A 70,912-nucleotide genomic window follows, 5' to 3' on the forward strand; every position below is an offset into this window, starting at 1 on the left:
TAGTAATATTCTTGTACATAGGGGGCGGTATTATAGTAGTTATATTCTTGTACATAGGGGACGGTATTATAGTAGTTATATTCTTGTACATAGGGGACAGTATTATAGTAGTTATATTCTTGTACATAGGGAACTGCATTATAGTAGTTATATTTTTGTACATAGGGGGCAATACTATAGTAGTTATATTCTTGTACATAGGGGACGGTATTATAGTAGTTATATTCTTGTACATAGGGGGCAGTATTATAGTAGTTATATTCTTGTACATAGGGGGCAGTATTATAGTAGTTATATTCTTGTACATAGGGGGCAGTATTATAGTAGTTATATTCCTGTACATAGGGGGCAGTATTATAGTAGTTATATTCTTGTACATAGGGGCAGTATTATAGTAGTTATATTCTTGTACATAGGGGGCAGTATTATAGTAGTTATATTCCTGTACATAGGGGGCAGTATTATAGTAGTTGGTTATATTCTTGTACATAGAGGGCATTATTATAGTAGTTATATTCTTGTACATAGGGGGCAGTATTATAGTAGTTATATTCCTGTACACAGGGGACAGTATTATAGTAGTTATATTCTTGTTCATAGGGGGCAGTATTATAGTAGTTATATTCTTGTACACAGGGGGCAGTATTATAGTAGTTATATTCTTGTTCATAGGGGGCAGTATTATAGTAGTTATATTCCTGTACATAGGGGGCAGTATTATAGTAGTTGGTTATATTCTTGTACATAGGGGGCATTATTATAGTAGTTATATTCTTGTACATAGGGGGCAGTATTATAGTAGTTATATTCCTGTACATGGGGGGCAGTATTATAGTAGTTATATTCCTGTACATAGGGGGCAGTATTATTGTAGTTATATTCTTGTACATAGGGGGCAGTATTATAGTAGTTATATTCTTGTACATAGGGGGCAGTATTATAGTAGTTATATTCCTGTACACAGGGGGCAGTATTATAGTAGTTATATTCTTGTTCATAGGGGGCAGTATTATAGTAGTTATATTCCTGTACATAGGGGGCAGTATTATAGTAGTTGGTTATATTCTTGTACATAGGGGGCATTATTATAGTAGTTATATTCTTGTACATAGGGGGCAGTATTATAGTAGTTATATTCCTGTACACAGGGGGCAGTATTATAGTAGTTATATTCTTGTACGTAGGGGACAGTATTATAGTAGTTATATTCTTGTACATAGGGAACTGCATTATAGTAGTTATATTCTTGTACATAGGGGGCAGTATTATAGTAGTTATATTCTTGTACATAGGGGCAGTATTATAGTAGTTATATTCTTGTACATAGGGGCAGTATTATAGTAGTTATATTCTTGTACATAGGGGGCGGTATTATAGTAGTTATATTCTTGTACATAGGGGCAGTATTATAGTAGTTATATTCTTGTACATAGGGGCAGTATTATAGTAGTTATATTCTTGTACATAGGGGGCGGTATTATAGTAGTTATATTCTTGTACATAGGGGACGGTATTATAGTAGTTATATTCTTGTACATAGGGGACAGTATTATAGTAGTTATATTCTTGTACATAGGGAACTGCATTATAGTAGTTATATTTTTGTACATAGGGGGCAATACTATAGTAGTTATATTCTTGTACATAGGGGACGGTATTATAGTAGTTATATTCTTGTACATAGGGGACAGTATTATAGTAGTTATATTCTTGTACATAGGGAACTGCATTATAGTAGTTATATTTTTGTACATAGGGGGCAGTATTATAGTCGTTATATTCTTGTACATGGTTTGGGGGTCACCGCAACATGAGGAACTGTATTGCGGGGTCACAGCATTAGAAAGGTTGAGAACCACTGAGCTAGACCCTTGCTTAAGATAGAAGAGGGGAGAAGAGGAGCTTGGGTGAGTGTCAGAAGGTGAGTACTTGGTTTATTTATTTATTCTATACAAGCTATAGAAGTAACAACAATCTTACACATAAGGAGATAACAGCTTTAAATGAGTTGCTAACAAACAATGTGTTTATGCAAACTATAACACCAGCAGGCAAAGGGGAAGGGGGTAGTCATATTGGAGACCCAAGATTACATAGATTGAATTTTACACTCAATTGAATGAGCAATATACAGTATACCAAATACTGAGAACAAACATCAGTTTCTCTTACCAACCAGTCCCAGATTACCAATATTTTACTGTATCCAAATATGCAGAAGGATCCTATAAAAGCACTCGGTAGACCTATAGTCTCTGGAATAGGCTCATTAACTTCCAAATCATCTCAGTATGTCGATCAGTATTTACAAAGCTATGTGAAAAGAGTTCCAAGTTAAAGGGCACCTACCACCTGGATGAAGGACTGTATGCAAATGAGCCTAAGGGGCCCCAGGCTCCATAGGTGCTATTGATGGAGCCCATCAGACTAATTTGTATACAATCCTTCATCCGGGTCGTAGATGACCTTTAAGGATTACAACACAGATGCTAGAAATATTGGATAACAGTTATGGCCTCTTTGGATGTCAGTTCCTTATATACTTGTATCAGTCATGATTCAGATATAAAGGCCTTAGAACGCCATCTATATTGGGCTAAACAATTGGATCATCAACAGATTGGAATTTATTCTCAATTGTATTAAAGAGAACCCGTCATGCAAAATAACCCCCCTAAACTAAATATATTTTCATAAACTGCCATTAGAGAGCATTGCCTCTATTCCTTTATTGTCCCTCTACATGCCTGTAAACCTAAGCAATGAGGTCCTAAAGCTGTATGCAAATGACCTGTGAAATGTCCAATGAAGCATTAGCATATTCAAGCTGTCCACTCTATTCATGAGTGGGAGGTACAGCCACACCCCCAGTGCTTGACTGACAGCCTGTATAATGATGTGAGGCTGTATAATGATGTGCTTCCTGGTGCTGGTGGCCACGCCCCCTGCAGCCTGTGTGTGCATGTGTGTGTGTGTATAGGAGAGATACAGCAGCTCCAGGCAGCCATGTTACAGCAGAACATGTCAGATTCATGTGTAGCTGATGTCTGTGTCTCTCACCTGTATATTAGGAGGATGCAGCATGTCAGCAGATGCAGCACACACACTAGCCATGCTTTACTATACATTACACACAGACATGAGCAGGGGGAGGAGAGGGGAGGGGTAACAGGGGTGACATCACTGCCTCTGACCATGTGACCAGCCTCATTTACATGATAAAAAATAGATGATTTTACAATGAATAATGTATGAAATAACTAGATAAAGGCTGGGATGGGATCCTTGTGAGCTGCTCCAACAGGTAGAGGTGACAGGACAAGTGACACAAACCTGATGACAGGTGTCCTTTAAGTTCATCTTAACTCAAAATTTATTTTTGTTTGTTGGCCAACTTTTCTTGCAGAAGTCTGGTACCGCCATGGGCATCAGGTTCACGCTGAGTTATGCCAATTTATTTATGGCTCACCGGTAACAATCTACCATCATGCCCAGGCTCACCGTGGACCTTGTGCTCCAGGGACGGTACATAGACAATATCTTTTTGATTTGGATTGCTGGATGTTCTGAGTTCATTTAATCGTAAGACAATCCAAGTAAATTTGAAATTTACACCAAGCATTACTACAGTGAAGATCGATTTTTTTGCATCTGTTGGTGCAAAGTATTTCCAACAAGATAACATGTAGCACTTTCAAAAAACCTACAGCTAGAAATAGTTTTATTCTAGTTGCCATCTACCTTGTTGGCTAATAAACATCTGATACACCAAAATTGTCTATAAGGGATGTTTAAGGAAGAAGCAAAGGAACTCACACAACCATTTTTGGATAAACAATATCCCAAGTCAATATTAGAAACCACATATAACAAAGCCAAGAATTTAAATAGAAAATAATTGAATAGACCCCCATCAAAACAACAAGTCACAACTATATGGATAATACTAAAATGATTCTTCTTTTTAATAGTCCCTACGAGCAGATAGGAAAAAATCATATTAAGTCATTGACATTTATTACTGGGTGATAAATATTTCAATCTAGTGATGTTCAGAAGTGGCTGGATATGCTGGTACCTCTGCTTGGTTCAACTTTCCCCCTATCAACCACAGAGGGGGAACAAAAAAGAGAAAACAGCGCATCCGATTCTAGTGTATCCTCCGTATAAAAGATATGACAATATATTGTATTAAGCTCATCTTATTGTCAAGGTAACAAGCATTGCAAATGAAGATTGTCCTTAGGTATGCTGCATGCCGTTGGCTCCGATGTCTGAGCAAGGTCGGTTCCCGCTGATCTTCGCTCTAGAGAGTATTGAAATCTAAGCACAAGGTTTGACGGAGTGTTGGAAAGGTTGGAGCTGCACACGTATCATGTAGTTTTTTTTAAAAGAGATGACTTTATTGTAATTTGCTACGTGTTTCGAACCTGTACTAGGATCTTCAACAGGCAATAAAAAGTACATCAAAAACTTTTTAATGCCTGAAGAAGATCCTACTACAGCATCGAAACGCGTAGCAAATTACAATAAAGTACAGGCAGTCCCCGGGTTACATACAAGATTGGGTCTGTAGGTTTGTTTTTAAATTGAATTTGTATGTAAGTCGGAACTGTATATTTTATCATTGTAATCCCAGACAGAACTTTTTTGGTTCTGTGACAATTGGATTTTAAAAATGTTGGGTTGTCATAAGAATCAATATTAACACTAAATCTTCATTACAGACACCTGTGATAACTGTTATAGCTGTTTATTGTAGCCTAGGACTAAAGTACAATAAATTACCAATATCCAGTGGTCCGTTTGTAACTATGGGTCGTATGTAAGTCGAGTGTTCTCAAGTAGGGGACTGCCTGTAATCTCTCAATCTAGTGATGGAAATTGGTTCCTGAACAGTTGCCTATTATATATATATATATATATATATATATATATATATATATATATATATGAGCCTCAGTCTAGCAAGTCCCCCACCCACTCCACACCACTTTTAACCCAAATTTATCAGGTTAAAAGGGGCACGGTGAGCCACTTGGAGGCGGGTTTAAGTGAGCCGACTCCCCTTGTTTACACAAAAGAGCTGGTTCGATCGTGAACGACACATCTTTATCTCAATCCCATAATATCCTAATAAACCACTAATCACATACCAAAGCTCCAAATTTAGGTCTGAAATTTGCACCTACAGTTCAAAAAAAGAAAGGCAGGGTATTGGATACTTGGTTGAATATGAGTGGTTTTTCGCATCTGGACAGGCCCATGTTTTAAAACCATGCATTTTCTTTGAAAAATTTTGTAGCAACCTCATACAATTTTCATAAACCAGTGCAGCTGCGCCACAAGAGGGTTGTGTGCGCCACAATCGCAGCGCACACACTGCTTAAATACCTGTGCAAGATGTTTTAGTCATGAAGAACTTAAACAGTCCAACTAAAGTGCGGTACAAAGCCCTTAGTAAATGTTCCCCACTGTGTCTAAAAATTGGCATGGAGTAGATTACATCTCAAACATGTGCCACACAGAATCTGGACAGATTTTTAGATACCTAGCCCCTAGGGGATTAAATGCAGAAATGGACATTTTTGGCAGTTTTTTGATGGCTCAGCTTAAAGGGAACCTGTCACCAGGAGACCCATTTTTAGCACTCCCCCAGTCCCCACAGAGCATAGTACATACACTGCCAAAGTGTTTTTGTACAAAAAATAGGTTTTACAGAAAAAAAGATATGTTATATTGTACCATTCAATACCCTGTGGTGTGTGACTAGGCACTCGTCCCCTGGGAGGGGCTGGAAAGGAGCAGTTTCCCCCCCTACCCTTGGGAAACAGCTTCTCCATGTGTCCTTTTCAAATATATGAATAACTCCACACACTCGGGATTGGCTGTAGAGGAGCAGGGGGCGTCGCTTAGCCAAGTGATGGGTGTTTTCATATATTTGAAAAGGACACATGGAGAAGCAGTTTCCCAAGGGTGGGGGGGAACTGCTACTTACCAGCCATTCCCAGGGGATGGTTGCCTAGTCAGACAGCACATGGTATTGAAAGGTACAATATAACATATCTTTCTTTTCTGTAAAACCTATTTTTTATACAAAAACACTTTGGCAGTGTATGTACTATGCTCTGTGGGGACTGGGGGAGTGCTAAAAATGGGTCTCCTGGTGACAGGTTCCCTTTAAGAGGACGGACATTCTCTGGCGGTTAGACAGTCAACCCATCTCCTAATTATTATTTTGTTTATTTCCCTACATATGGTCAGTAGATAATGTGTCATATATAAATCACTATCATTTATCATAGGATAGTTCATTCAGAAACAATCCATAAAAATGATATGGAGTACAATCATTGGGTTTAGATCAGTGATTATGTATCATATTTCACTGTATTCAGTTGTACATAGCTCATTTATGGTGTATTTATTTATTTTTTTCATTTAATTTTCATTTAATATTAATAGGTTCCCATGAACATGTCATTATAAGACAGACAACTGTATCCTCCAACTCAAATTAGGTATTATATTATCTCTTTTATAAAGATTTTCATTTGTAAAGAACTTTATATTTAGATGGAATGTTAAATGTCCAAAGTTGGACAAGTGTTGATAGTTACAAAATTCCATATCAGATTTTCGTAGAGTCTTTGCAACTAATTCACTGCATGTTTTTATACCCACTTTTTTTGGCAGGATTTATCCTATATAATCCACAAAGCTGCAAAAGGATAGCAGTCACACTTTCTTTTCTAAGTAGTTAATTTGAAACGCGTTTGACTTGGCTATTATATTTCATTTCAACAAGACAGCACTAGAGGATATACCAATCATTTGGCTTGTCATTCAGCTCCAGGTTTGAGTAGGCCCCTGGATAACAGAGCATTAGTGAGCCCGCCCCCAGCTTCTACAGACCAAGTCCCTGTCTCCTCGAGTCATCCTCCCTCCCCCCATGACTACGTGAGCTGACTACAGCAAGCAAGTCTTCTGCTTGCACATTGAGCACCCAACAGCATCCATTTTTTTCTTGACCAACGTGGTCTTCATAGTATATAAGGCTGGAAAAAGACGCAAGTCCATCAAGTCCAACCTTTAAGAATTAAATAAATGTTTTATCCCCATAACCCGTGATATTTTCTCTCCAGAAAGTCATCCAGGCTTCTCTTGAACATGTACATAGAGTCCGCCATAACAACCTCCTGCGGCAGAGAGTTCCATAGTCTCACTGCTCTTACAGTAAAGAACCTTTGTCTATGGTGATGGTAAAATCGCCTCTCCTCTAGGCGTAGAGGATGCCCCCTGTCTATGGTGATGGTAGAACCTCCTCTCCTCTAGGCGTAGAGGATGCCCCCTGTCTATGGTGATGGTAGAATCGCCTCTCCTCTAGGTGTAGAGGATGCCCCCTGTCTATGGTGATGGTAGAACCTCCTCTCCTCTAGGTGTAGAGGATGTCCCCTGTCTATGGTGATGGTAGAACCTCCTCTCCCCTAGGCGTAGAGGATGCCCCCTTGTCCTGGTCACAGGCCGAGGTATAAAAAGATCCTTGTACTGTCCGTTCTGGTATTTGTACATTGTAATGAGGTCTCCTCTCAGTCGTCTTTTTTCTAAACTGAATAATCCCAAATTTTGTAATCTGTCAGTGTATTCTAATCCTTCCATTCCCCTAATAATCCTGGTTGCTCTCCTCTGCACCCGTTCCAGCTCTACTATATCCTTTTTATACACTGGTGCCCAAAACTGTACACAATATTCCATGTGTGGTCTGACCAGGGATTTGTATAAGGGCAGAACTATGTCTTTATCATGAGAATCTATTCCTCTCTTGATACATCCCATAATTTTATTTGCTTAAAGGGGTATTCTCATCTGGGCATTCACATTCAGTTTAATTAATCTGCCATATGTAAACATTTCTTCAATTAGATGTTAATTAAAAAAATGTTCCTGTGTGAAGATAATTTCTCATAAATGTAGCCATGTTGTCCCTTAGAAACGAGCTAGCTTCCTCGGATACGGCCACCTCTGATGGATTGAGTGCACAAAAAAACAAAAGGTGATTGTATATAAAATGTCCGGGAATTACTACATGTCGCACAGCCGTCCTGTGGTAATGATTGCTGAATCCTGGTGGTCCGGCAGGGCTCAATAGCGCAAGTCTGGCCACCGCTGCCAGAGTGTGACGTGGTCGTATCCGAGGAAGCTATCTGGTTTCTAAGGGACAACATGGCAACATTTATGAGAAATTATCTTCACACAGAAACATTTTTTTTTAATTAACATCCAATTGAAGAAATGTTTACATAAGGAAAATTTATTTAATCAAATGTAAATGCCCAGATGGGAATACCCCTTTAAGGCTGCTTTAGGCTACATTCACACTGCCGTATGGGGGACGTATATATGGCTGACATATATACAGCCGATATACGTCCCCCATAGACGGCAGTGGGTGCACGGTGCCCAACGAGAGACATGTCCTATCTTTCTCCGTAGTATGGCGCCGTGCGCCGAGCTGTGCTCTCCTCCTCTCCCCGCCGTACCGTAGCACAGCGGGCAATGGCTGTCTGAATGTAGCCTTACAGTTAAAAGGCTCTGCCTGCGCAAGATTTCAACTAAGGGAATTTTTAGAAAATTTAGGATGGAGGTGGAAGGGTTTACACATCATACCAGGAGACAATTCTCTTTTGATCACCAGTTCTTAGTCTATAGATTTTACCATTAGATTTTTAACAGACCTCGGGTTTGGTCTTTAGAATTCAGACCTTGTTCAATATACAAATAAGTTTCTCGAAGTCTCTTTATATGCAATCCTTTAGATCTAATTTCTTCTGGAATCAATACCTTCTGATTAACTCAGTTCTTTAGTGTCTGTGAGGCTATGAGTATTCTGTACTACATGTTGATGAATCCAATATCTCTAATGGAGCCAGAACACCTGAAGACAGCTTCAAGAGGACCTTTCACTACCGCAAACATCCTAAACTAACTAGCATGCTGATACGGGGACACTTAGAATTTTCCCCCTAGCCGCCTCCGTTCCCGAGATATGAGCCCCGGGATCTGACTGTTCCGAGGGCTGCATCGTCAGAGAGGAGGAGCTGCAGCATGGGTGGGGGTGTGTGATTATGCTAAAATCCTCTGACACCTTCCAATCAGCATCAGAGGGTGTCAGAGAAGAGATACCTTTCTAAAGGGCTGGGTACGCACCGAGCAGCGGCTGCACGCTCCCGGCATCATGTCTCTGCACATCACACGGCATCATCTCGCTGTGTCCCAACCTAAAGCCACTGCCCGGTGCGTACTCAGCCCTTTAGAAAGGAATCTCTTCTCTGACACCATCTGATGCTGATTGAATGGTGTCAGAGGATTGTAGCATAATCATCCGGGGGGGGGGGGGGGCTCCTCCTCTCTGGCGATACAGCACTCGGAATAGTCAGATCCCGGGGCTCATATCTCAGGAACGGAGGGGCTAGGAGGAAAATTGCCCCTTTATCAGGGTGCAAGTGCCTACATGCTGGTACGTTCAGTTTCAGTTTAGGATGTTTGGGGTGGTGAAAGGTCCTCTTTCAGAGGCAGATCCTAATCATTTTGAACAAAAGACCATTTTTGGATCAGAAGGTATATAAAAATAAATTGCATTGAGAACTCTCTCCACTTGTGGGAAAAAGAAGAAGCACCCGATGTCGGATACAATACAAGAAGGAAAAAAATATCTGGTACTCCAATAAAAAACCAACAACTTTGGGGCGGATTTATTAATCTATTTATAACAGTATTCTGTCATAATAATCCTGTCTGCACCACATTACTGAAGCTTTTTATAGTTTTCAGGCCCTCCTACAACTAGTAAATCATAAGGGATGTGCTCTTTGAAAGTGGGCGTGGCTTCACGGAAAAAAAAATTGTGTACCAAAAATAGGTGTCAGGTGGGCGTAGCCAACCAAAAACTGTTCACAGCGCTGCTTTGTTTGTTTACAGGGGCACAGAGCGCAGAGATGAGGGAGGGACTGTGGAGGGAAGTACTACTTATTTTTTAAGCAGCCCAGCGCAACTGGCCACATATGTATTTTTCATTTGTCCTAGACAACCCCTTTAAAGGGTTTGTCCGACAGCTATGAAAATTAACTAAAGGTGTCCGGAGGGCGCTGCTTAAAAAAAATAAAGAACTACTTACCTTCCAGTGCCCTCCGGTGTCCCACACTGCTATTGCACTGGTCCGGGCGCCATGTAAACAACTCCGCTTCCGTCCAGACCCGACAACCTTCTGGCCCGCATTCACAATGCTGTGAATAGAGACGGATAGGCGTGCCCGGCCACGGCCGACCGGAAGCCACGTCCAGTGCCACGTCCAGTATGTGGAGTAGGAGCCTCGAGGGGCTCTGCTAATGCCCCTCTAAAGCACTTTAGCCTTATTTGCATATTTCTAAAGTTAACTTTTTGCATGGAAGGAGCAGCTGGAAAATAAAAACAAAGGCATGACTGGACATAGTCCTGCATAACATAACAGGTAACAGATCCCCTTTAATACAGCGTCTAATCACAAATCATCAAAAGAAAAGCCATTGCCAGCTGATGCTCAGTCCACGTGACATTAAGGGTCCACATCTGACGGCTGTATACCAGATGGGCAGCTGTAATATACGGTATTCTACTGTATAGGTGTAACCTGGGATGTGTTGCTTATAGGCTTCCCTGTGAGAATGCTCGGTGCCATTTGCTTAAATAGAGCCCTATTAAAAAAAATACACTAAAACGTGATGGGAACATGGCCTAAACATCTCATTCAACTCAAAGATGGTATGAAATATTTAAAATAGACTAAAATAATCTACAACTGGCTTTCCAATACTTGTTAATGGGGTTGGAAAATTTTTGAATATTAAATGGACCATCAAAAAGATGCAGCCAATAGTTCTGGAGAAATTTATGACACATCCATGTAAAGAGCGGTGTGTGGGTTTGTTTTCGGAGTAACGAATTGCACTTCATAATGACAATATTTAATATTCCATGCCGTGTACTGGGAAGCGGGAAGAAAAATTCCAAATGCAGTGAAATTGGTGAAAACAAGCATTTGTGCCGTTTTCTTGTGGGATTGACTTACAGCTTTAATTGTGAGCCATAAATGACACATCTGCTTTATTCTTTGGGTCGGTACGATCAAGATGATACCAAATTTATATAGGTTTTAATACATTTTAAAAAATTAAACAAAATTCTTAATTTTGCCGTCAACTGGCGCTAATAACTATTCCATACTCTGGTGTGAGATGGGCTGACATTTTCTATGCTACCATTTTGAGGACTGTATGACCTTCTGATCCCCTTTTTTTAATGTTGCAAAATGGCAAAAAAGTGGAGTTTTCGGACATTTAGGCACTATTTTCCGTTATGGGGTTTAATGTCTGGAATAACTTATTTTGATAGACTAGATCTTTTAAAAAATGCAGGTATACCTGATAAGTTTATGATTTTACTTGTTTATTTCTATATGAGTTCTAGAGAAAGGGGATGGTTGATTTGCACTTTTAGGTTTTATTAATTTGTATTTCTCCCTTCTTTAAATCTTCGACCCCCTAGGGTACTTTAACCCTAGGTTGTCTAAGTGGTCCAACCATATACTGCCATACTACAATATGGGTGCTAACATATGGGTGCTAGAAACCGATTGCGGGTGTTAGCTGCAATATGCAGAAAACCCCATGTTTTTATGAAGATGCTTCAGATCGTCAGCCCTTTTCATAACTATCTGTGGCATCTATATACGTCATGCCTGGGTTTAATTCTCACCCAGGTCAGCATCTGCAAAGAGTTTGTATGTTCTTTCCGTGTTTGTGTGGGTTTCCTCTGGGTCCTCCGGTTTCCTCCCACACCAAAACATACTGTTAAGTTGTTTAGATTGGTCCCTGTCCCCATCGCGCTCACAATTTGGCATGCTTTGTGCAGCGCTGCGTAATCTGTAGGCGCTATATAAGAATTATTATTATGGCGCGTTAAAAGGTTAAAGGGGGCTTTCCTGAGGTTGAGAAACATGGTTGCTTTCTTCCATAAACCGCACCACACCCGTCTATGGTCTGTGCCTGCATTGCAGCCAGGCTGTATAGACACGATTACAGCATGTTTTTGGAAGAACAGAGCCATGTTTTTCATCCTCTGGACAACCCCTTGAACTATAACTTGCAGGCTCCTGTTGAAGGCATCAGGGAGTGGCTGCTGCCCAGCAGTTAATGATTACATGGGGGTGAATGAGATTAACACAAGGCAGCAGTAAGTCATGAGGCCTTTACCAGCTGGAGGGGGGACATTTGGACTACAGTTATGTAGTAAACAAATCCTGAACAGAACTAACAGGTTCTCTTATTCAAGCCAATTTATTCGAGCTGCAGCATTAGGTAATATTTCCAAGATAAAAGACAACTTTTACAGCATAATCGTAGCAATAAGTTACAGTGCATTGCTCGTCCATCACACAGTCCTCCAAAGAAGTGTACAAAGTAAGTCCTCATTCCCACCTTATAGAATGTTCTGGAAGATCAATATAAATATTGCTCCAGAAAAAAAAAAAAAATCCACCCCCTGATGTTACCACAATGTTCTGTTCTATAATCTTTTATAAAAATCTGTTTCGTTTTCAGCGTTGCATTGCTTCTAGTTTTCGTAACTTCAGAGATGCATTGGATATGAGGCCGGGCCGATTTGGTTGAGGTTCTTCTGTTTCTGGGGGTTGGAACATTACTCGTCCCCGGTGATTAAAAATATAGAATGACGGATGGTTCCTTAAAGTGTCAAATGTCCTTCAGAGGAAGAAAAAAAAATTTACTGTTTAGACAGAACTATGAAGAAACATAATTTAACAGGGTTCTGTAACAAGGACAACAAATGGCCTATACCTAGAATAGGTTTTCATTAGAAATTGGTGGGGGCAGCGTTGGGAACGGATATTGACCAGCCAATTAGAGCAAAGTGTGGTGGAGCTGGAAGGTGACGGGTCCTTGGACAGTGTAGCGGCTCAACTTCACTACTGCAACTTGGCTCCCACTAAAACCTGATGTAGCTCAATCACAATAGCGCATCATAGCCAGAGCACCACATATAGAGCAGCACTGTACCCCCACCAAATTCAGTTTAAAAGGAGTAGAGAATTGTAAATGACTTTTTGCTAACGATAGTAGTGCTAGTGATGGGGAAAGTGGATTTAATATAGAGAGCACAAAGACTTACATATGCACACTAGTCCAACATTGCTTAGGCTGCCCATACAGCTTGTTCAGGTTATCGCTATTCCTACTGACTCCTAGCCCAAAATTATTGCTTGCCAAGTACAGGCGCGCCCCTACTTAAGGACACCCAACTTACAGACTATCCCTAGTTAAAGGGACCTTCGGTGAAGCTCTCTGAAAGCTTTACTATAGTCCCAGGCTGCAATGATCAGCTGTAATGTGTCTGTAATGAAGCTTTATTGATAATCCTTGGTCCAATTACAGCAAAAAATTTTGAAACTCCAATTATCACTGGGGCAAAAAAAAAAAAAGGTCTGGATCTACAATTATAAAATATACAGTTCCGACTTACATACAAATTCAACTTAAGAACAAACCTATGGACCCTATCTGGTATGTAACCCGGGGACTGCCTGTAGTGTCCTTTTCCAAACTAGATACTGTCATTAATCCTATATGTATAGTCAGCTATATACTGTCCCAAACTAATAGAAGAGTGCATACTTATTCCTCAGTTCTGAAGTGGCATCCATATCTTTAAACTCTCCAGCAATGTGTACTATGCCATAGCACGCCACTACAAACGCCAGTAAGGTCTGTAGTACTATCTGAAAATAATAATAAAAACCATAAAATTGTTAGGACAAGCACAAACTGTATTTATAGACGTCATGCAAAAGTGCTGCTTGTATCTAATACCTGCAAAATTTGTATAAAATTAGATATAATACAACATCTTCTTACATACATTTGTATACAATGGTGGCTCGGAGCTTCTCCAGGTTATCCTGGGCATACCCCATGTATGAGAGCGACAATGTTCCCAACCTTTCATTATTCCATTATTGCTTTTCTTTAATACTTGACATATGACCTTCTCTACAACTAATGGCCTGAAACTGTACGGAATAAACTTACATCTATTGGTAACGTTTCGTCTTCTTTTTCAGTTAATCTCATGTATGAACGATCTGCAAGTAAAACAGAATGGAAAATTGAGTCTCAAATTTGTACATTTTGTTATTATCAAAATGCACCTTTATGACATTTGCTTGTCCATCACTTGCTTGGACCATAAACCTATGCTACCGAGGACATCCACGTCCTATAAATCAATTCCTGGACGACTCAAAGAAAGCAACAGAGAATTTATGGGACTTCCAGGACAGGCTTAGGGACCATGTCCTAAGCCAGTGATGGCAAACCTTTTAGACACTGAGTGCCCAAACCACAACCAAAAGCTATGTATTTTTCGCAAAGTGCCGATGCGACAATTTAAGCAGTAACTTATTACTCCCTGCTCTGTCACAGGTTTAAATTTTATAGGCACCTGAGGACACCAATACAGTAGAAAGAAGGAGAAGAAGTTTGGATTATCATTGTAGCTTCCTTCTAGGGTCCTGCCTAGGACTTCAAGAGGCCTTGAGTCCTGTTTGGCAAAACCTGCCCTGGAGTGATGGCACGGGTGCCCATATAGAGGGCTCTGAGTGCCACCTCTGGCACCCGTGCCATAGGTTCGCCACCACTGTCCTAAGCCATACTGTATAGGTAGATGAAGGGGGCTTGTGTGTGCAGTTTGTGTGGGGTCCCAGACATTTATCCTCCATCATGTGATTAAGAAATAAGTGCCATATATGCAATTATATGTAACCCCTATAATTGGTATATACCGTTAATCGTGCCACATTAAAATGGGAAGAGATTCACTGTACCTTGCGACAGTCTATGGCTGCCACAGATTACAGTTCTGGCTTAAGGGACCAAGATGCACAAGGAGAGGTCAGAGCCTTTTAATGAATTCTCACATATATCACGCTAACAGCAAGAGCTACATAATGCATTTGGCACAACCTTATGAAGGCTCTATGTGTATACTGGCATTCCTACCAAAAACCGTAAAACCGGTTTAAAAAGCGAGTCTAGACAATGGACTCATACCTGGCGTGTGCCAGCTTCCTGAAGCGCAGTAAAGGTCTAAACATATGCCAACATAGACTTGGCTTAAAGGGAACCTATCACCATGAATGTGATGTTTAGCTGGCGATAGGTTTAAATGGCCTATGTTGTGCCGATTGTAAAAATGCCTTTCTCAGCATTCTGAATGATTGCAGTAGTTTAGTGAGGAGTCCCGGGGAAGGGGTCCCTGTGGGGAGCAGCCTGTGTCACCTCTCCTCCTCACTCATCCAGCTCCCTCCCCACTTTCTGTCATGTTCACTGAGCAATCTGGGGAGGGAGGTGGGGTGGTGTGAAGTAAAAGACGAATGCATGAGGAGACACTTGGTGTGTGTTTTTATGTTACTATGCAATTTCCAGCTTTGAAAGTGTTTTTCTTCATTTCTGGATGTGTAATCAGTTATCATCGGCACACAGCTGCTAACACTTCAGCAATAAAAAACGCTTTTGGAGCTGGAAAACACATAGCAACTTAAAGACGCATCCGTCAGAACGCAACGTGTGAATGCACACACAGGCGGAAGCAGCCCCTCCCCCTGGACTCACCACGTGCTGCTGGCAGGGAGCAACTAAAGTGAAATAAACTATTATGATTCAGAATGCAGATGAAGGCATTTTTAAAATCAGCATTTCATAGGATATTGGAACCTGTCACCAGCTAAAACTGACATCCCTGGTGACAGGTTCGCTACAAAGGTTGTAAGAGTATTATAAATCTATCACACAGTGCGAGCCATTGAAGAATATTCCCACTCTCCAGTTATTGTGAGACGATGTGAGCCACAGTTCTAATATGATACCAGGGCTGCACTACACCAGATGTGAATGGAGTGAAAGGACTTTTCCAGTTCTTTAAAAATAGAAAAAAGTTCTGAAATGGAAAAGCTACATAACGCATCCCACACATCTGTCTGATATATCATCACATTCCAGTCATATGTAAGATTGCAGATTGTTCAATGGCAAGCACATGGATAAAAGTTTATTTATGGACTCGCAGACAGCTGTGGCTTCCAATAGCCGATTGTCCGTACCACAAAACTGAATGCATGTTTCATTGCTGCCTTTGTTTGCGGCTTGAGGGGTCCTAGAGACAAGTGGACCTGAACTTTGGGTACAAAGCCTTCCGTATGGCAGCACCTCCTAACCCGGACACGTTGCCTGATGGGAAGTGGAACAGCCAGTCAGGAAGCTTTACATCCCTAGCAACTAGTCATGCCTGTAATTGGCCGGGAGTGTCCAATTACAGCCATGCCTAGTTGCTAGGGGCGTCATCAGCAATTGACCTAATAAACCGCTACCAGTATAAGGTCAAACAACTGAACACCTTCTAGTTTTTGTCTCTTTCATCATCTAGAAAATTAACTTTGAAGTGAGAAGTAAATTGGTTGTATAAAGTCATGGAGGCGGAGAGTTTAACACTGAAATCAATGTGGGGAGCTCTAAATGCATCAGATTTCAGGAGATCTGGTTAGTGATGTCTCTGGATGCAGAACCATCAGGGAGCTTTCTGAGGAAGAGAGAGCTTGACTTTAGTACTAAATTCTCCGCCTCCTTGACTGTATACAACCAGTTTACATCTATCTTCAAAGTTTCTTTTCTGGATGATGCCACCACACTGGGTCTTAAAAAAAAAAAAAAAAAAAACATGATCTGGAAGGTGTTCACCTGTTTGGCAACATACTGGTAGTGGTTTATGAGGTCAATTTCTTCTGACAAGAAAGGGTTCACTGCTCTGCAGCCCATCAAGCAAAATGTCTGGGTTAGGTTCAAACCTGCATTAAAAATTCCCCAAAAATTGCATGGAAAAGCGATACCTGCCTAAACTGAACATAATGAATAACAATAAATTTACACGGATGTCAACAGGATTTGTAACTGGTAAGTTAAACCTCCGTTCTTTCCTCTTTTCTTTAAGGGCAGTAAAGAATGGAGGGAGAAATGGTAGTGCGACCTTGGCCTCAGAAGGGGGAGCTGCCAAACCTATAGTTGAGGTCCTCTCATCTCTAGTCATGGGTGCAAGAGCAGATGCCACACACAGATGACACATAGCTGTGATGGCACCAGTACATGTGCTGGTAGGGTAAATCCAACCAGCAGTTTATCTTATAGCTCCTGGGCTCCTATTGAAAACTATTGGGACCCTCGCCCCTAACTCATGCACACATAATATACAAAGTTTCCCATGTGGCAAAGGCGGCCACCAGGACCCAAGTGTGAGGACCACCACTACACCTCTCATAGCTCAGCCCTTAGAGGACAGTTTACACTCCCGCCAGAACTTAGCGGAGTTCACACCTACAGATAATAAGATAGGGGATCAGTGTGTGATCAATGGGGGTCCTACCGCTGTTATCCCCGGATTCCAATGCACAACATCCTATAAGGTAAGAGCCTCTTATTTCCATAATTTATTCCATAAATTAAATAATGATACTATCTTCTAATATATTGTTTCCATTCAGAATCACCACTGATCATAGTGAATGAAATTCTGTGTACATGCAACCAGAATCTCATATACAGACAGTTTGGAGTCTGCACAGTATATACTATTACAGATTGTCCCCGAGTAAATGGTGCAGTGACTGCCTATGCTCCATACAATCACTATTATGGGTATTCCGAGAGTAGACAAAGATTTAGGGCAAGGGTCTGTGCACCCAGGGGGGGCTGTTCTTGACAGAGGTCAGATTAGTGACTTATGGCCCATCCTATAGAAATCTATGCTGAGGACATGATCAAGACTATTCTTAAGCATCTGAATGCAAATAACAAGGGGTTCCATTCACTGACAGCTAGCAAAGGTCTTGAAAATGACAATGAAGAGTGTGAAAGTATCAGGGGGCGGCCATGACTTTCCATAAGAGCTGCTATAATGTGGCAGCCTATGAGTGTGGCCTCACTATGTGCTCCAGAGCGGCCCTTCCTCCATCGTACAACAACCTCCAGTGCTCACAGCTTCTCCCCCCTCCCCCCACGGCCTCCAAGGCCTGACCCTCCGCAGCCGCTCAGTATGATCGCCCATCCGGTGACAACCCTTGCTCCCCGGGCACGACACTTACGCTGAGCCGCTGAAAAAGCCGCATGTGCCAGTGCGAAGAGCCCAACCCCGACCAGCCCTTTCCAGATTGAAGACGCCATGTTCCCGGAGCGCCTTCACTTCCAGATACTACAGCAAATAGCCGGCGGTCGCTGTCAGTGACGTCACACAGCTGAGACGGCGTCCTGGTCACGGCTAACGTTGCGCCTGCCAACCATCTGCGCGCGCAGTGAGGGGCGGCGCCATGTTGTGGCTGGCACGTGCTGACTACTTGAGGACAATAACATTTGCTGACACGATTCATGTTCATTCATTTCATTCCTTGCTGAAGAAATAGTCTGTTTGGAGTGGTCCAGTCTTGCTTCCCATCAATCCTGGCATTGGGTGCTGACGAAGCTTAAGAACTGTGCGCAATTACCAAAGGCCACCATCCTAATTCACCTTTTCAGGCCACGTTCACACGATGCGTTACTTTACGTTTTTTTGCTACGTTGTCGATGCATTCCACAGGCTTGAATCCTGATCACATGCTGAGGTTACATTGCTTTTTAGCAATGTAACCTTAGCATGTAATCAAGCCTGAAGCCTTGAAGCATCAAAAACGCAGCAAAAACGTGATGCAACGCTTCGTGTAAACGCAGCCTCATCCTTGGCCTTTTGCATGTATGAGTTTGCGTTTCTTTTCCTCCCAAATGCCAAATTTCCTTTTACAGAGCCATATGAGGACTTGTTTTTTTCACCTGAGGGTGAAGACACACATGGCGTTTTTGGGCCGTTTTTACTAAGTGCGTTTTCAGATCGTTAAAAACGCATGCGTTAAAAAACGCATCCGTTTTTTAAAAACGCATGCGTTTTTCCGAAATTGCGCAATGAAAAACGGACAAAAACGCATGCGTTTTTAACGATCTGAAAACGCACTTAGTAAAAACCTAAGGGTGAAGACACACATGGCGTTTTTGGGGCGTTTTTACTAAGCGCGTTTTCAGATCGTTAAAAACATTCCCAGTACATCTAAGGGTGAAGACACACATGGCGTTTTTGGGCCGTTTTTACTAAGTGCGTTTTCAGATAGTTAAAAACGCATGCTTTTTTGTCCGTTTTTCCGAAATTGCGCAATGAAATTGCGCAATGAAAAACGAACAAAAACCCCACCATGCTGTTTGTATTTATAGCCTGTCAGAACATTGGTGTGGTGTCTGGGTGATGGACCTCCACTGATCACATCCTGAGGATGTCATCAATATGAAACATGTATAAGCTTCCCAGACAACCCCATTAAAGTGGTCATACACATTATATAGTTGTGTAACTGCTCATTCAGCCAACAGTTATTCCTCCAGTCTTCCTCCATACACATGCACACTAAGTATTATCCCTGTACTGTGACATCACTGTGTGTATTATCCTTGTACTGTGACATCACTGTGTGTATTATCCCTGTACTGTGACATCACTGTGTGTATTATTCCTGTACTGTGACATCACTGTGTGTATTATCCCTGTACTGTGGCATCACTGTGTGTATTATCCCTGTACTGTGACATCACTGTGTGTATTATCCTTGTACTGTGACATCACTGTGTGTATCCCTGTACTGTGACATCACTGTGTGTATCCCTGTACTGTGACATCACTGTGTGCATTATCTTTGCACGGTGACACCACTGTGTGTATTATCCCTGTTCTGTGACATTACTGTGTATATTATCCCTGTACTGTGACATCACTGTGTGTATTATCCCTGTGCTGTGACATCACTGTCTGTATTATCCCTGTACTGTGACATTACTGTGTATATTATCCCTGTACTGTGACATCACTGTGTCTATTATCCCTGTGCTGTGACATCACTGCGTGTATTATCCCTGTACTGTGACATCACTGTGTATATTATTCCTGTTCTGCGATATATATGTGTGTATTATCTCTTTACTGTGACATCACTTTGTGAATTATCTCTATACTAAGTGTATTATATTTAAATATCACTGCATGTATTATCCCTATACTGTGACATCACTGTGTGTATTATCCTTGTACTGCAACATCACTGTGTGTATTATCTCTGTACTGTGACATCACTGTGTGTATTATCTCTGTACTGTGGCATCACTGTGTGTATTATCCATGTACTGTGACATCACTGTGTGTATTATTCCTGTACTGTGACATCACTGTGTGTATTATCCCTGTACTGTGACATCACTGTGTGTATTATCCTTGTACTGTGACATCACTGTGTGTATTATCTCTGTACTGTGACATCACTGTGTGTATTATCCATGTACTGTGACATCACTGTGTGTATTATTCCAGTACTGTGGCATCACTGTGTGTATTATCCCTGTACTGTGACATCACTGTGTGGATTACCCCTGTACCGTGACATCACTGTGTGTATTATTCCTGTACAGTGACATCACTGTGTGTACTATCTCTGTACTGTGACATCACTGTGTGTATTACTCCTGTACTGTGACATCACTGTGTATTATCCCTGTACTGTGACATCACTGTGTGTATTATTCCTGTACAGTGACATCACTGTGTGTACTATCTCTGTACTGTGACACCACTGTGTGTATTACTCCTGTACTGTGGCATCACTGTGTATTATCCCTGTACTGTGACATCACTGTGTGTATTATCCCTGTACTGTGACATCACTGTGTGTATTATTCCTGTACTGTGACATCACTGTGTGTATTATCCCTGTACTGTGGCATCACTGTGTGTATTATCCCTGTACTGTGACATCACTGTGTGTATTATTCCTGTACTGTGACATCACTGTGTGTATTACTCCTGTACTGTGACATCACTGTGTATTATCCCTGTACTGTGACATCACTGTGTGTATTATCCCTGTACTGTGACATCACTGTGTGTATTATCTCTGTGCTGTGACATCACTGTGTGTATTATCTCTGTACTGTGGCATCACTGTGTGTATTATCCCTGTACTGTGACATCACTGTGTGTATTATTCCTGTACTGTGACATCACTGTGTGTATTATCCCTGTACTGTGACATCAATGTGTGTATTATCCTTGTACTGTGACATCACTGTGTGTATTATCTCTGTACTGTGACATCACTGTGTGTATTATCCCTGTACTGTGACATCACTGTGTATATTATTCCTGTTCTGCGATATATATGTGTGTATTATCTCTTTACTGTGACATCACTTTGTGAATTATCTCTATACTAAGTGTATTATATTTAAATATCACTGCATGTATTATCCCTATACTGTGACATCACTGTGTGTATTATCACTGTACTGTGACATCACTGTGATTTATCCCTGTACTGTGACATCACTGTGTGTATTATCCCTGTACTGTGACATCACTGTGTGTATTATCCTTGTACTGCGACATCACTGTAGGTATTATCTCTGTACTGTGACATCACTGTGTGTATTATCTCTGTACTGTGGCATCACTGTGTGTATTATCCCTGTACTGTGACATCACTGTGTGGATTACCCCTGTACCGTGACATCACTGTGTGAATTATTCCTGTACAGTGACATCACTGTGTGTACTATCTCTGTACTGTGACATCACTGTGTGTATTACTCCTGTACTGTGACATCACTGTGTATTATCCCTGTACTGTGACATCACTGTGTGTATTACTCCTGTACTGTGACATCACTGTGTATTATCCCTGTACTGTGACATCACTGTGTGTATTACTCCTGTACTGTGACATCACTGTGTATTATCCCTGTACTGTGACATCACTGTGTGTATTACTCCTGTACTGTGACATCACTGTGTATTATCCCTGTACTGTGACATAGCTCTTTGTGTTATCTCTGTGCTGTGACATCTCTGTGTGTATTTTCCCTATACTGTGATATCACTGTGTGTATTATCCCTGTACTATGACATCACTGTGTGTATTATCCCTGTACTGTGACATTACTGTGTGTATTATCCCTGTGCTGTGACATCACTGTGTGTATTATCTCTGTACTGTGACATCACTGTGTGTATTATCCCTGTACTATGACATCACTGTGTGTATTATCCCTGTACTGTGACATTACTGTGTGTATTATCCCTGTGCTGTGACATCACTGTGTGTATTATCCCTGTACTGTGACATCACTGTGTGTACTATCTCTGTACTGTGACATCACTGTGTGTATTACTCCTGTACTGTGACATCACTGTGTGTATTATCTCTGTACTGTGACATCACTGTGTGTATTATCCCTGTACTATGACATCACTGTGTGTATTATCCCTGTACTGTGACATTACTGTGTGTATTATCCCTGTGCTGTGACATCACTGTGTGTATTATCCCTGTGCTGTGACATCACTGTGTGTATTATCCCTGTACTGTGACATCACTGTGTGTACTATCTCTGTACTGTGACATCACTGTGTGTATTACTCCTGTACTGTGACATCACTGTGTGTATTATCTCTGTACTGTGACATCACTGTGTGTATTATCCCTGTACTATGACATCACTGTGTGTATTATCCCTGTACTGTGACATTACTGTGTGTATTATCCCTGTGCTGTGACATCACTGTGTGTATTATCCCTGTACTGTGACATCACTGTGTGTACTATCTCTGTACTGTGACATCACTGTGTGTATTACTCCTGTACTGTGACATCACTGTGTATTATCCCTGTACTGTGACATCACTGTGTGTATTACTCCTGTACTGTGACATCACTGTGTGTATTATCTCTGTACTGTGACATCACTGTGTGTATTATCCCTGTACTATGACATCACTGTGTGTATTATCCCTGTACTGTGACATTACTGTGTGTATTATCCCTGTGCTGTGACATCACTGTGTGTATTATCCCTGTACTGTGACATCACTGTGTGTATTATCCCTGTACTGTGACATCACTGTGTGTATTACTCCTGTACTGTGACATCACTGTGTATTATCCCTGTACTGTGACATAGCTCTTTGTGTTATCTCTGTGCTGTGACATCTCTGTGTGTATTTTCCCTATACTGTGATATCACTGTGTGTATTATCCCTGTACTATGACATCACTGTGTGTATTATCCCTGTACTGTGACATTACTGTGTGTATTATCCCTGTGCTGTGACATCACTGTGTGTATTATCTCTGTACTGTGACATCACTGTGTGTATTATCCCTGTACTATGACATCACTGTGTGTATTATCCCTGTACTGTGACATTACTGTGTGTATTATCCCTGTGCTGTGACATCACTGTGTGTATTATCCCTGTACTGTGACATTACTGTGTGTATTATCCCTGTGCTGTGACATCACTGTGTGTATTATCTCTGTACTGTGACATCACTGTGTGTATTATCCCTGTACTATGACATCACTGTGTGTATTATCCCTGTACTGTGACATCGCTGTGTGTATTATCCCTGTTCTGCGATATATATGTGTGTATTATTTCTTTACTGTGACATCACTTTGTGAATTATTATCTTTACTGTGTGTATTATCCCTGTGCTTTGACATCTAGTGTGTATTACCGCTGTACTGTGTTATCTCTGCGTATATAACCTCTGTACTGTGACATCTAGTGTGTAGGATCCCTGTACTTCCTGGTCACATACAGCTATTTTCTGATCAATTATACAGAGCACTAATTTTTTTGTCAGTCGTAAAACCGTCCAAGTATAAAACCGCTAGGTGTGGCCCCGGGCTGAACATGTGACCGCAGATCACGTGACTAGCAGTCAGGTCTATGCCTCTCCCCCTGTCTGTGGCAGCAGACCGGCCCCTGTCATGGCGCCGTGCGGAGCAGTAACGCCGGGCTCCCGGGGCAGGGGTCCCTGGCTGGCAGTGCCCCTCCTGCTCACCATCACCACAGGCCTGTGCCAGGCAGAGGACAGCGCCATGGAGGAAATCGTCACAGAGAAGCAGGTGGAGGCCATTCACCGCCTGGACAGCACCAACCTGCTGATCTTCATCCTGCTGCTCACCCTCACCATCCTCACCATCTGGTTATTCAAGCATCGCAGGTTCCGCTTCCTCCATGAGACCGGCCTGGCTATGATCTACGGTGGGTACCGACCTCCTGGGCACTACCCACATAAAGTCACTACAGAAACTTTGTATATATTGTACAGGTGTCTCATGTATACCGCAGCTGCCTTACTGGACTGTCTATGGAGCCAGGATGCGATTTCTATGGAGATGACAGCTGACACTAAGTTGTGTGCATAACTATAGTTGTGTCTATAGTTATGGATGCCTTATGCAGATGCCAACATAGACCAACCATAGTTGCCCCTGTAATAATGAGTGTGTGCCATGTGTGCCCCTGTTATGCAGCTATACAAGCATCATGTACATGGGATAGAGTGTTAGCCCACAAGCCAAATCAGTACAACACTATGCCAACCAGAGGTCGCACTAACATTTTTCCAGAAGGGTAATAATACTCCTCTCACCATTTTTGAGGAGTAATTTCAGCCGAGGAGGAGTACGAAATTTTCAGTAATACAAATGTATAACTCCAAGTTTTATATAGTGTTAATAGACTATTGTTCGATATAATTATATTTTATTTGTAAATATCCCCTATGATATGTAAAGCGCTACGGAATTATGATATATGATTATTATTATTATAGACGTCTATTTATAGAAGAAAATTGTTACAGCCCCTGTTTTTGTAGCTACTGGAGACAATTATAGTAATATCTGGGGCCAGCGCCAGCCCCAGAAACCCCCACAGAGCGGGCTGGGGCCAACGCTGGTCCCAGAGCCACCCACAGAGTGGGTTGATTCCCCAAACCCCTACAGAGTGGGCCAGGACTGACACTGCTTAATTTATTTCATTTATTTTTTGTTATTGGGGCCATGTGATGTCATTTTCTTTGCGGGATGAGATACTTTTTCCAGTGTTACCATTTTGGGGTTGGTATTCCCTATTGTTGAAAATTTAGGAATTTTTTTTGAGGTCAGGAGTAGGAAAGCATCAATTCTGTACTGGATTTTTTATTGTTAGCTTTATTCTATCGGTCGATACGATTACGGGGACCAGACTTGAATATTTTTTCTTACATTTTACTAACTTTGCCAAATAAAACCTAAAGTGGGGAAAAAATCTATAATTTTTGCATTGTCTTCCAAGTGGCATAACATTTTTACTTTTTTGGCTATGGTGCTGGTTGATGACTTGTTGTACTTTGCACCAGTATCATTCTGGAGTACATGTGGTTTTTTTATCACTTTTTATTGCATTTTAACGGCGTTCCTCGTGCGGGTTCATTTACTTTTATTCTATGGGTTGTTACGGACGCGGTGATGCTATATATGTGGGGTCTGTGTTATGATTTAGACTTTTACTTAGTGTTATATGTCCCTTTATATGTTATGGGGCTTAAGGGCATTTTTATTGGTTTATTACTTTCTTTTTTATTGATAAACTTTTTAAAACATTTTTTTTACTGTTTCCACCATCGGACATGAACAATAAATCATCTGATTGCTTGTTCATGATAATACCCTGTAATACTGATGTATTGCAGGGTATTAGCAGTGTCAGCCTATGCACATGAATAGGCTGACACTGTGCCTTTAAGAGGAGGTCACAGACTAATCTTTCAGGCAATAGTTGTATTTAAGAACCAATGAGTTTTGTGTGGTGAAATGAAAAACATTAGGAATATACAGTGCATCATAACTTGCTGCATTGCAATAGACTCAGCCCATCTCTTATATTACCTGCAATGGGAATGTGAGCATCAGAAGTAGTCCACGGCCAATTAAAGATTGTAGCCTGGCTTTACATATGTCATCTTCTTGTACAACATTTGGATATTAAAACATTTGGAAAATTAAACATAACGCTTCCTGATGATCAATTCTGTACATTGCAGCTTTGTTCCAAAAACCACTTTTATTCAGCCTGGTTTCTTTCATCCATGCCCCCTTACAGCTGCTGTGCCCGGTAAACCAATTCCTTCACAGGTCCCTCCCGCCTTCTCCAAGCTCCGCCCACAGCCTGTGCTCAGTCAGGAAGGGCCTGCAGTAATATAAAAAAAGAGTGGCAGGCGGGCAGCCAATAACAAAGCCCCATACACGCTGCTTAACATCAGCAGCAGGAAAGCAGCTTTGTTATTGGTCTTGTGCGGACTGCTGAGCGGTGCGCAGCTGCAATCTTCATTATGATCGCAAATCGCGATCCTGCAAATGAGCGCGTCGGACCGCGCAACCCGCTCGCTACAGAGGATAATCACCAAGCGGAATTTTACGCATGGCGATTATTTTGGGGGGTAATCGTGCCTCACCACGCGTCTATGACGCGTGGTGAGGCGTTAATGCGACCTCTGATGCCAACTATGTGTAACCTGGCTTATAGCTCCAGTGAACCCGGTGGGTAGATGGTATCATTGTGGCTACTCCAGTTCTGTGGCGTTTATACATCACGTAATTGTTGCCAATTTGCGCTATATTTGATTAGTTTTTGCTACATATGCCTCTCCGCTCCGCTTCACCTTAGAACCAGTTCCCATCTGCATTCAGCTTCCCGTTTTGCAGTTTCCATATAAAAACGGAGGAAAATTGGATTGGGTTTTTTTCCCCATTGATTTAAATAGACTTGTAATGTTGCCCGTTAATATCCGTTTTTACATCTTTGGTTAGACCTTCGGATAGTTAGAAGAAAAAAAATGGATGGTTGTAAACTACTGAAAAAAAAATGCAAACTAAGGCTATATTTACACGAATGTATGGTGGATGTATACACGGCGTATATACGTCCCCCATACACTTCAATGGCCTGGCGGGGCCATACGGGGATAGGCCCCTCCTGTAGACATGCACTGTATATTCTTATGGAGAGGGGCGGGGGTGAGCATATATCGTGTGAATGTAGCCTAACCGACACTAGCGGAAAGCAACTTTTTTTTTTTTTTTATATGGATCCATTAGAGGAATCCGTAAATGTATCCACTGCGAAAAGGAAGCCAAAACACAGACTGGCCGTAACTCACAGGCCAGATTGATCCGATGACTTCAGATGTTCAAGACAAGAGTCGTCAATTTAGGTGCAAAAGTTTGCGACCTTTTGTTAGTAGCATTAACACATTGGGGCAGATTTACTTACCCGGTCCATTCGCGATCCAGCGGTGCGCGTTCTCTGCGGCGAATCACTAAGGTAGTTTCTCCGACGTCCACCAGGTGTCGCTGCTGCGCTGAAGTCCGCCAAGGTCCGCCGGAGTTCACGGTCCTATTCCTGGTGAAGGTAAGCGCGTGTCCAGCGACACTTTTTTTAAATGCGGCGGTTTCTCTGAATCCACCGGGTTTTCATTCGGCCACGCCCCCCCCCCCCCCGATTTCCGTCTCGTGCACGCCCGCGCCGATGCGCCACAATCCGATTGTGTGCGCCAAAAACTCGGGGCAATTCAGGGAAAATCGGCGCAAATCGGATTTGTAAATGACCCCCATTGTGTGCCAGATGTATCACAAATCTGATGGGAAATAGTTTCAAAAACAGTGTAAAAACTGGCACATGAGTTCTTCCTAATGATGCAGCCCCCCCGGTGTATCCCATTATTCACATCTTCCAGTACACATGAAATGTAAAATTTAGACAGGTTCAGAGTGGAAAACAAAAAATGTGGTCGCGCAGGATCTGTCACACGTCATGGTAATGTGCAGCTAACAAATTCGGTGTAAGACAATCTTTTAGGTTTGCTGTCACTTTTTTGGTGACAATTTTTTGGAATACCGTTTTGTTTTTTTTGTGAAGGTGGACGTCGCCAATAGCATTTAAGCGAGTACATAAGTCATGTGACCGTGAAATCCAAGTACCCGATCTTCACGTATGATAAGAGACATTGTGAACAAAGTCAACAGCACAATCTGCTGGTAGATTCCATTGCATGTGTTAGCAGATTATTAACCCCTAAGTGTAGGTGTAAGTGAGTGTTGTGTGGGCCCCCTGTCACCATTTCGAGGTGTGGGCACACCATTCTAAAGATAATATAGACATAAAGCATTAGAAAAACTATATGGTGTAAAGCTGGCACAGCATGTAATTAGATGGCACTGCCAAGATCAAGTGCTTTTTTTAAAAAGAAGGAATCCCACTCCGTGACGCCCTAGGACAGGTGAAAAGGACCTCTTCTAATAGAACTCTACTTAAAGGGGTATTTCCTCTAAGATAAGATTCTTAAATGTACTCGGACTAACAAAACAACACATTCTCTTATTCAATGTTATTAACAAAAATCCAGCATTTCACAGATATAAGTCCAACTATCATTCTTGGTGTTACATATGTATATTTTGGCTGTCCTTGGATCCGACCGTAAACCTTCTGACTATGGTTGGCAGATTCTTTTAGCTTCTATTGTACTGTAGGAGAAGGTGGAGGGGTTAAAATTATTTTTTTATTTTGTAAACATCACTAGGGAATTAAAATAGGAGAAATTTCTTCCATTGACAAACCCCTTCAAAAGCATTCTCTGGTTGAAATGGAATAAATCATTTGATGTACCGTATATACTTGAGTATAAGCCGACCAGAGTTTAAGCCGACGTACATAATTTTTTTTTTTAAATAATTGTATTTTTATTTTCATTTTCGAAACAGTATAACAAATAATTTGCACGTATTTCACATTGAGATTTTTCAATAATGGTACAAACAAAAAACAAGCGTTGTCCCCAAAGATAATGACAGCTCAAATTCTCTATTAACATAATGGGGTGCAAAATTTAACAGTGTAATATTATCCTAATGAGAAACCAATTACCAAGGACCGCTGAAGCCTCATGCCCAGTTGGTCCAGAAGGGTGGGGGGGGGAAACTGACAGAAGACATTCAGACAGACTCACCATGACAACAAGTAACATCCGGGTAGAAACAATAGGGGTGACCATTTCCGACGTACATAATTTTAACACAAAAAACTGGGAAAACCTATTCACTCGATCATAAGCCGAAGGTTGGAAATGCATTAGTCACAGCCTCAAAGTATATAGCCAGCACCCCCACCCCCCCGGTATATGGCCAGACAGCCCCCTGTAGTGTATAGCCTGCCTGCCCCTGAAACTTGTTTATACTCGAGTAAATACGGTAATAGTTTGTTTGTTTTGGCACATGGAGAACGTTCCAAAGTTGTGGTTCCCCTACTCAATCCCCCATCACTTTGATGCCCCGAATAGAGCACATCTACTGTTTGTATGAGTTTGTAACTACTAATAGGCTAAAACATGTTGCAGTGTGATTATTCTCACATGACAGAAATCCAAATCTCATGATAAGAAAACGAAAAGCTGATGTAATCCAACCCGAGCCAAGCAGAATGTACTCTCCTGTAGGAGTGTGAGGACATACAGTAAGTCAGTGGTGTGACAGGTCAGCTACTGACTGAGACTGGACCTTTATATATTATATAGGTGTCCTGTACATTGGGAAGGTTTGACAGTATAAAGCTATAGACAGTATTACTCTAGGTATAAGCCCTGGGGGGCCTCACACTGCTGTGTTCTTTCACCACTGCAATAAAACTGCTGTGCAGCACTTCCCTTCTGCTGTAATATCTAACCAGAAGCCTCAGGGCAGAGCAGTCCGTATTCTGAGATCGCACACACCAGTGCACAAGTCCATCTACAATCCAGGAATAAAAATGGATTTTTCATAGTTCTGCTACTAATAACACACAAAGGTATGATTACACACATCTCCAGGGTCAATATCTAACGTTCCAGTTATTGAACCTCAAGTTTCATGTGTATCAGCAAGTTATACAATTTAGCTATAAGTGCATTACGATAAGATCATTGGGGGTCTGACTCCTGACGCCCCTAGCTGTTAGCTTTATGAGAAGGTTCTCTACCCGATACTGTACTGGGTATTACACGCAGTTCTGTCCTATGTTGTGGAGCCGTAGTTAACTACTCACACACTACAACCCCTTATAACAGCTGGTATGTGGGGTGCCCAGGATAAGCCCTTACAGTATAGGCAGTCCCCAAGTTATGTACCAGATAGGTTCTGTAGGTTTGTTCTTAAGTTGAATTTTATGTAAGTCGGAACCAAATACTTTATAACTGTTACCCCAACCAAAAAATTTCTGGCCTCTGTGACAATTGGATTTTAAAAATATTCGATTGTCATAAGAACCAGGATTAACAATAAAGCTTAACTGAAGACAACTTTTATAACTCCTATAGCTGTGTATTGTAGCCTAGGGCTAAAGTACAGTAAATTACCAATATCCAGAGGTTCGTTTGTAACTAGGGGTTGTCTGTAAGTAGGGGACCGCCTGTACTTCTCTGTCTCTCTGCATTGATCTCTATGGGGAATTTTTGTAAAAACACTTAAAACCCCCCGAGGATGCTTGATGGCAGCTTCTTGCATAGGGCAGACATTATTGTGTCCTCTTGTGGTTTAGTCCAGGAGACGTGCGGTTCCTGTTTGCTTCATGTGCTGACAGCCGCTCTCATTGTATTTTATCCAGAGCTAGAACAGTGTTGTCTCAGTACAAGTTGTTTTTCCACTTCTCCCATCACTTTCCATTTCTTATATTTGAAGTGACGGTGACCCTGGCTGTAGGCGATCTGACCGGTTTTGTTCTTGCATGGAGTATACTGCAATGTCTTCTCTCTTTGGTCATTTATAAACTAATTATTTGTCCTCAGGATAGATGTTTGCGGTCCATCTTGTCCCCCTGTATTGCAGCTTTGCTCTTATTCACGAGCTTGTAATGATGATCTATCCCTCATTAAAACCAAGTTCTAATGTTATCCTCTATCCACAGTAGGGGGGGTCCAACTGTGACCTCCAACAATCATGAGAGGGGACCCCCAGCAATCTGTAGAAAGGGGTCCTGTTCTCACTAATGGGTGGAATAGCAAGATGAGCATGTGTCCCGATGCTCCGTTCAATAGTATGGGAGTGTCAGAAACTGCAGAGCACATTGTATTAAATGGAGAGGGATTCATACTCTTCCTGCCCCCACCCTTCTCCTGATTGCTGGGGGTCCAATTTTTTATTTATTTATTTTTTTTTTGGGGGGGGGGGGGGGGGTCCCAGTTGTTGGACCTTAACTGATCTTGTTATACCCTATCCTGGGAATAGGGGATAACCTGCAAACTGGTAAAATCAATTTAAATGGGTTGTCTGACTGTAATAAAAAACTAGTTGTCTGGATGGGAGGGCTTTTTTTAAAAATAATGTATTCTCCTGCTCCGTGGCTCCCAGTGCCCCGTGCAGTGGTCTATCAGAGCCATGTCCCTGTATGTTTACAGGGGCCTGGAAGCTTCAATCTCACAGTTTACGGCACCCAGCGGACTGCGACGCGGGAAACCAGGACTGATGTTTGTCATGTATAGAAATGTAAACATCCACATCTAGCGTGTACGCATATTAGCACACTTTCCCCATGTATTTGCATATAGTTTCTCTGTTTACTGCAGAGCAGCCAATAGAAATTGCTTGTTGCCCTGCTTGTCAGGTAAGGAGCAGAGCCAGTGCAGTACATCATAGGAGAAGCCTCTGCATAAACGTTATTAAGAAAATTTATTTTTTGAGAATGATTCATAAGATACAAGACTAAGGTGGTGAGACATTTCTTACATTTCTCTTTCATCCGTTAATTTATAGTTTTGATAACTAATAAATATTAGATTCCTTAAACAATAAACCATATGTGGAAGATATGATTTATATAATTTGTTGATCTGAACAAGCCAGGGAGAGGCCCTGTACACGTCCTAGGGGACAGAGATCTATTAAGCAGATTAGTGGGTGACGTCTCCTCTGCTAGCACAAAGAAGGGAGCGCTTCCTGGCAAAGCCTCTATGTAATATCTTCCTACAATATTTTTGTATTTACTGCTGCCGAGATAATATCTTCCTCCATGTTTGAGAGAAAACATAAAAATATTTTATATTTTTACACAAAAACTTTTAACTTGTTATTTTTATTATGATAGTATACATGAATATAAGATTAAGCTCTTGGCAGGGCGATTGCTCATGGACAGATAAGATCACATGACCCTCCATCTGAGGCCATTTTATTGTCAGGAATGTCTGGCTGATGAGGTAAAAGACAGGAGGCTTCACTTTACATAGAAAGCGACGCAGAACTATTACTAGATGTATAATGGTAAATTACTTCATATCCTGCCCCCCCCCCCCCCCCACTTACGCATACATTACAAAAACATGAGGTAAAGAGCTCAAAGCATTGGATTTCCAAAGCAGTCAATTGATGACACACACCCCAAACCAAAGACGGTTAATAATGTAGACCACAGACTTGATAATTATTAAAGATACAGGCTGACATTAAACAGGAACTCTAACATCAAAATTAATTTTGGATAAACCAGGGACATTTACTTATAGATCCAGGCACCATGACCTTGGTAATCTTCTATTTGTTATCCATTGCCTTAACTTTTAAATTATGCTGATGAGTCAAAAGGGCTGTGGGTGGTGTTACCAGAGCTCCTCTGTGCTGCAGCTTCACAGGCTGTAACACTGTGGAGGAAAATGTTTCCCATTCCACTGTGTGAGATTCTAAGATGCAGAGAGAGGGGATATACCGATGGGGAATGGGGGAAGTGCTCCTGCACAGTGTACAACCCTGTGAAGCCAAAGCAAGGAGGGGCTCTCGTAGAGCCCTTATGGCTCATTAGCATAATTTTAAAAGTTTATTTAAGATGGAACAAGGCCATGGATAATAAATATAAGATGATTACCACAGTCACGATGTCTGGATGTATGAGTAATTGTGCCTGGTTTCCCGTGCTGCATTTTGATTTCCTTTAAAGTAGTTTTGTATATTTCTGGGGCAGTTACTGATCTCTTCTTTTGCAGGTGTCATTGTTGGGGTTATCCTGCGATACGGGGTGCACATTCCTATCGATGCCAACAACGTAACAGTCGGCTGTGAGCAACAGGTGACCCCTGCCACGCTGCTGGTCAATGTCAGTGGTACGTTCTACGAATACACCCTTAAAGGGGAAATCAGCGAACAGGAGCTCAACAATCTGCAAGACAATGAAATGCTCCGGAAGGTGAGAGCCCCCACTTTATAACCGCCTGTATCCCAGGAAATCTGCATGTAATGCATTGTGCAAGACACAATCAAAGTCCTGGCCTCAATTGCAGGTTTATTGGGTAGGGCGATCACTTTTACAGCCTTGCCTGTTTTTGTCTGAGATGTAATTGAAGTGATAGACGAGCCGGCTCTGGCTGCTGCCGGCTCACACATCTCCGGGACTCTGGCACATAGTTTGCATAGCAAAGCGAAGATATCACACGCTTAAATATAAGATAGGAAGCTTGTATATTATATGTCAGCAGCTCCATTTTCATCTTAAAGGGCCTTCAATGAATATATGTATCCCTTATCCACAGGCACAGTCATAAATATGTGGTTACACTGCGTCCATGACTTTCCATGTATAGAATGGGACTTATTGGATTTGTAGTCCTGGAAGTCCCATACAAGTGAATGTATCAATGGGAACAATACTATGCCACACGGAATGTAAAATATGACCCCAGTAGTAGGTCAGCAGTAGGTACCATGAGCTCTATTACTAGAATACATTTTGGTAAGTCGTTAATTCAGTCACCCATGCTTCTGCATACCCTGGTCTTACCGGTGGGGAGTCCTCAGTCGGACACTGTACAGTCAGGAGAGAGCATCTGCTGGTGGGGATGTTGCTCTAAAAAACCTTTGAACTCTGTGAGGGCGGAGCCAATTTTGTGGCACCAGGATCGGCCCTTACGAATGAGGCTAATTGTTGATATTCAAGCCAATGTTGGGTTATGTCAGGGTTAGGATGCGTTCATATCACATTTTATGTATATGCTGAGCATAGCGGTTGCCTCTGTCTAATTATTGTATGTCAGATAACGCCGAAAAAGGAAGGATTGAAAGACGTAGCAAGCTATGTGCCGAATGTGATCAGCGGAGACAATGGGCGGCTATAGGGAGGGGATGCAGCGTATGTCCTGGAGCCCAAGTTGTTAATCGGATACGTCCCTCAGTGCGGAGGGGGGGGGGGAGGGACTAAGTGATATTGCTGTACTGCATTAATGGGGGATGAGGGGTCCTGAGGCGACTGTGCCATACATTGTAAGGATATATCAGAATCCCCCCATAGTGTCCTTAGTGTGTAAAGTCCAGTGGTCTATGTGTAGGTGAGAGCCACGGCCAAGTGCGCAGTAAAGGTTGAGTTCGATTAACAACTGCACCCACATTTTCGCGTGGTTATGGTAGTGCCAGTCCAGAAGCCATCGGGCCACAGCCTCTGTGTGATACATTTTCGGCTCAGACAACCCCACTCCACCATTGCTCTTGATACGTGTCAAGGTAGCACAGCTAATCTTACAACGTTTACCGCCCCAAATAATTTCCTAAAGGCAGCACGAATATCAGTAAAAAACGGACCATGGGGACATATTGGGAGGGTCTACTACAGGTAGAGAATTTAGGGCATCACATTCATATTGAGGACTTTAATTCGTCCGAACACGACAAGTGACTGCTACGGTAACGAGCCAGGTCCATGACCGTGTGGTCTAGGTGGGTTTTGTAGGTCAAGCTGTGTAATAGGGACAGGTCAGCTGGAATGGTAACGAATATGTGATTGGTGCCATTTAAAGGGGAATTGGGACGTCAGCTGCGCCAGCTCCGAGCAGAGTAATGTTTAGGACTCCGGATTTCGTGAGGTTGACCTTGAAATTAATATTAATATATAGAAACTATGTATAATGTGTTGTTCTGCTTTGGTTTCAGATCACATTTGACCCTGAAGTTTTCTTCAATATTCTCCTTCCTCCAATTATATTTTATGCAGGATACAGCTTGAAAAGAGTAAGTATCTATATCACAGAGCAGCAATATATTTGCTATTAGCTGGGGCACCCATGTGGGAAGTGATGTATCTGCAGGGTAATATATGTACAGGTAATGGGGGTTATATGGTTTTTTTTTTTATATGGCCACCCATTGGTAAAGTGTTTACTCTCTAGACATTATGAAAAATAATCTCCTATCCTCCTCTGTGAAAGCCTGTGTGATCGTTCCTCCTGCTCTGTACTGTTCTCACCACAGATCGTATCCAGGCTGAAGGCAGCATGTTATAGAGCAGGAGGGGCTGTACAGATTGTACACAGGATCCTTTCTGCAGGTGGCATGTTATAGAGCAGGAGGAACTGAACAATTTGTACTTGGTTTTCTGCTCAGCTCTTGTTTGCTGCTGTGTTTTTGTTGCTGAACATAAATGACCCCTCTTTTTATGTTTTATATTACAGAGACATTTCTTCCGAAATTTGGGCTCCATTCTTGCTTATGCCTTCCTAGGTACAGTGATTTCCTGTTTTGTGATTGGGTATGTATATTGTGGACTTCAAATCTTTTATATAAAACTGTTTTTTTTTTTTTTTTTTTGTGGGCTTTGATTTCCTTTCCTAAATTCAGTAAGTAGTATTTTTAGTGAATAAATTGGTAGATAATGAATTCTTTGTCATTTCCCAGGTCTCTGATGTATGGATTTGTGAAGCTAATGAAGGTCATAGGAACGTTACATGGTGACTTTTTCTTTACTGACTGTCTGTTTTATGGAGCCATTATTTCTGCGACTGATCCAGGTAAACCCATGTTCTAAATAGGTTTGGGGTCTGCTCTCAATGTGTATACTTACATGCTGCTAATCCCCCAAACTTATTAATGAGAGTAAATTAAGTTACATTACACAAAAAATGTTATGTCTTTCATGTAGTCATGCACAAAACAACTTTAAAGGGAACCTGCCAGGGGGATTTGGGGCATTAAAAAAACCTACAGGTCCTTATGGGTGGTTTGGGGTCCCAAATCTCCGTGCTTCATTTTCAGGAATAAGTAAAAGAAAAAAAAAAACCTTTACTTGCTCGTCCATCGATCCTTTGGCACCTGCATGTTCCAGCAAGTGAAGCCAGAGTATTGCACCCCAGATACACTGTGCAAGTGCCGTAGGTATGGAGCATGTGCAGTGAAGCCGGGATACTGTGCCGGCTTCATTTCCCGCAGTGTGAGAGGCGGTGCCGGATCTCCTGATATGAGTCCTATGTGCCTCATTGCACTCTCGTACAGTAAAAAGCTTAAATTTATTTATATATTTTTACATATAATGACTCAAAGGTCGGTTTGGGACACTAAGCCACATGTCCGAAAGGACCTGTAGTTGCTTTAGGGTACCAAATCAAACGGACAAGTCTTCTTTAAAGTGAGGGTTCTGGTTTAACCAGGGGATCCCCTTTCTTGTGAATCAGTGGTAGTTTGCATTTAAGGGCTTCTGCCCAGATGTTGATAAACATAGCTACTTTTTTTCCAAAAACTGCTCCTCTCGTGACCACGGGTAGTACCATGGTATTGCAACTAATTTCCATTCATCTCCATACAGCTGAACTGTAATACCAGCACAAACCATAGTCAGGTGTGACGCTGTTTTGGCAAGAAAGCGGCCATGCTTTTCAAACTGTAGACAACCCCTTTAATGACCACTGCCCATTCACAGAGCTTAGCCCCATAGGAATCAATGGAGTGGTAATTGTACAAACATACTGCTGCTTTTGTTCACATGGTGGATTCCGTATTCCTAGCACTTGTGGCCACTGCTGTCCCAGGTATATGACCCCTCTCTTATCAGACCTTTACCCCTTGATGTTGTGTTGGTGGGAATATATCTTTAAGATCTAACCATACTGCTGTATCACAAATTCCATATCTTTGTATACGTTAAGAGGTACCCAATACGCTAATTAGTCTCTTCGCTGCTGAGCTGGAACCAACAGCCTGGCACTGCCTACATGACTGTAAAGGGTAAAATAACACATTGAGGGCACTGGTCGCTTGTGAAAATATGATGGCAGAGAAAAATGACACTTTTATCCATTAGGTGATGCCTTATAAAGCAAATGGAAAGATATAATATTAAAATGTATTTATTAAAGGATGTGGATGAATTAATGTGACCTAAGAGTCTTGGGGGCAATCATCCTGGCTTGCATGCCAGTACAGGAAAAAGTCACAATCCCTGGCACACGACCATGTAAGCGGGGAGTGACCCGGGTTTGGATGCCTCTGGCCTGGAGTAATTGCTATAGCTTGCACTGAAACCTGCTACAGGCCATAGCAGAACTCTGAGCCAGACTGGACCTGGTGTAGAATTCACCCAGAACAGGCCGGAGCCTCTTGGTATATGGGGGACATTGTGCGTCGGGGGGTGGGGGGGGGGTAGTTTCATGACTGTCAACAACTTGGTTCAGAAAGTATTTTAGGATTAGGTAAATATAGATTAGGATTTAGCACATTACTAACCACCTACCTTTAAATTGTCTTGTGTAGGGCATAGCCAGACCTTGCTGACTTTCTGTTTCTATATAAATTCTGAGGTTTGCATTGAACATTGGCCATTATTTCTGGCTCATTCTCCTTTTCTTATGAAAGGTCTTTAATTATTTTATGATAATTATATGCTGCGTAAGGTCTTGTTATTGCTTTGTTTTTTTCCCTGTTTTATCTACAAATTCACAGTGATATTTTACTTGCCATATATACTTGAGAATAAGCCTAGGTACCTAATCTTTACACAAAATCTGGGAGAACCTATTGACTTGAGTATAAGCCTGGGGTGGTAAATGCATTGGTCACAGCCTCCCCCCTCTAGTATGTAGCCTGCCAGCCCGTGGCCCTCTAGTGTGTAGCCTGCCAGCCCGTGGCCCTCTAGTGTGTAGCCTGCCAGCCCGTGGCCCTCTAGTGTGTAGCCTGCCAGCCCGTGGCCCTCTAGTGTGTAGCCTGCCAGCCCGTGGCCCTCTAGTGTGTAGCCTGCCAGCCCGTGGCCCTCTAGTGTGTAGCCTGCCAGCCCGTGGCCCTCTAGTGTGTAGCCTGCCAGCCCGTGGCCCTCTAGTGTGTAGCCTGCCAGCCCGTGGCCCTCTAGTGTGTAGCGGAAGCAAAGGTCAAAGTGGTTGGTGCACACGGGTGGTAGGGAGGAGTCACATAGCGTAATAAATTGGAGATTTGTATTTGATAATGTCTCAAAAGCACAACCCATTTTGGGGTCACAAGTACCCATTTTTCAAGTGAAAAAAGACTACAAATCATAAGTTTGTATATACACACTCATATGAATTAAAAAGCATTGGTTTATACTTGGTTTATTAAATGGTATATAATAATATTTTGTGGTCAGGTGACTTTCTCAATTTGTACAATTTTCTCTCTTCACATTTTAGTGACTGTCCTGGCTATATTTCACGAGTTACAAGTAGATGTGGACCTCTATGCTCTTCTCTTTGGTGAAAGTGTCCTGAATGATGCCGTGGCCATAGTCCTGTCATCGTAAGTTTTTTTTTTTTTAAATGCCTTCAGTATTTCTGGCATCAGGTTCAGGTTTAGGCAGGGTTCACGTGGGACATAGTTACAGCAGTTTATCCACTGTGGACTTGACTGTGACAAACCAGTTTTTATGTACAGAGAAGCAGAGTGGATTAGACCTAACAAAATGTCATCCACAGCAGAAATTGTGGGTGTTATTCAGGCTTTTAGGCTACATTCACGTGACCCTAATGGGGGCCATGACCTGGACGCACGGTTTGCTACCAGAGCAGGAAAAACTTCTAGAAAATTCCAAATACAAGTCAAGTTATGGCCACAAATGTTGTAATTACTTGTGTACACAAAGTTCTCTTGAATAAAGCATTAACCTTCTCTGTAGCGCACAATTCTGGTGTTATTTTTATTTCATTTTATTTTCAGGTCCATTGTTGCATATCAGCCGGCTGGAGACAACAGCCACAAGTTCGACACCGCTGCCATGTTTAAGTCTGTGGGAATGTTTTTGGGAGTTTTCAGTGGATCGTTTGCTATGGGAGCAGCTACTGGAGTGCTGACTGCATTAATATCCTTTCTGTTAAGGCTTCTTGTACACAGGTCGGGTAGATGTTTCATCAATCTCCTAAATGAGCAATAGTGAGGAAAGAGCAGCACTTCTACAATGGATCTTTTTCCCAGAAGTAGGGTGCACGCCTCGAACAAACCTGGCTCCAAGGTGCGTATAAGCCACAAATGAAGGATCCAAGGAAGCAGCGCTCCAATGAGGGATAAATGATTTATTCACTAACAGTAAGAAACATACAATTGGTGAATAAACCATTTATACTTCATTGGAGTGCTGCATCATTGGATTCTTCATAGATCACCTGATATATTACAGGGACTAATGCTGAAGGATTATTTGGTGGATATTTAGAGGCCCCATGTACACAAATGTGCCGGTCCCAGTCCCTTCAGCCCAATATTATTTTCATGGGTGCAGGGGTAACATGTTATGGGCAGTCAATAAGATGACTCCATCACCACACGCCTGGAGAATAGCATTGGACGTAGCAGGGGAAAAATGTTATTTATTGTTTTATTATATTTTATTATATTATATATTTTATAACGTACAAGTGCTGGTCTTTTGTATAACATAATTGGTCCACCGCCTTAAGTTCACTTTTATGTCCGATATGTACATAACTTCTATATAAGTAACTTACTTTACTTTCTGTGCACTATAATTGATGTATGTGGCCCAAAAAGTTCTTTAACACCGTTCCACGTGACAAAGTTCACCAAGCTGCGGGAGTTCCAGCTGCTGGAGACGGGTTTGTTTTTCTTGATGTCTTGGAGCACATTCCTTCTGGCTGAAGCATGCGGTTACACAGGTTTGTTGGCTAATTTCTATATTAGTATAGATACTAAGAAACACCCATGTGGATTAATCATTGTATCTTTGGCATCAGAATACTTGCATTGATTGTAGTGCTGTTTCTTGGAAGAGTTAACATTACACATCCTGAATCCAGGGATAGTCAGGGGACAAGCTCCCATTTAAGACACCACAAGTACTGGGGATATTGGGAAGACTGTAGTTTCATTAGCTTTTCACCTGACATACTACTCCAGCCCACGGCTTGCATAGATTTCAGCTGTAACCTTCATCAGTTTTAGGACATAGGTTGACATCTTTTGTGGTCAGATTTGTTCCAGGCACTTTGGCGTAAAAATGCAGAAATGTTTCAGTTTCCATAGTGTGTACCATAAATTACAATTTTATCATTCCTTATATGCTAAACAACTGGTGCATGATACATTGTCCCCATTGAATGAGAGGAGGGTGAACTAGTGAAAAAACCCCTTTAACCCCTTAACAGCACGTGACATACTATTACGACATAGTGCCTTTAAGGATGTTTGAAGAGGGCTCACAGTCTGAGCCCTCCTCAACATACTGGGTATTTACTGCATTATGCTTCAAACACTCCCCAGACACAACTGTGATTGGTGCTGGCACTGTTAACCTGTTAAATGGCACCAGTGCCATTTAAGTCCTGCTGGCACATGGTGTCATTTAGGAGCCTAATTAGTCTAATTAGTCTAGATTAGTCAAGATTTGTAATTGCTGCACATCTGGAGCACACTGTAAAAGATCATCCACAAAATCACCAGCTGTAAAATATATCTGTGTTGCAGTACATGGTAGGAACGATCTGACCCCCTTGTGTCTAAGTACCCTAGGGGCTCTACGTATACAGTGCAAAAAAAAATGACAAGTTAAAAAAAAATGTAAAAAAATTATAAAATGTGTGCTGCACTGTACCGCTCCTGTTGGCCGCCGTGCACCCATTGCTGTCTATGGGGGACGTATATCGGCCGTGTGACGTATATCGGCTCTGTTTACGTCGGCCGTATATATGTCCCCCATATGGCAGTGTGATTGTAGCCTTGGGTGAAACTAATAAAGTACTGGTGGCGTGTACAGTAAACCAACAAGAAACTGGCACAGGTTTTTTTGTCGACCGCATTTGAAATTTTATTTCCGCTTCCTTGTATATGACATGGAATATTAAATACTGACACTAGGAAGTGAAATTTGTTTGCAGAAAATAAGCTCTGTACACAGAAAAATAAGCAGCGTGACAAAAATGAAAACATAAAATTAAAAGGGCCAGTGGTTATGAGGGGTTAAACTCCATTTTATTCACACTTTATTGAAAGGAATAGGTTACCCCACAGAGCTGACATTTACTATGCGATGCTTGGGTAAAAGAAGAAGGCCCCTTCTCTTGTCTATTTGCTTTATCATATTCTCTCCTTTGTATTTACTGTCTGAGTTTTACTCTTTACCAATAACATGTATTATGGAATAATTAGAATATTATATCTCAATGCAGGGGTCGTTGCTGTGCTGTTTTGTGGCATCACCCAGGCTCATTACACGTACAATAATCTCTCAGCAGAGTCGCAGATTCGCACAAAACAGGTAATTATTCATTTTAATAGTATTTGTATATAAAACTAATGCCGATACTTGTATGTCATGGAGGTCCTGTCTGCAAAGGAAAATCTGGTTTGAGTACTGGGTTGTAGTGCCATAGGGAGGCAGGCCACGCTAGATGATTAGGATGATGAGAGTCCTGCTCCATGCTTAGTGTTTGGTCTAGGATATGGACCCTGCGTCTTGCATTGAACATGTCATGTATATTAAATATTGAAAATTTCTACGGCTTTTGCAGTGATCGCAGCTCAATGTGTCCATGCTGGGTACTTACTGCAACACAACTAATATATTTTTTACCAGTTGCTTTCTAGCATAGACATTCGATTATCAGCATATCCCACTCCAATTGTTAAAGGGTCTTCCATGGATTGGAATATTTTGCCTTATTGATCACAAATCTTGTTGTTTATACTCTAGTATAAGCCATGGCAACTAATTTTACCACAAACTAAATGCATTGGTCACAGCTGGGGGGGCAATGGCACGTGGTAACATCTATGCTTGCTCTGTTACGAGTGAAGAGGAGAAGGCAGAGAACCCGCGGGGAGCATCGGAAGGTAAGTATGAAAGTTTATTTTGGGGTTTTGGCACAATTTTTATGTGCTGAAAAACTCTGCTTATGCATGAGTATTTACTGAGTAATTTCTTTTATCCCTACAATTTTTAATTTTAGGCTAGTTTTCCTAAAATTATACTTTCCGGACATGGTCTTAGGGTTGCTGCCTTTTCACATGGAAGATGTTTTTCTTGTTCCGCTCTAATCTCTTTCCTTTGTATTACATTTCAGCTGTTCGAGCTTTTGAATTTTTTGGCAGAAAACTTCATCTTCTCCTACATGGGTCTCGCTCTGTTCACGTTCCAGAACCACGTCTTCAATATCACTTTTATAGTGGGAGCTTTTGTATCCTCTGCTAACATATGTATATTTAGTAAGGATTTGCAGTGGCATAAGCAAATCAATCAATTCTTCACCTCCTTGTCGACCAGTATTTGGACCGAATTTTGAGTTTGCATCTTGTGGCAAAAAGCAGAGCCTGAGCCTTAGGATTTCTGCTATAGGTCTGCACCCAGGTTATACTTATGCTATTGGGCAAACAGTGCGTGGCCAACCACTGGAACTGCAGCTGAGCAATGGGTCCCCCAAATGTTGTACCCTCACCTCTTTGACACTGTTGACAGATCCTATACTATGGATAGATCATGCTAATACATTGGCCTATCAGAACAAACCAAGCTGTCATGTAAAACTTATAGGGTTAGAAAGACAGACAAGAAAAACCAAACCTGACCCTGAAAGGGAGTCTATCCGGCCAGAACTGCCTCCCAAATTATTAGTAGAGCAATTTATGGACCTTTATTTGGAGCAAAAAGTTACTTTTGTGGGTACAAACTGATATATAGCGACCGAACACCAACATCTCTCTGTAGATGAATCCGGCGCACCCTTGGTGCACTTCCAGAAGGATTCACATCTCCATAAAAGAGTATTGCTTCATTAGTTTGTGACCACAAAGGTGTTCCTGTTCCCCAACATTATTGGTTTGGGAGGAATATTGTATCTTTATGTAATGATAAACTGGGGTTCCCCAATTTCGCAGTTCTTAGACCACAGCTGCCATTTTACGATGTTGCACCCAGTTCATATTTAGACCCGACCTGCAATTTCCTTAATCTTCATCCTGTAGCTTGCAGTTTTCCTTGGAAGAGCAGCTAATATTTATCCACTTTCATTTTTGCTTAATTTGGGACGAAGAAACAAGATCAGCTACAACTTTCAGCACATGATGATGTTTGCAGGTAAGTTGGCACATTAAGACTGCGGCAATAATGTCACATGTAAGTAATAATTATTGACTTTTGGTATTTGGATTTTTTGCTCCCTGTCTATAGGGTTACGTGGAGCAATGGCCTTCGCCCTGGCAATTCGAGACACAGCAACTTATGCTAGACAGATGATGTTCTCAACCACCCTTCTAATAGTGTTTTTTACAGTATGGGTATTTGGAGGAGGCACAACAGCAATGTTATCATGCTTGCATATCAGGTATGGACATGTGTCTTCTTTCTTCAAACCTTTCAGTTCTTCTGGCCTTGTGCCTCAAAGTTGGGATGCCAGGACATATGGGTGCAAACATGGGTAAGCTGATCTAGTGCACTTTTTCCCTACTTACAAGATCAATTTTTGACCCAGCTCTTTACGATGCTAATAATATAATTGGTAATTTTGGAATAAGTTACTATTTCGCATGAGTTACTAAGTGTGCATGTGATAGGGGTTACTGTTACTGTTTTTGGGCAAAATCTACTTAGAAGCATTTATTTCTCATGCGCTATATCCAGAAATTTGCTTACCACACATGCATCTATCTGGCTCATTTTGGAACATACTTTTAATATATCTTAATATGATTAATAAAAAGATATTGTGCTTTAATGATGTAGAATAACTCTGTTTTGTGTGTAATATCATAGTATCTATTTGCATAAATCTAGTTATATGGATGCCTTTTTTGAGTTTGTCGTTTACATTTTGACCACTAGGTGTCGCATTTGCCACTTACATTATCATATACTTTTTTTTTCTAATAATACCCCAGCAGGAAAAGGTTAAATGCCTTTCCAGATTGCCCCTAAAGAGTAGTCATAAGAACCGCTATTGGCTTTTAGACCTCTGACTTGCTGCATGTTGGACCTCACCCACAAAGCTTTAGCTTCTGTAATAATAATAATATTATTATTATGTATTATTATTATTCTTAGTCAGCTGGTTAAGACCATAGAGGTCTGTTTAGGGGATGCAATGATGTAAGTGTGGATGTGGGGAGGTTATAGTTGGGTTTATGAGGCGGGGGTGGGGGAGTGTGTTGTAGACTGTATTTGAGTCTCTATAAATTAACATATATAACTTTGTCTCGCATATTCTTATTTCCAGAGTGGGTGTGGATGCGGATCCTGATCAAGTGGTAAATATTATTTTCATATTACTGATGGTTTTAAGGCATAAAGCACCCGATCTCTCTGATATCATTATCTTTGTTATCCATCTCTGTGGTCAGACAATCCCTTTCTCCTTATGTCTCATGAGGAAAACACCAAAGTCTATAGTTCTGATTAATTGGGATGATGGATTGTCCTAAGACTGGAAAGCTCTGTACACTGTACTATGTATGAAGTTTCTATTTTCCAGTCTTTTAGATGTTAAATAGTGTGGTAATGCATGTGTTTACCTAGTGCCCTGTTCAAACGGGGCGCATGGCATGCCTATTCTCCTGACCTGTGGGGGAGAGGGGTGCATTCACGCTGTTCAAATGCTTACCTCCAAGCAGAGTTTCAATTTGTAGTGTCTAAAGTGTGAGTTTTATATAAAATCAAGCATTATAAACCAGAGACACTTAGTCAATGCTAGATTCAAGCACAGCGACTGGCAATCTTCTTATATTCTTATATGCAAATTCACATGCTATTATACTGTGCAGGACCCCCCCTTCTTCCTCCAGTGTGTGCAGAAACTTCCTCTGCTGCTATGAGATTACATCAGGCAGAGGGAGGTTGAAGTGTTCAGTGGTGGGGTGGATAAGACGGTCTAGACAGTATAACAGGCTGTGAAGCTACTGCATGGAGTGCGCGTGGTGACACCCCGTGGAGCCCTTGAGGCTCATAAACATAATTTTAACAGTTGATTTTACAAGGAAGGAGGTCATGGATAACAAATATAAGAAGATTACCACAGTCACACTGCCTGGATCTATGAGTAAGTGCCCCTTTCTCTGCTTACCAGGCTGCTTTCCCTCCAGTCAGACCCTTTCTGTTAGTGTCTGTATATGGTATCCATCCTCACTTATAGAAGTCACTTATAGAAGGGGAGGAGTATACTCTTGCTGGCTATTAACCCTTTCCCTTGAGGTATCATACTAAGAATAGGAAACAAAGCTATCTTACTAGGAATAGCAGCATGTGTGTCTTTTTTTTTCCTCCAGTATTCTCTTCCTTCTCCCATCTCTATAGACTTCTATGTTATAAGTAACCATCGGCTGGAAATCCATTAGTCTTATAAATTTGGAAAAAAACATTAGGATATATTAAAACATTTTCTATTCTTTACTTGTTATTATGTTATAAAAGTTTATAAAACGTTAGGTCTGCTTTTTTTGGGAGTCTTTTATGTAAAGGAAAATGCCACTTAATCCCCACTATTAAAAGGTTTTAGGTGCCAGAACAAGGGAACGTAGAAATTATGGATGATGTCATGCCAAACCAATGCAAACATGTGCCCTAATGTGTGTGCGTAGGCAGCTTTCCTTATTGACAAACGTTGCGCCCTCATGTTTCCTTATGATCTGATAACTAGAGAGGAGAAGAAAAGATGTTAAACCTGATAGGGATTAGACATTCTGTATCTCAGATTCCAGGAAGCTCTATCTAACAGCTGTAGAAAGGGGGGATAGACAGCTCCGTCTGTGAGATGGGGAAAGAAGCGTCCGAAAGAATCCCAAAAATGTGTAGAGTTGTATATATAGAAATGCAAAGCCTAGAGCAGTGATGGCGAACCTTTTAGACACCGAGTGCCCAAACTACAACCAAAATCCTGCCAACATGGCATTTCAAGCAGTAACTTATTGCTACCTGTTCTTCAACATTATTCAATTGTATTGGCTCTCCTAAGGCCACCAATGCAGTTGAAAGAAGGTGGGAAAATTCAGACCATCATAGTAGCTTCTTTCTGGGAAGAATGGTAGGTCCAGCAGGAGAACCTCCAAAGACAATGAAGTTCTGTCCACACCTTCTCACTTTTCCTACAGTTTCAAACAGCCAGTGAAGTGTCGCTTTAAAATAGCACTGAGAGCAGCATCCCTTAAGTTGCCTGGGACTGCAGGAAGATTTGGTGGATGTGGGCCTGTTTGGGGAAATTGGGGTGATGGCCTGAGCACCCACAGAAAGGGCTCAGAGTGCCACCTCTGGCACCCGTGCCCTAGGTTCGCCACCACTGGCCTAGAGAAATGTATGTGGCGATATAATATAGATGTACAAAACAAGGTAGCCCATGTATAAAGGGGACCTGTCTAGGTCCTCTCTTCTTTCCTCCTTAGATGCTTTGTTTCGGATGAAAGAGGTTGCTGGGCCACTAGTTTTAATTCTTACAATGTTTGATAATAAAAGAAATCCTATCCGCCTCACTGGTTCTGACTTCTCTCGCACCCTGGCTTCCTGGGTCTCCTTTTCACATCCCTAGCTGTAGCTGTAGACTGGTTGTCCGGGATAGGGAATTGAGAAAGTTTACTATACTTCCGGGATTTTTTTTAGGACTGCAGGCTTTATGTCTGATTGGTGACTAGCTGCTATGATGTCTCCCAGTGGCGTAATTAGGAGAGGCAGGGCCCCATAGCAGGCTTCTGAATGGGGCCCCCCTTCCCACTTCAAAAATATACTTATTTCTATACTCCCTTGTGTGAGTTATACACCATAAATTGTATACATACACATTCAATGTACATACATACTCACACATATATGTACAATGTGCAGCATAATATGTATATAATGGTGCACATCCTCCACTTTTTAGTTTGTCAGGTCCGATCATGGGGCCCCTGACACTGTGGGCCCCATAGCAGCTGCTATGGCTGCTACCACTGTAGTTACGCCCTGATGTCTCCCATACACTTCATAAGAGAATCTACTCAATAGCTCTGAAGCCTCTGCCTGCTCGCTCCTCCCTCTCCATAGACTTCTTAATAATCTGATACTTCTTTGAGTTGCCAGGCAATCGGGATGGAGTGGAGGAGCAGGAATAGAGCCAGATAAGTGGAGAAAAGTAGTAACTGATGAGATAAATACAAAGCTTTTTTCACATTTGCTTTCTGCAGAGTCTTTGGCAGTGTTTGCCTACCTCTATATTACTGGGATGGGAACTTGATGTGACAAGTCCTACTTGTATTGTGTCTTATCTCCACATTATTTCTATTGACTGATTGGCAACACTCCTGTTACTTGTGTTTTGTTGCTGTCATTCAGCTCTATTTGCATAGAGCAATAGTCTGTTTACCCTGTTGGTAGGTAACTTGGACTGTTTGTGTGTGGGATTATTAACCCTTTGTCATTACAGGGAATCCCAGAGAATGAACGAAGGAGCACCAAAGCAGAAAGTGCCTGGATTTTTAGACTCTGGTACAACTTTGATCACAAGTATCCTTTAATTTGTGTGGTTTTTTTGGGGGGGTGGGATACATGTTTAAATTGTAAAATACAATAAATAAAATAACTAAACTAACCAAAAAGAACAGCCAATATAATAAAACATTTACAAAATTACAAAACAAAAGAACCTAAGTGCATGGGAAATAGTAGGGAAAAAAAGGTTACAAACTACAACTTCAATGGGACAACGTTAAAAACAAGTGTGATCACATAAAAAAGAGGGTTAGGTGACGCGTTTCGGACTATACAAAAACGTCCTTAAAGGAAACCTACCACGTGAAATTCAATTTGTAAGCTTCAAATACCGCCGCACAATGCACGCTACCGTGCGTGATGTCACCGGCTCTCCGTTACTTCCTATTTTGGCGCACGGTGCATGGTGTGCCGAGCGCGTACCACGGTGCAGCGGAGCAGCTTCACATATAAAGATTACTAAAGTGTTTAAACCGCAATACAGCGGTTTAGGAGAAAAACGAAAATATCCTCTGGCACCAGCTCACCCTGAGCTGGTGCTCGCTATTTGAAGCTTACAAGTTGAATTTCACGTGGTAGGTTTTCTTTATTCATTTGGTATGATCTCCAGGGGCACTCTTCTCTTGAAAACTAGAAGGGGGTGCTAGAAACGAAGGGAGCTTTGTTTCTGGCACCCTCTTTTGCTTGTCAAGAGAAGAGTGCTCCTGGAGACGGTAAGTTGAAGCTACTACATATATGAGGCTTTCTGACTTTTATTTTAATGCATCGCGGCTTCATGGCGCACCGGACCCAGGTAATTATATAGTTTATTTTAATAGGTGGCTCGGAGGGACTTAATAAAGGGCGATTTGGGACACTAAACCACTGGTACATTAGGACCTCTGGGTGATTTAGTGTCTCAAATCGCCCTGACGGGTCCTTATTAAGGCTCTAAAAGTTAGCCTCAATATTAGTAGCTGATTAATAATTTGTGATATACATTGCATTGCTCAGTAGTTTTTCTTAACATGTGCAGCTATTTGAAGCCTCTGCTGACACACAGCGGGCCTCCCCTCACCGCTACGCTTCCCAGTTGTTGCGGCCCTATTGCCAGATGCCTAACAAGTCCTCAAGCCTATGAGGTAAGACGTAAGACGTCTTGTACTGTATGCTTAGAATAAGATGTAGGCTACAGATTGATAATTGGGTTTGTAGCTCCTAATTACGAATGGCAATCACTGGCATCTATAGATTTACAGTAGCCATGGGATTAAGTTATAAAGCAAGTATCACAGTAAGACATCACTTCCACATCAGTCCAGTGGAAAGAGTGATTGGTTCAATAGTAGTCACTGTTACAGTAGTACGGAGAAAGAAGGACAAAGAGTCGTATCCATTGCAAAAGTTTTTTTTGACCATAAGCCATGCCCATTATTCCAACCCTAAGAATAACACTGTATAATACCAAGCTTAATGGCCTGATACTACTCTCAATTTCATTGTGATCCCTGCATCCTCTCCCATTGTGCCTGCCTACTGACCCCCCGTTATTGTGGTCCTTCTCTCGTAACCTTCTAATTTTTTTCCTCTCTTCAACCCCTCTCATTGTTCCCAGCCATACTTTAAAATGCCCCCATCCTATCCCATTGTGTCCACCCACCCTGGAGCTACCCCTTATTTTGTGGCCCCCCCTACAACTCCCCCTCACATCGTGGACCTCCTCTGTTGCCCTTTTTTTTTTTTTTTTTTTTTGCCCCCTTATATTGTTGCCCCACTCTAATTGTGCAGTAAAAAAATAATAACCGTTGAATACTCTCCTCACCTCGTTCCGTGCAGCTTTTCTGCTTTCGCATCTTTGTGCAGGTCTGAAGCCGGAAGGCGTGATGATATCTGCACATCATGCCTGCTGTGCTCTGCTGCAAACGGTCACAGCAGAGCCCTGGTGGTGTTTTGCAGGTACTTGATGACTCTCTGCATCTATCCAATCTGTGTCGAGAGGACACAAATTGAGTTGTGGCCTGAGGCATACCTCCCGCTGCCCCTGTGGATCTGGTATGCCAGCATGTAGTGGGCCATCAATAATAGATGGCACAAAGGTCTTACAGAAATGGTTGCTGAACCTAATATATGGTAATGATGGCTTACACTTTTTGCCTGTTTCTGTTTACTGATGTCAAGTGCAACACTTCACATTGTATAATCCTTCACTAGAATATTGTGATATCGTAGAAAGCAACAAGTATACATCTCCGTATTACTAGTTTTGAGTGTAGAGTGAATACAAGGGGAGGGCAAACGGGAAGTTCGAACAGTGTAACTTCAGCCAATAGGTGCAGAGCAGGAAGTGATGTCGTATAAGAGGATGTTGATTTGAAAACTGTACTGTAAAGACCAGAACTTTTCTCTATGAATGAATTGAGATTTATAATTGGTGTTATCTTTTTTTATTTTAGAACCAAGAGCAGCTAAAGGATGATGACTCTGATCTGATATTAAACGATGGTGACATAAGCTTAACTTATGGGGACACAACTGTTAGTACAGAACCTGCAAATTCCAGAAGGGGGTTAGGAAACAACTCTGAGGATGCTATTGATCAGGAGCTTACCTGCGCCGATCACGAGTTTATTTTACGAGGAACCCGTCTCGTCATGGAGGAATGTGAGGCTCCAGGAAACCTGCAAGTCAGCAGAAAACCAAGCCCCATGTAGTTCTTATTTTTATTGGGGGAAAAAATGAGTTGTGTATGTTGCCAATAACATTTTGTGTGTTTTCTAATCACGACGATACGTTGTACTACCTACTGCATGGCTCCCGTTGTTAGCGCTGTATATACGCTAGTTATACGGCATCGGAAAGAACCGTTCTTCTTGGTGTTTGCTTGTGAAGATCAAGTTCCATGTTTGTCTGACTGCACTTTAAGTGAAACCATCTAACAATTGGTGGTGGTTCCACAAAGCTCTATGGCGGATATAGAGGCCCAGATAGTTGCCAATGTTTTGTCTTTGTTACTTGAAATATTTAAAGGGGTGATTTTTTTTTTTTTTGGACTTTTTGTATCACCCTTGCACTGCCAATACAATGAGTATGATGTAAAATATAATCCAGTGTCTTGTTGGCAGCAAATGGTGACCCAGCTCTCTGAATCCGAGCCAAAATCTTGTTTTTCATCACTTTTTGTTTTTCCAGTGGCCTAAACACAGAGTAATTGTCGCTTGGCTTCTCCTGTGACATAATTTCAATAAGAATTATCTATGTCTCGATCTTTCCTTTCCTTTTTGCATATTGTTTTGTTCTGCGGCAGCTCAAAGAGCAAATTTTCAGTTTTTTTCCAGCCAAAACGTGTTTTAAGTAAAGAGGCTTTCCAAGCCAACGTTTATTTTTAAAGTGCACATTCCACAGGAGACTGTCGAAACGCGGCACAGCTATTATGCAACTCCATCCGTCGCTTTTATGTTGATAGAAAAAGCCTGTTAAAGAAATCACAATTTATAAAAAAAAAAAGGTTACTTTATAGGGTGTCTGTCTGCAGGTTTAACCGTAGAAAACTGCAGACAGTATTAGATCACAGCCCTGGAAAGCTGTCTAATCATAAATTCGTATATATTTCGTTAGTGGCCGTAGAACTATTAAAAGTGCAGCTTTAATCTGTTCTGTAGCTCCTGTAATGGCTCTGGTTGGTCTTTCAGCCTTCCTTTCTCCTCTGGAGTGTGAACTGCTTCGCAGCCTTTCCCTTCTGCTGTGAGTAAGAGCTGCAGCAGGGTTCTGATTGCATACTGCAGCAGTCACTTGCAGTAGAGAGGAGGGGCAGCTGAAAGCTCAGACTGGGCTGCAGGCTTGAAATAAAAAGAGAACATTTTTACAGTCCTGCTGCTACTAACTACTTTCACAAACCCAATGATATTGAACGATGCATGGAAATATTTTGCTTTTTTTTGGGCGGGGGGGGGAGGGATGGATCAAGAACCAAAATAGTCGTTATTGAGGCAATTCACAATAATATTACAACTGGCAAATGCTTTAAAATTTGTCCATATTTGTGTAAACCCCTAATTCCATTCTTGCCTTAAAGGAAACCTACCATCAGAAATTTACCTATTAAAATAGATCCGATGGTAGGATGCTTGTAATCTTTAAAACACTAATCTATCATTACCTAAACCTATAATAGTTTCTAAGCTAATTTTTATTTGACTACAGGCGGTCCCCTATGTCCAAACACCCGACTTACAAACGAACCTCTGGATATTGGTAATTTTATTGTACTTTAGCCCTAGGCTATAATAAACAGCTGTAACAGATATCACAGGTGTCTGTAATGAAGCTTTAGTGTTACTCCTGGTTCTTATGACAACCCAACATTTTTAAAATCCAATTGTCACAGAGACCAAAAAAAATGTGTCTTTGGTTACAATTATAAACTATACAGTTCCAACTTCCATACAAATTGCAGAACAAACCTACAGAACCTTTCTTGTACATAACCCGGGGACTGCCTGTATATGCTTACGGTATTTGCGGCAGAGGCTACTGGGGTGTGGAGTAGCCTCTTTAGGCAGCGGGAGCAATGGCTCCCTCGACGCACCTTCTAACACTCCTGCCGTGGTCCCTGCATGTGCAGTAGATCTGGTCTTCGGTGCCTACGCGCGCATAGCGTTGCTGCCAACTGCACTGAAGCCTGGGGCTACAAGGGGGTGAAGAAGCCTTTTGATCCCACTGCCCGGAGAGGCTACTCCACACCCAGTAGCCTGTGACGCAAGTTAACATATAGTTTACCTAAACCTATGGTAAAGATAGATTCGTGTTTAGAAGATTACAAGGAACCTACCATCAGATCCACCTGTCCAGGGGTAGAATTTGCTATGCTCAGCAGCTATTGTCATATTGCCTTCCCTATTATATAAGTGGCAGGTTTTGTTGTTACCGTGTGTGGTAGTAGCTGGGAGCCCTGGTTGATCCACCCGGCTCTTATCCAATGTGACATTATTAGACAACTTATCAGAAAATGGTGGTGTTCCTTTAAATATAGGGCGGTGTACCTAGCACGTATGTTCTTGTTTTTGTTTTGTTTTTCACTTTCTTTAACGCTGTTGAAGTTTACAGTATTCCATGTTCTGCTTATTGCTACGAAATGTATTACATAAATGATTTCGGTTGTGAAGTGAAAGAAAGAACTTCTAGTGTCGGTAGCTCCCGGCTTTGCTCGCCAGACTAGTATTCGGGCCTCCGGTTATGGTAGTTATGACAGAGCTGTGCTACACTTATGGATTAACCTTATGTACATGGGATATAGCGAGGCACACATAGACACTCTACTTTGCATCCGTTTCTCCATGGGTCCCATACTTCAGCGATATTCTGGATACGAACATGGGGGAGATTTATCAGAATTGACCCATGGCAACCAATCAGAGCTCAGCTTTCATATTCCCACAGCTATTTATCAAATTAAAGTTGAACTCTTATTGATTACTATGAGCAACTAGAACAGTTTTACCTCAGACACATCTGATATATTCCCCCATCCCCCTGTGTTTGAGGTAAAACTTGTCTAGTTGCCTGTGGAAACCAATCACAGCTCAGCTTTAATTTTATAAACAGCTCTGGGAAAGTGAAAGCTTAGCTCTGATTGGTTGTCATGGGAAACTAAACAGTTCTTCTCTCAGACACTGATAAATAATAAGATGCTGATAAATCTCCCCCATGTTCTCGAAGTCTCCGTTTGTAGGGAACTGTATTTGACCTGCTGAGTAAATTTTTATATCTGCAGCAGGTTTCCTTCTACCGTATTTTTCAGACTATAAGGCGCACAAAAAATCCTTTGATTTTCTCAGAAATCAAAGCTGCGGCTTATAGTCCAGTGCGCCTTCTATATGAACCGTACTTAGACAACATCTGCCGTGAACTGTGCACAAGTCTGCCACCTGCTGGTCATTCATCGTTATAATCAGGTGCACCTTATAATCCGGTGCGCCTCATATATGACCCTAAATGTTTTAGCAGGCATTTATTAATGGTGCACCTTATAATCCGGTGCGCCTTATAGTCCAAAAAATAAAGTAATTCAGGATTTGTTGCAGGTTTAACTCTGAATATAACCGTAAAGAAGACATCCGTAATTGGCTCCCAATCTTATGGATTCAGCTACAGGTTACCTCTGGAAACTTTTAGGTACATATACTGCAGCTGCAAACTTGCACGAAAAAATTGCACCAAAATAGTGAGAACTAGGTGCAGATTTGCTCGATGCCTTGGCCTATAACATAGGATTTTGTCTTGGTACGTTAAATTGCAATCAGCAAAACAAGGTTTTAACTATTTGTTTTTATTCTTTCTATATGGTTAACTCTGTAAATGAGGATCTCATGGTGCAGTTTTATTTCATGGCCATTTAGTTTTAGAGATGGCACCGATCTATTAGGTGATAACTTGTATCCATTAATTTTATTTTTCATTTTTTTTCGCTGGTGTGAATAGGAGCATGATCTGAATATATATTATCAGCTTTACTTCGTCGGACATCAGGTACATAGAACAAGTAATATACAGGTACAGTTTGGTACAGTATTTTGTAGCACACGTGTTATAGCGGCCGTATACAGTGTGTAAGGGATGGATTTACTGCAGTTTATTAATACTTGACTTTATATTAGTCACTTGGGTTGTTAATGATTTCTTAGACTTGTAAAGTGCCATTGTCTCCATATAAAAGCCGCCTTTATTTCAGCCGCTCATGAGCCCCATGTAGATGGGAAGGGCTCTGCTGTTGGCAACCAAAAGCCGGGTAATAGTTATAGATGTTTGTACAGCTAGAGCCTACAATTTACTTTTGCTATGTACAATGAACACCGATTTGGCAATCAGTTTTTAGCTTTTAAAGGTAATGTACATATAAAGGCGAAACTACATATAGCGAAATCAAAATATATACATAGACGTGGGAAGCCATAGTGTGTTCACAGACAGACATGTGTGTTCACAGACAGAATCGGGAATATGATGTGACTGCCAATGTGAATCAGGCATTTGGGGCCACATATTATTTCGCATACTATTTCGTAATCGCATGGAAGAGTTGGGACCCCTTTTATCATCCCCTTTTAGTGGAAAAACTCCATTGAAGGTGAAACTCACATTGATCCCAGGGTCCTATTATATTCAGTATCATATAGAGCAGAGTTAAGCAGACTTCTCAATAGATCCTCCTGACGGACTCCTAAGCAGGTCTATAAGGGAATGAAATGTTGTCTTGTTCAGCTCTTCCTGTTCTATACCATGATGTCCACTGATGGCATTTAAGGTACCATATGTTATATACTTTTAAAGCAAGGAAATAAGGCTTGTACAGGATATTCTCTCATTCCACTCCCTTGTGGGCAATGTGGCACCCTTCTAATATATGTGAATACCTGTAGGTGTCACTTTTGGGTGTATTATACCGTACATATGTCTATTGTTTACATGGTTTGGGCCATATTTTATTTATTTCAATGGAGCGAACAAATCTTTTGTTTTTAGGAAGTAGCCCGAATGTTATTTTTGATGAGACTTCGACAGTTTGTGCTTAAGGCTACATTCACACTGCCGTTGCCTGCCCGTACCGTACCGTAGCAGGCAACGGCAGTGTACGGGGAGAGGAGGAGGAGGTGAGCGCAGCTCACCCCCGCCCCTCTCCATAGCAACCTATGGCGCACGGCCCCGTATTACGGGAAAAGATAGGACAGGTCCTATCTTTTTCCCGGGTACGGAACGGTACGGTGCCGCACGTGTGCTGCACCGTACCGCTCCCGTAGGGTGCCGTGCGCCCATAGGAGTGTATGGGGGACGTATATCGGCCGTATATACGTCGGCCTATATACGTCCCCCATACGTTCGTGTGAATGTAGCCTAAGTCTTATGAAATGCATAGCCCACCCTTCATGCATATAGCCTTCATTCATAGTATGTGCCATGTAAAATCTTAGGAGAGGCAGTATAAGGAGAGGCAGGTGTGTCGGCCTCCTGTATAAGGAGAGGCAGGTGTGTCGGCCTCCTGTATAAGGAGAGGCAGGTGTGTCGGCCTCCTGTATAAGGAGAGGCAGGTGTGTCGGCCTCCTGTATAAGGAGAGGCAGGTGTGTCGGCCTCCTGTATAAGGAGAGGCAGGTGTGTCGGCCTCCTGTATAAGGAGAGGCAGGTGTGTCGGCCTCCTGTATAAGGAGAGGCAGGTGTGTCGGCCTCCTGTATAAGGAGAGGCAGGTGTGTCGGCCTCCTGTATAAGGAGAGGCAGGTGTGTCGGCCTCCTGTATAAGGAGAGGCAGGTGTGTCGGCCTCCTGTATAAGGAGAGGCAGGTGTGTCGGCCTCCTGTATAAGGAGAGGCAGGTGTGTCGGCCTCCTGTATAAGGAGAGGCAGGTGTGTCGGCCTCATTCAAATAGCATACCTGTTTTTTTTATTTCTACACTGTCATTATTTTAGAGGGTTTGTGTTTGTACATAACAGCATTTGATGTCCTATATTTGAACATATAACTTTTGCCTCCCTTCTGTCATTGGTAAACTAACATTTACTTAAGTTCTGAACAGTGCCTATTGGGCAAATGCCAAACGCAGTTAAATATCCTTTAAAAAAATAAAATAATGATGTTTCATCATGGTAGGTGACCACAGTTGCAGTTAAACCACGTCTAGCTTTCTGTTTGCTGTAGTTTACTTGGATTCCATTACATGAGGGATTCAGCCAAAGACTTCTATGTAAGTTTTGGTCCTGTAAAGTTGGACTACATTTAATTTGTCCAAACACGTATATAAAAACGTTAATTTGGAAGCCGTTATACACCTTAGATCCTTATTAGATCCACCAGCAAGAATCAAATATGTAAAGTCTTATTTACTATATTCTACTTATCGAACAGTCATCCAGCCCATGGTAGAATATCCATATTGAATTTGACGTGATTACCAGGGTGCCTGATCCTCCGGCTGGCCCTGGCTGTAACCTAATGCTGGACCCCTTACGTACAGCAGGAGAGAACCTAATGTCCATTTCTTAAGGAATGATCAAAAGAGGGTTCTCAAGTAATTTTAGTAGGTCCTAGGAACCTTAGTCCTACATTGCGTGTTTCCGTTATATATTCTAAAAATAGCCACAGAATCAAGAGGCGCAAACCTCACTACTACTTGTCTATTTAAGAGATTGAGCAACGGGGGAAGAAAGTTGCTGTGGGAAAGATCTGGATCCAAAAAAATTAAAGTTGCATTAAAGGGAACCTGTCATCAGGTTACAGAAGCCCATTACAGCTGCATTGTACATCTGCCTTTTTTGCATTACACTATAATCGTGTGTTATAACTTACCTTGCACACTGACAGAATCCTATGTGTAGTCCTTGGGGTTGGACTTTGGTTAGGATGTATTTCAAAAAACAATATGTGACCTGTCTGTGCTCCAGACTGCTCAGCTCTCAGCCTCCACCTTTGTGCTCCTGTACAACTCCTCCCTCTCCCACTGATGTCAAATCACCAGGCTGTGAGCTTTATGAAGCAGCAGGAGGGAGAATCTGTACAGGAGCACAAAGGTGGGTGCTGAGAGAGGTGTGAGCAGCACAGACACGTCACACGTTGTTTTGAAATGCATCCAAACCAAAGCCCAACCCCTAGGACTACACAGAGGATTCTGTCAGGGTGCAAGGTAAGTTGTAACACACAATTATATTGTAATGCAAATGCTTACAAAAGGCAGAAAGGCAAGTTTGTAATGCAGGTGTGATGGGCTTATGTAACCTGTCTTTAGTGAACATAAGGTCCATGGTGACAGGTTCCCTTTAATGTGGAGCTCCTGGTGGATTACTACTTATATAATATCCATAAGTGTCATTTTTCCAGCTATTGCACTAATAAACTGGGTTTCTTTTGTGTTGTGGAACCGCACTTTGAATATTGTAGGGTATATGTTGAAACGGTAAAACCTCTTTTGAGATGATCACCCAAAATTCCACTTAAAAATGGTCTTCCTAAAGGAGGCGCTAGTATATGTAGTAAGTGATGGGACTGAAACGTGTGGTCTAATGGAGAGAGATAAGTGTTTGCATATGATACTCGATTCATAAAATTCTCCAGAGATCACAACATATTTCAGTACCGGTTCCCTAAGCTGGAGCCTATGTAAATATAATGAAACCTCTCCAAAAGATTCCGTCTCTGAGGTGCTCACCAAATTGTCTCTGCTTATTAGATCACTTTTCAATGCAATTTAGGGTTGTTGTCTCAAAGTTTTAACATACGGTAAGTACTGTCTACATATACGCCCTATAAAGTTTAAAGTTTGTAGTGATGTATGATTGTTCGGCACGCCGACGTTACGAATGTGTCCACCTATGTCCGCGACTGGTGAAGAGTGAATGTCCCATTGTACAGATCCCTCGTCCACAGGTTCTGTTTCCCACCTCCGTCCACGTCCCACTATGCAGGAAATCTCAGCCCTTTCTTATGCTCATGAATCGCATTTTGTAAATCTTTTTGTAAATGTTGTTCCCTGCATAAGCACTTGGTTGCCATATATTGTACATTTCTTTTTACTCTCTCGTTTCCCACAGCTGTTTTTTGTTTTTCTAAGAGTTTTTGAAGATGTATAAAGTCTTTTCCTGTGTGTAGTTGTATTGTGTACAGTGAAGTCGAGCAACTTGTTTGTTAAATTAATAATTCTTATTGCCACTTCTCGCATTGTGTGTTTTTTGTAAATAAATATTTGCTCTTACAGATAAGCGTCCTGGATGTGTTTTGTATCTTTACCTGTGGGGGTGACTATAGGTCCACCCGTGGGGTCGTCAAAGAGAAACCTTGACTTGCGTGAACGAAGGAACTATAATAATAAAAATAATTATTTATATAGCGCACACAGATTACGCAGCGCTGCACAAAGCATGTCAAATTGGTCCCTGTCCCCATGGGGCTCACAATCTAAACAACCTAACAGTATGTTTTGGAGTGTGGGAGGAAACCGGAGTACCCGGAGGAAAACCCACGCAAATGCGGAGAGAACATACAAACTCTTTGCAGATGTTGACCAAGGTGGTATTCGAACCCAGGACCAGAGCGCTGCAAGGCAGAAGTGCTACCCACTCAGCCACCGTCTGTATAAAATGCAGCAAGCCCGCTACCCCCATAGTGGTCTATTGGGCATGGTACAGTGAGCACACCCCTCCCATCTCCACCCGGCCAAAGTAGGTCACAAACGTTTCCTGGTTTGCGGCCCATATCTGCACACAGCCATGTACAGATAGCCCTACAGATGTGTGTGGGACACCCTCATGCGCCCTACAGTATTGCTTTCATAAAGCAATAAGGATAAAGCTCATTCACATGCAGAAAACATTTCCTAGGAATGTCTCCTCTAGATTGAAACACTTTGCCGAATCGCCACATTTCTCACCAATTAATTATTTTAGGGAGCAATGTTCCCTAGAGGAGCAAACAGTTCAATACAACGTTAATACTAAGCCAGGCATGGCTGCAGGTCCAATCAATCTGCATAATAGAGAACCCATAGTGAGCAGGAGGTGGCACCTGCTGTTAATGGGGTTCTACCAAGTATTATTAGCTTTCCACATGTGACTTCTGAGACCTTCACCATTCACAGGAACAGGGTTCCAGTTCTATTCACCTGCAGCTCCATTATAGGAGCGTTGGAAATTGCACTATAATCTGCTATATCTGACACTCTCATGGACTGTGAAAGGGAATACAGAGATAGCCATGTGCTGTGCCCTACAATTTCCAACACTCCCATAGTATTGATCTGCTCAATTCACTTAGATCTTGTGATCATATGGGTACTTGCGGTTGGACCCCTGCCGATCAGATTGTTTGTAGACAATAACAATAAAAAGGGAACCTGAAGCAAGAAGAGGGGTGCGTCTGGACATTTTCACAACTACAGATAATGTCAGTAACTAGGGCTCTATGGGAACCTAACTGGCACCCTTCTTTGCTTTCCATAAAAACAACCTAAGAACCTTGCCCTGTATATAGCCACATCTAGAGCGAGTCCGAATCAAGCAGCTCCTCCCCATGCCTTCTCAGCAATTCATGTCACGTGTCCAGGGTGATATCATCTAAGGTCCTTTAGCCTCCTAACATTAGAAAACTGGTTCCCAAGCATATATCTGATCATATGAAATCGGAGCATGGTTGGGGGAGAAGTAAAAGTCCATGGAGGCTGCTGTCATTTCATATGATGAGATACGTGCATGGGGTACATTTTTCTAATGTTAGGAGGTTAAAGGACTTTAGATGATATCACCATGGTCACAAGACTTTACTTGCTGAATGCTGAGAAGGCATGGGGAGGAGCTGCTGGATACATGGTGCGTCCACACTTGGCAGTAACACATGCGTTTTCAAATGCATCTGAGCAGCTAATAAGAGGAGATTTGTCTGATTACATAGCTGTTGGTTGGTGTGGCTGTTTAACATCTATGTAATTGGGTCGGGTGAATGGGCCGCAGGAAGGACCCAGAGCAGTGTAAGCACTGAACCATTATCCTTCATGTTCAAGATGTAAAGATAAGAGTAGGAGGTTCTCTGCAAAATCGAATCTTAGATGGCAAAATCTTTGTTTTATTTCCATAAAAAAATAAAATCTTGGCACCATTTCTTTTTATGCAACGCAACAAAATTCCTGCTTTTATAGCTCCAGATATTGGCTGGTGCTGTTCTTAAGTCAGGGCTGGATGAAAGTAAAATGTGATTGTGACATTTTTTGTAAGGGAGAGCGGCAATGACTGATATATATTTGGATGGGGAGTCTGGTATTTTATAATGTGGCCCAGCCAAGAATAGTATTATTTGTCCTGAGCCATTTGTTGTTATCCCTTCTGGTAAGAACGTGTCATTCAGTCTATTGATTTATTACAAGGTCTCTGTCGCAATTTGGAGTCTGCTGGTAAATTCTGTAAAAGAATGATAATAGGGGTTCTGGTTATTTTGGGATACACACCAAATTTTTTATGTATGTTTTTGTTTTTGCATTATCAAAAATAAATTGTGCATAACAACTCCAAATTATTATTATTATTTTTTTTTTTTTGCTGGAATAACTGTAGTTTTTATTAGAGCTGTTTTGATTGGTCACCTTTGATGATGCAGTTATTTATTTATTTATTCATCCATTTAGTTATTTATATTACCCATATGGCTGTTAAAGGGGTTGTCGAGAATTTTTTTTTTTTTAAATGGCTTATTTCTTTCAGAAAACTGTGCTGAAAAACGTCCCCTCGTCTTATACACGAGTCAATACTACTGGGGGAGTATAAAAAATTACTTAAAAAATAATACATTTACATACTCACCCTCCTGTGGCCCCGATGTCTGCGCGGCTCGTCTTCTGGCTTCCACACCCGTCTTCTTTAACATTGCGCTGGGCGCTGCCATGTTTTTGCCCCGGGCGGCGCCTAGTGTGACGTCAGCAGCGGCACATCATGCTAGGCGCCGGCCGGGAGAGAGCAATGGCGGCGCCCAGCACGCTGTTAAAGAAGAAAGAAGACAGGCGCGGAAGCCAGAAGACGAGCTGCACGGACATCGCGGGAGCAGCGCTGCACGTCGGGGCCACCGGAGGGTGAGCATATAAGTTTTTTTTTTTAAATGCTGGGCTGGCTGTATACTACACGGGGCAGGCTGTATACTACTGGGGGCAGGCTGGGCTGGCTATATACTACTGGGGGCAGGCTGTATACTACTGGGGGCAGGCTGGGCTGGCTATATACTACTGGGGGCAGGCTGTATACTACTGGGGGCAGGCTGGGCTGGTTGTATACTACTGGGGGCAGGCTGGGCTGGCTGTATACTACTGGGGGCAGGCTGTATACTATAGGGGGCTGGCTGGCTATATACTGGGGGGGGGTCTGTGACCAATGCATTTCCCACCCTCGGCTTATACTTGAGTCAATAGGTTTTCCCAGTTTTTGGTGGCAAACTTAGGGGTCTCGGCTTATACTCGAGTTGCAAAGGCAAAAAACTGCAGTCTAAAGAAACTGGCGGTCCAGCTAGAGCATGAGTAACAGGGGAATTTGACAAAAACTTTGTCTGATATCGCTGAGGATTTTTATCCTTCTGTCAATCCAGAGTATGTAGTAGCTGATAAACATAATTTTCGTAATTGTTGACGTATTCTATACTTTTGCCATTACCAAGACCAGGGGGCAAAGCAAGCAGTTGTTGATGAACTATTTAGACTGCCCAACTTCATATAGGTATTGTTATAGGAATGTTAAGTGGTGTTTGGGTGGTAAATGAGTATTGTGGCGATATACGTTTCTACAATTACCCAGGTAGTGAGGTTATTCAGGATCTTGGCAGACTTTTGGGCTAATGTTAGGTATACTTTAACGGAAATCTGTCACAACAATTAACCTACTCTAACTCCTATGTTATATAGGGCTATGCCCACACATGCTGCCTGCGTTTTTATTGTCCAGCTCCTTCCATGCCAAACTTCATGCCAAATATGCAGTTGAGTCTAAAGTGCTTTGGCAGAGCACCTCTGGGCTCCAGCTGCACATCTTGCTGTGGATCCGGAGCTTTGAGGTGCTTGTCTTACTTTTTAAAAATAAAAACATAGGAATGGGGGGCAAGTGTGGGCATAGCTTTACATAACATTACAGCTAGCGAAAGGTTTCCATAGAGCCCTTTTAACTAACTGACATCCTTCTTTTGGATAAAAATTGTTTCCCTTACATCCCTATAAATCTACTTCATCTTATATTACATGGCATCAAAGGGGGCATGTCCTGCTCAGTTGGCCCCTCCTATCTATCCTCCCCATGCATCTTCTCAGCATGTCATGTGATCAGGGTGATGTCTTCTCAGGTCCTTTACCCAGTTACATTTGCAACTTCTACCCCATGTATGTATCTGATCACAGTATATCAGCATTATCACAACAGCCTCCGTGAACTTCTACTCCTTTCCATGCCTCCACGGAGGCTGCTGCAAATTCATGTGATCAGATAGATACATGGGGTACACTGTGAAAATGTAACAGGACCATAGATGATGTCATCGTGAGCACATGACATGAAGTGGCCAATGATTTAACAAATCTTTTTCTCAATGTTCCACATAGCATGTTCTATTGTAGTGAAACCTGTCAATTGGAAACAAAGAAGCACGGGCAATGCAGTAACCACTCAATATGCAGGGATTCATTGGACTCGCATCAGATGTAATCCTACCTCCAGCTAGGAGCTTGGCAGTGACATCAGAGGGCCGGGCATGTAGATAGTGGAGCGTAGGCTCTCTCCTAGCTCCTCGGCCGGTAGCTAGGATTACAGCGGGGAAGGGGGGAGGGTCGTGCATAAATTAAAACCCAGCAATGCCGAGAGGTGCTTGGGCAATGTCAGCCTGAGCAAGGGGCAGACTGGGAATTTAAAGTGCCTCCACATCGCCGCTACTCACTCCAGCAAACTGATGCTAGATGTCCTTTAAGATGTCCAGAGCAGTTGGGTGTCATCGACTAAAAACATTGACTCCTACAGTGCATTATAGGATGCCACAAACAATCTCGTACAGGCCAGATGTCCCCGTTCACTTAAACCTTAACCAGATCCTAAAGTTTCCATGGTTTGTGTATGTGACTGCGATGCATTGGTATCTATGGTGGTACATGCCTGGCCCGTGTCTGTGTGCTGTCCCCGCAGAGCGTTTCATCTCCACCTCCTCCCGCTGCAGCTGCTTCCTTTCCATCGCCGCAGACGCTTTTTCCATTTGATTAGACTGAAATGTTGGATCCCAAGTTTGGAGTGATCTTTCTCTCCTGGCAGGCCCACAGATGCATTTTTGGCCAGCGCTGTCTGCAAAGTATTTTATCCATTTTCATTTAGATGAGGTAACGAGAAACCAGTGGGAATGTAAATGAGAGAAATCTGCAGCTGGTGGCAGCGCATTACATTCATTTTAATGTTAATTACTCATAGTTCTCATGTTTTTTTGTAATGTGTAAGTGTGAGGGCATAATATTAGGTAAGTTACCAATATACATCTATTAAAAGTTCTGCTTTCTTGATATGTGAAGTGAAGCCTCCTGTCTTTTACCTCATCAGCCAGAAATTCCTGTCCATAAAATGTCTGCAGATGGAGGGTCATGTGATCTCTATCTGTCCATGAGCAATCGCCCTGCCAGGATCTTAATCTTATATTCATTAATACTACCATAAGGTCCTGGCAGGGCGATTGCTCATGGACAGATAAGATCGCCATTTTATGGTCAGGAATGTCTGGCTGATGAGGTAAAAGACAGGAGGCTTCACTTTACATATCAAGAAAGCAGAACTATTAATAGCTGTATATTGGTAAATTACCTATACTGCCCCTCACACTTACATACACATTACAAAAATATGAGGGAACCTGACAACCCCTTTAAAATTTTAGCAAATAAATATTTAAAAAATGGAACATAATGTAGCATATGGAAAAATTTGTGTAGGGCTGCATGCACACTGCCGTGAGCCCACCGCACCGTAGCACGGCGGGCACACAGCAGCGCGGGGAGAGGAGGAGGTGAGCGCAGCTCACCCCCGCCCCTCTCCATAGCGATGTATGGCCGCGCACGTGTGCTGCACCGTACCGCTCCCGTAGGGCGCTGCGAGCCCATAGAAGTGTATGGGGGACGTATATCGGCCGCATATACGTCGGCCGTATATACGTCCCCCATACTGTAGTGTGAATGCAGCCTAAGTCTGTTTTCTTTCCACAGCAGATAGTGCTGTTAGTTTTGAAACCAAAAATACTAATTAGGCTTTTTGCTGTCAGGTGGGAGGGAGCACACAGCCTGAGACGACCTACTTGACAGTAGAGACAGTGTATTGGTCTATTTCTTACAGTTTAGGTGGCAGGGGTTGGCTGTGGTGGTGTCGACTCTACTGTACCCAACTACCGCTTCTTTACTGGGAAATTGGAAGGAATTGCTAGTGACTGCTGACTATCTAAAGTGTATGGAGACCTTTAACTTCACAAACACCACACATTGTTCCGTTGTATATTTTTCCTGCTGGTCCAATTCCATCAGAGAAGGAACCACTACTATTTAGGTCTCCCCCCCAATCATGTTGCTATCAGGGGGCATCCCAGTGGATGATAAGAAGTTGTTCTAAGACCCTTCAAATCACAGATATAGTTTAGTATTGTGGAGTAATAGAAAAGCTACAGGGTTAATAAGATCTGAAAGAGACAATATCTGGAGCCAGTTGTGCTGCAATCTCTAAACAACAGAAGTTAGAAATCATCTGCTCAGGCTCCCAAATAAGATAATCCCGGCTGTCATTTCAAAATAGTTTACAAGGTCTTTTCTTCCACAAGTGTTTGAAGAATCTAACCACATGGACTGCAGTTTATTTTATTGGATCTCCTCTAAATTCAGCATATTTTAAGCAGCATCTTGTAAGGGTTCACATGTTCAGTTTTTCTGATGCAGTTTTTGATGGAGTTGAGAAAAGAGTGCAAAAAGTGGAAAAGCAGCATCTCTCAATAATGGGGCAGATTTATAAAAATGGTCCTAGGGTTTGACAGCGTAGAGTTAGACTAGAGTCTTATTCTGCACCAGATTTATTAATGTGTCTAATGCTGAATGATAAATCTGTCCTAGTATGAGACCATCTAGTCATATTCTGCACCCCCTATTAGTTAGGAAACTTAGGACACAATTCTGTACGGTCAGCAGTATTTTTGGTGCATGGACCTTTTAGAATTGTGGCCATGCCCCCTTTTCTTAGGATCCGCCCTTTTGTCGAGCTAGTCATAGGAGAGCCAGAAAACTGTCTAAAAACCTTTGTAAATGTGGTGCAGAAAGTTTTTTAGTTGAAACTACAATAGACTTATGTCGTGCAGGGGCGTCGCTAGGCTAAAAGATCCGGGGCTCGTGCCCCGGATCTTTTGGCCTGTGCCCCGGATCAGCGGGACTCTTGTCCCACTATCCGAGTCCTCACCCCTCTCTCACTTCTATCTGCGTCCCTTCCGGACACAGATAGAAGCGAGTGCTGCAGCGGAGAACGGAACCATAAGCTCCGTCCTTCACTACAAATAGCAGGAGACACGGTGACGTCATTAAACCGCGTCTCCTGCTTCTAGCAGCTGACTACAATGCTGGGAGCCGGAGACGCGGTGTGATGACGTCACCGCGACTCGATCCCGCGCTGCCAGAAGAGGAGAGATGCAAGAAGACAGGTGAGCATGAAGTTGTTTTTTTTATATTCACAGTGTAGGAAGTTGCTAGGGGGCCCCAATTTGCTCGGGGGACAGGGGCTGGGGGACATTAAATGACCGGGGGCATAATTTCTGGAAAGCCAAGGGGACATTAATTTGATTTATGTGGGTATATGGACCATTTCTCAAGGGGGGGGGGTTATATTAATTTATGTGGGGGATATTATCCATTGTTGGGGGGGAATCCATTACTGGGGAGCTAATGGGAACATTAATTTCTGGGGGGGGGGATTTGGGGGACATCAATAGCTGAGGGAGTGGATGGGAGAACATTGATTGCTGAGAGGGGCTGGTTGGGGAACATCCCTTGCTGGGGCTGGGGAGGCTGTGGATGACATCCATTGCTTGGGAGAGTGTGGACAACATCCATTGCTCTGGGGGGCTGGGGTGGAATATTAGTTTCTGGGGGGAGTTTATATGACATACATTGATGGGGAGCTAATGGGAACATTAATTTCTGGGGGGATTTGTGGGAGACATCAATTGCTGGATGTCTTTGGGGCACATGCATTGCTGGGGATGGGGACAACCATTTCTGAGGGGTATCCATTGTTGGGGTTTTGGGAGGGATATCCCTTTTTGAAGGGGGTACATCAATTGCTGGGGGGGCTTTGGGGGACACCAATTACTGGGAGGGGGTGGGAGGGCATCAATTCGTGTAAAGCGCAGGAGGGACATCCATTGTCGTGGGGGCTGCAGAGAACATGAATTTCTTTGGGGATTGTTATTTGCCCATTATATATATAACATTATATACTGGAGGTTTGTGGGGGACATTACTGAATGGGGTCTGTGGGAACATCCCTTATTCAGTTTTTGGGGGCATTATTTAGTGTGGGAATTATTCGGTGGCTCCAAATTAGATAATTAGAAAGGGTCACTTTGCAGGGGCATTATCAGAGGCGACTGGTATTATGTACATTATTACATGTTAGGCCATGTTTAGGGAACATTATCAGGTGGGTGGCACAATGAGGGAGTAATGTAACGTATGGGGCCAATGTATTGTGGAGAGTCAGTTATTGTGGGGGCTAAAATGGAGATAGTGTAGTATGTGTAAACTAGAATATTTAGGCTTATAAATTGTGTATTCCGTGTAGTCTTCTTACAGTATTTGGAAGTAGAGTGTTAGAGGTAGCAGCAGGATAACCGTGTTATGAGACCAAGATATAGGAACAATGAAGAACATAAGATGTCTGTGTGGTAAACTTTACAGGGAGAACACGTGGCTGAAGAGGAGACGTGGTGATGCTGGGGCTAATGGAGAAGATAGAGAACAACTACAGTCCGAGGACACCTGCAGGCAACGGATGGAATAAGTAGGGATTTCTCCTGAATTTTCAATTGGTTTTGGCGGGAAACTCATTTGAGGGGGTCATGTACAAAAATGGTCACTACTGTCAATTTAATACAAATGCATTGGGGCCCGTGCCCCAGATCTTTTACCACCCTAGCAACGCCCCTGATGTCGTGTATACATTAATAATCCACCTAAGGAATATGTTCCTTTAGAGAGGTACTTGTCTGTAACCAGATCATATGAGACTTGTCAGAATGAGTCTATGTAGGGTCATACTATCGCCTGACATATGCTGGTGAGTCATCTTTGCCGTCCCCACAAAGTTGTGTTTCTCTAATTTCACAAAGTTTTCCAGGAAAACAATAAAATGTATAAATAATTACCGTGGTGGAAGGCCAGAAGCAGTTTGGGCTTATTCCATGATGGCTCATATTTTTGTTCCTTGGTTTGTAGTCAGAACACAACTATAGGCCTCATCTAAGTCTACTCTACTACGCATGGGTTACATGAAAACAGGGTCATACTTAGACACCACCAGCTTCCTCTATGCAGGAAAATTACAGGAAAAGCTAAATTAAGGAAGCAAGCTTTGGAAGAGGACAACCCAACAAAGCTGGCCAAACCATTGTAGGTTTGAGATGCTTGGGTCTTGTGTAATATTACTAATCATTATTTTACTACAAAGAAACCAATACCACTGGTGACGAGGTTTTGGTCGCAATTTACAAATACCACTAATGCTAGGACTCAAATGTGAGCGAGGCCATGTCACACTGAGCATAAACCAGCCGGGTGGGAGCTCCTCAACCATGGCTAAGGCTTCTAGTGTTGTGATAATTGGATTCAATAAATCTGGTGTGCCACATACTGGACAGCATCATAGAACAATATCACTGTCAACCATGGTCATTGACTCAAGAAACAAAATATCAACCTCCTAACTCTTAAAGGGGATGTCCAATTTCAGCAAATAATATTGTTTGTGTAATGAAAAGTTATACAATTTTCCAACATTCTTTCTTCATCAATTCCCCCAAAGTTCTCTAGATCTCTACTTGCTGCCATTCAACAGGTAGCATCATTTTTTACTTCCTATGGCTAAAACCCGGTCCAAGGTCATGTGATGTCACACAGGTAGCCGGCTTGTTAGTACTACAGAGAATAATCAAAACTGTGTGTATAGCAAGGTGTACACCTGTCACATCACATGACCAGGGATATAACGAACTGTGCACCTGTCTGACATCACATGACCAGGGACTGTTTTTTTTTTTATCCACAGGAAGTATAGAAAGAAACTTGAAACCTGTTGAATGACAGCAAGCAGAGATCTAGAAAACAGTGAGGAATTGATACAGGAAGTAAACTGAAACAAAACAGAGAGAACTGTCTGTAACTAGGGGTTGTCTGTAAATCAGGTGTACTTAAGTCAGAGACCTCCTATACCAGTGGTAGCGAACCTATGACACTGGTATCCCTCTCTGTGGGCACTCAGGCCATCACCAGAGATGACTCCAGGAATCTTCCTGCAGTCCCAGACAGCCCAGGACTTGCCTACCTGGGACTACTGGAGGAGTGGGAAGGTGTGGACAGATCTGGATTATCATTGTAGCTCCTGCCCTGACAATTCTTCCTGTTTATGAGACCCTGGAGGGAAGCTACAATGATCATCCATATTTCTTTTATTTTCTGCTTTATTGGTGTCCTCAGGTGCTGGTATCAATGAAAACTGTGACAGAGAAGGGAGTATAAATCACAAATTCATTTTGTGTGTTGGCACTTTGCGATAAATAAGCGGGTCTTTGTTGTAGTTTGGGCACTCGGTCTCTAAAAGGTTCACCATCACTGGTCTATACCATTCAGAAGGGGAAGAAAGTCTTCCATACATAGAAGACGCATCTACTTAAATCTGGCATAAAGAATAATGAAGCAGCGGCCTGTGTGCCCTGTGTCTCCTCATGCATTCTTCTCCTCTGCCTGCTTAATACAATTGTCACGAAATCTTTATGGGGAGGAAGCCGAGACTGAGACATCAGCAAACAGGCTACTGCAGCTGCCCCACCCCGGGACTCAACACATGCTGCTGGCAGGGAGTCAGGTAATGTAAAATAAAGTTGTATAAAGTATTGAAATAATTCAGAATGCTGACAAAGGCATTTTTAAAATCAGCATAGCGTAGGCTATTGGAACCTGTCACCAGTTCAACTTACATTCCTGGTGACAGGTTATCTTTAAGGACTGAATACTGAGAATATACATAAGAAACTGTACTGTACCTGGCATCTTTTCAAGGTTGTGTCAAAATTGCTTAAAAACAACAATGTGAGAAAAGTTGACTTTCACATAGCACCGGATAATAAATATGTCTGGCAAATACTTATCGTCCTCTCCCTTTAGCACGTTGATCTGAGGATGTGCGTCTGCTGGGAAGTGGGGGAGTAAGGTATATATTTACATTGTATATGAATATTTAGTTCTACTAAGTACACAGCTGTCTACACAGAATTCACGCTGATAGTTTCAGCATGGAGAATTTTATTTCGGTTCTACCCCACAGTCTGCACTGCAAGTGCAATATCCGTCATCTCCATAGAAATGAATGGAGCAGAAAAGACAATGGTGGTGTTTTCTCGGGGAGCAAGAAAGGGTCCATTGAACCCCTCGTTCTTGTGATCTGATGAGACCCCAACTGATCAGCAAGTTAGGCCCTATTAAAGGGTTTCCCACAATGTACATCCATGCCTTATTCAGGGGATAGGGGAAGGATATTTAATGGCAGGGTATATGACCCCTGGGAGCCCCAACAACATCAAGATTGAAGTCTAAAACTATGGCCATTGCCTTGTGCATCCCTGACAACTGCTCCATTCACGTCTATGGGACTCTGGTAGAAAGCTTCATGGAAGTCCCATAAATGGAGCTCTTTCTGAACATGTACACAAGTGTTACATTCATATGCAGCCCATTCTGGCCCCCATTTTCATGACCAAAGGGGACTTCATCCGTAGAGACCACAGGTAACTGAAACATATCCCATATGCTGTGAGTAGAGGATAAATGTGCACATTGGGCAAAGCCCCTTTAAAGTTTTACACCTCGGACATGTATAGGTTGCATCTCACTGCTCTTCTCTGCGTCTTTCTGTACCTTAGACTATTTAAAGTTAAAAGAGTTAACATCCAGGTTTTCTTTGTGGCTGAGTGGTTCCATACCACAGGATGACAGTGAATATAAAATGTACAAAGCTTGGCCAAAAAAACCCATAAACATATCCTTGTCTTCTTAGGAGCACATCTGGTTTGTGTTTGCTGCAGTCTGAATTAGATTGCAGGTTCTCTTCTGAAGTATAGTCCAGACACATCCTGAATGTATGGCAATATATTATCTCTCAGGGCTACAGGGGATTCCTATAGCTGCCATATTTGTGTGTAGCTATTATACAAGGGATTTGTAGATTCTCTCTTAAAGGAGAAAAATAACAGTGTTAACGGCTTGGTGGTTCTGTCTTATATACTGTAATATCTTCCCATCGTGTTGATATTTTTAACAGGATGTGTGACTGAGACCACACTGAGCACCTAGTTTGCTTCTTGCTCCATGTGGAGAAGCTATGGTAATAGTGAGTGTTTGCTTGGTTCCATTGTCACCCACGAAGGCCACTATCAGTAATTTCCGGCCCC

At 42.1% G+C, this 70,912-nt stretch overlaps 2 protein-coding genes across 2 annotated transcripts; one reads left to right on the forward strand and one right to left on the reverse strand.

Moving 5' to 3' along the window:
* Positions 1 to 12,352: 12,352 nt before the first annotated feature.
* On the reverse strand, positions 12,353 to 18,414 carry MMGT1 (membrane magnesium transporter 1). The gene is made up of 4 exons (XM_072123887.1): positions 18,239 to 18,414; positions 14,139 to 14,191; positions 13,725 to 13,828; positions 12,353 to 12,794 (listed from the first exon to the last, which is right to left on the reverse strand). The coding sequence occupies exons 1-4, from the start codon at positions 18,315 to 18,317 to the stop codon at positions 12,632 to 12,634; spliced, it is 399 nt and encodes a 132-aa protein (XP_071979988.1). The 5' UTR covers positions 18,318 to 18,414; the 3' UTR covers positions 12,353 to 12,631.
* Positions 18,415 to 23,924: 5,510 nt separating this feature from the next.
* Positions 23,925 to 51,316, forward strand: SLC9A6 (solute carrier family 9 member A6). Its single transcript, XM_072124534.1, has 16 exons — positions 23,925 to 24,267; positions 33,053 to 33,252; positions 34,986 to 35,063; positions 35,504 to 35,580; positions 35,727 to 35,839; positions 38,462 to 38,567; positions 38,985 to 39,126; positions 39,832 to 39,937; positions 41,447 to 41,535; positions 42,341 to 42,454; positions 43,239 to 43,350; positions 43,444 to 43,597; positions 44,486 to 44,516; positions 47,657 to 47,736; positions 48,737 to 48,842; positions 50,154 to 51,316. Exons 1-16 carry the CDS (start codon positions 23,991 to 23,993, stop codon positions 50,409 to 50,411), a joined length of 2,043 nt encoding a protein of 680 aa, XP_071980635.1. The 5' UTR covers positions 23,925 to 23,990; the 3' UTR covers positions 50,412 to 51,316.
* Positions 51,317 to 70,912: the final 19,596 nt, after the last annotated feature.

This window comes from Engystomops pustulosus, chromosome 9, assembly GCF_040894005.1.
Source record: "Engystomops pustulosus chromosome 9, aEngPut4.maternal, whole genome shotgun sequence".
NCBI lineage: Eukaryota > Metazoa > Chordata > Amphibia > Anura > Leptodactylidae > Engystomops > Engystomops pustulosus.

What these genes read in the sequence shown, in the direction of transcription:
- MMGT1 (XM_072123887.1), bottom strand. Translation starts at nt 18,317, where the DNA reads ATGGCGTCTTCAATCTGGAAAGGGCTGGTCGGGGTTGGGCTCTTCGCA. An exon ending in GGCTTTTTCAGCGGCTCAGC is followed by an intron (nt 14,192 to 18,238) that starts GTAAGTGTCGTG and finishes TTTTACTTGCAG; the next exon opens with ATCGTTCATACATGAGATTA. An exon ending in ACTTCAGAACTGAGGAATAA is followed by an intron (nt 12,795 to 13,724) that starts GTATGCACTCTT and finishes CTTCCTCTGAAG; the next exon opens with GACATTTGACACTTTAAGGA.
- SLC9A6 (XM_072124534.1), top strand. Translation starts at nt 23,991, where the DNA reads ATGGCGCCGTGCGGAGCAGTAACGCCGGGCTCCCGGGGCAGGGGTCCC. An exon ending in CTGGAGTGCTGACTGCATTA is followed by an intron (nt 39,127 to 39,831) that starts ATATCCTTTCTG and finishes ACACCGTTCCAC; the next exon opens with GTGACAAAGTTCACCAAGCT. An exon ending in ATGCGGATCCTGATCAAGTG is followed by an intron (nt 44,517 to 47,656) that starts GTAAATATTATT and finishes TTGTCATTACAG; the next exon opens with GGAATCCCAGAGAATGAACG.